Source organism: Miscanthus floridulus, chromosome 4, assembly GCF_019320115.1.
Source record: "Miscanthus floridulus cultivar M001 chromosome 4, ASM1932011v1, whole genome shotgun sequence".
NCBI classification, from domain to species: Eukaryota; Viridiplantae; Streptophyta; class Magnoliopsida; order Poales; family Poaceae; genus Miscanthus; species Miscanthus floridulus.
Genome location: NC_089583.1, coordinates 76353453 through 76424224, shown reverse-complemented (window position 1 = coordinate 76424224; position 70772 = coordinate 76353453). Strand labels below are relative to the sequence as shown.

General features: G+C 48.2%; 3 protein-coding genes and 6 non-coding genes across 10 annotated transcripts; all 9 read left to right on the top strand.

Annotated features, from left to right (window-relative positions):
- Nucleotides 1-459: 459 nt before the first annotated feature.
- On the top strand, nt 460-1055 carry LOC136551761 (uncharacterized). Its single transcript, XM_066543302.1, has 2 exons — nt 460-585; nt 706-1055. Exons 1-2 carry the CDS (start codon nt 516-518, stop codon nt 894-896), a joined length of 261 nt encoding a protein of 86 aa, XP_066399399.1. The 5' UTR covers nt 460-515; the 3' UTR covers nt 897-1055.
- Nucleotides 1056-12710: 11655 nt separating this feature from the next.
- Nucleotides 12711-13531, top strand: LOC136551760 (calmodulin-like protein 3). Its single transcript, XM_066543301.1, has one exon. The coding sequence runs from the start codon at nt 12815-12817 to the stop codon at nt 13337-13339; it is 525 nt and encodes a 174-aa protein (XP_066399398.1). The 5' UTR covers nt 12711-12814; the 3' UTR covers nt 13340-13531.
- A 9358-nt stretch (nt 13532-22889) lies between these two features.
- LOC136549834 (O-fucosyltransferase 39-like) lies at nt 22890-29755 on the top strand. Of its 2 annotated transcripts, none has more exons than XM_066541256.1 (10): nt 22890-23072; nt 23653-23715; nt 23789-23870; nt 23961-24031; nt 24132-24220; nt 24308-24511; nt 24842-25097; nt 25199-25426; nt 25508-25705; nt 29055-29755. In XM_066541256.1, exons 1-10 carry the CDS (start codon nt 22938-22940, stop codon nt 29262-29264), a joined length of 1536 nt encoding a protein of 511 aa, XP_066397353.1. In that variant the 5' UTR covers nt 22890-22937; the 3' UTR covers nt 29265-29755. The 2 variants fall into 2 exon arrangements, with proteins under 2 accessions (XP_066397353.1, XP_066397355.1); XM_066541258.1 differs by having other exon boundaries at nt 23017-23072; nt 23793-23870.
- A 1802-nt stretch (nt 29756-31557) lies between these two features.
- LOC136553126 (small nucleolar RNA R44/J54/Z268 family) lies at nt 31558-31647 on the top strand. The gene has a single exon (XR_010783033.1). It is a non-coding gene; the product is annotated as a small nucleolar RNA R44/J54/Z268 family (small nucleolar RNA).
- A 73-nt stretch (nt 31648-31720) lies between these two features.
- On the top strand, nt 31721-31798 carry LOC136553136 (small nucleolar RNA snoR122). Its single transcript, XR_010783042.1, has one exon. It is a non-coding gene; the product is annotated as a small nucleolar RNA snoR122 (small nucleolar RNA).
- Nucleotides 31799-31900: 102 nt separating this feature from the next.
- On the top strand, nt 31901-31975 carry LOC136553124 (small nucleolar RNA Z267). The gene has a single exon (XR_010783031.1). It is a non-coding gene; the product is annotated as a small nucleolar RNA Z267 (small nucleolar RNA).
- A 4838-nt stretch (nt 31976-36813) lies between these two features.
- LOC136553127 (small nucleolar RNA R44/J54/Z268 family) lies at nt 36814-36902 on the top strand. Its single transcript, XR_010783034.1, has one exon. It is a non-coding gene; the product is annotated as a small nucleolar RNA R44/J54/Z268 family (small nucleolar RNA).
- A 75-nt stretch (nt 36903-36977) lies between these two features.
- On the top strand, nt 36978-37055 carry LOC136553137 (small nucleolar RNA snoR122). Its single transcript, XR_010783043.1, has one exon. It is a non-coding gene; the product is annotated as a small nucleolar RNA snoR122 (small nucleolar RNA).
- Nucleotides 37056-37157: 102 nt separating this feature from the next.
- Nucleotides 37158-37231, top strand: LOC136553125 (small nucleolar RNA Z267). Its single transcript, XR_010783032.1, has one exon. It is a non-coding gene; the product is annotated as a small nucleolar RNA Z267 (small nucleolar RNA).
- Nucleotides 37232-70772: the final 33541 nt, after the last annotated feature.

Sequence of the window (70772 nt, the reverse complement as noted above, 5' to 3'; positions counted from 1 at the left end):
TAAAAAGAGTTCCAAAAAAGTGTTATAGTACTCATCACATCGAATCTTGCGATACATGCATGGAGCATTAAATGTAGACAAAAAAAGCTAATTGCACAGTTTGGTTGGAAATCGCGAGACGAACATTTTGAGCCTAATTAGCCCATGATTAAATACTATTTACCAAATAAAAACAAAAATACTATCGTACCCAAATTTCAACTTTCCCTCCAACTAAACACAGACTAAATAGACCCGGAATGTCCATATCCTTTTGGTGAGGCGGCCCCTCCGTTCGGGCAACGGGCCGGCAAGGCAGAGGGCAGAGGTGGGCAGGCGGGGCCCCCAGGTGCCAGCCTCAGAGGTGGCGGTGAGGCACGTTGGAAGGCGGGCGAAGGTGCCCCGGCAGTTTCGAATCCGCCGAAAGCCTCATTTAAAGCCCACGGCACCACTCTCCGTCCTCCTCGATGCTCCCACCCCATCACCCCCGCCCTCTGTTTTCCGGCTTCCCCCGTCTCTCTCTGGCCCCAACTGCAATGGCCAAGCAGAGGTTCCTTCTCGCTCTCCTCCTGGTCCCGGCCCTCCTCGCGCTCTCCTTCTCGCAGGGTAAGCACGGCGCGGCCGCCCGGCCTGGCTACCGCTGCACGCTCTTCCAATTCATCTCATATCGCCGTACTCATGTCGGTGCCTTTGGTCGATGGATGTGTGGGTTGTGATGGAGCGCAGGGCTGGTGGAAGCGCGGAAGGTGCAGGCGCTGCGGCACAACGACGAGCGGCGCGCGGCGCCCCTCGTCGGCCGCCTGCTGCCGGAGGAGATGGCGTACACGACCATGGACTACGGGCCGCCCACGGCAAACACCAACACCCACGGCGGCATGATCCCGTCGCCGGACCCCTCCTCGCCGCCGACGCACTGATCGGATCGGCCAGTCAATCCACCGGCGGCGACTGTCTTGTTCTGCGTATATACTATACTACCGCCCGTACGTACGTGTACGGTCGTTATTTGGGATTGGAACTTTGGAAGAGAAAAGACGGAGAGGATCGGAAGAAGCTGCTGTTCTTCTCCCTTGGCGCGAGTGTTGTATCCTTGTGGTGTGTGCTGTAGCTGTTGCTGTTGCTGTGCTTGGTTGATTGAAGTTGGAACTGTTAGTGGGTCCAGAGTGTTATATGTTTGGTGAGATGTCAGCGCACCAATGCACCATCGTTTCATTAGTTCTGATCATTGAACTGAACTCCTTGTTGAATCTCTTGTTTGTTTTGTACGGTGAATTGTACGTACGTCCGTTGAATTTTGTCGGAATCCAACGCAAGTCCCATCTGTACAAGCCATAGATGAATGTACTAATGCAACAAAATTCGTCGCCACTGATTTCAATCTTGTGTTTGTTTGTCTGTGTGCATAGCATATGCGTGCATGTGATCAACTAAAAGCAGTTTGGTGCCTGAACTGAATGATCAGTTGGCATCAAGATCGATCAGGTGGTAGCTAGTGTCGATGCTGACATGGGAAAGAATATATATCATGTCGGTGAACGTATCATAGTGGTTTTCTATGGGTGTGCGTGTGTGAAGACCGACGACGAAACACACCAGCTAATCAACAACAGGGATCACTGGCAATTAGGCGAGTGTGTAACATCCTTTTAGCTTCGATAAGCAAGGAGGACTAATCATTCGTGCATCTTCATTGGAGCAAGCGAATAAGTGATTGATGATTGATTAGAGTGAGAGCCACAGCCACCCTTGCAACATGCACAGCGCCTAACTCTGATCTCCGGGCTGATATAAAATGAGTGTCAACCAAAATACTACATGTGGTGTGATCAAGGCCGAATGGTCAATGCTAAGACAAATCTGGGGCATCGATCCAACCTTATCTTCCTTGCGAAGCTCGCTTCCTTCACTTCTCGGACACGCTCCTCACTCCATTTCTTTCAGTAAAGACGTACTCGCAAATTGCACAGTGGCTGAGTGGCATATACATGCCGAGCATGGTCAGCTTGCCTCAGTACAAGAGTTGACGCAACAGGTTGGGTGGATGGGCGAGATGGACCCCTGCATGAGGTGAGGTCCATCAGGGGGCGCGTCGATGTGTGAAGTCACATGCATCCGAACAAAAGGTTGGCAAGCCTTGGACTTTGCGACGGCTGAGCTGGACGTGATCAGTTTGGATTTGGATGCGTCGCCAAACCAAGAAATTTACGGGAGGGTACCGAAGCACTCTCTCTTTCCCCACGTTCGTCGCTTCCGTTTGCATGCATACATATGTTCGGTACATGTGCACAAACCCATGCATGGTAGCTTGGCGCAGATAGATAGATGCTCCACAGTCCAGAGGCCAGAGCTCGTGGGGGTCATCTGGTCAAAACATGCATATGTGCACGGGCGACAGATTTTGACTCTTTCACTGCTAGTAGTCAATTTTTTTTGTGCCGCTGTCTGAAAGAGACTCCATGGGAGACATCCAGATGACCAACTAATTAGTAGTGCGCGTCTTGTCGTCACCACGTCGTTAATTAATTAAATTAAACTACTGCAAGCGCAAAGGTTGAGGTCGTGGAGTCTCGGTAACTCGGTGTATTTTGGTATAATCCTGACTAGGTTGTGCACAGTCAGCTGGAACGGCACACGGATGCACCCGCGACCAACTTCTTTTGTGTAGCGTAGCAATCTCGGGAGCGAGAGGACAACCGCCCGGCATGCTCATATATATATCAGCTCATGCGTCGTCTCGTCGACGTGTGCAGCGCTGATCAGAAACCGGAGCACAAAAGCTAACCGCACGTCGCCTTCCGCTCCCGCGTGCATCATCAGCGTTTGACATCTCGCGGGAGTCCACGGGTTCGGCGCATGTTTGTGTCGCCGTCGCAAACGACGCAGAGGTCTCGCAACGGGACGGCCGGAGGAGCCTAGGGATCGAGAAACGATCGACAAGCCGACAAACATGGGGATGGGGTCCGGCTGACCGACGATGTCACGATGGATAGGATAGGCGTCGGCCGCAGTGCGGGTGGACCGAACCAGTTGGCTTTGAAACTGCGTGTGCGGCTCTGCCGCGTCGCCCGAGGAGGGGATCGGCTCAGCTCGCTGCTCTTACGCCTGCGCGTTCGGTACCAAACAGAATCGATCTCTTCTTCGATCATTTTGAAAGTTTGGTCATCTACAAAAGAAAACCGATCGGTTACTTTTAAAACTCAGGACCAACCAAGTTCGATCTAGGTTGGTTCGATTAGATCTCGATCATGAAAGAACTAACTCGATTAGACAAAACAACAACTAAATAGTATAATTTATAGTAAATTTTAGCAGTATTCTTTCTATTTGAAGGAAAAAATAACAATACATCATAGGTTGATATAAATCCACTAGAATAAATATTATATCATTAATAATAGTCTAAAGTACACATTATGTCAATAAAAACCAAATGCTCAGTGAATTCGGTTACCCAAGGCATATAACTGAAATAACCGTAAAAAATTTGGGTAGCATGGACTCGGGACCGAACTAGTGGTCGAAAACCTCAAATCTTAGTCACTTCAATCTTAGTCACAGTTAGTTCGGTTCGGTATTCGATCTCGTGTGCTGTCTTTCTCGTAGCGAGTCCTTGCTTGGAATCCCTTCATTCTCGAAGCATTTCGATTGCCTAGAGAGCGGCTCTGACTCGTTGATTTTACTCAGGCCTATATGTAACTCGATCGCGTCTCAACTCCGAGGACTGGAGTTGCTCTCACGTGCTCTGTTTTCCTTACACAAGTCGGCGGTTATCTGGTAAGGCTAGAGTCCGGACATCTAGTCTCAGTCCTACGTCTGAACGCAGCTCCCACAACCCGTACCTACACCGCATCCCACGTACTCCGTCCCGTTTCCAACTAGCCCCAGCGTCCAAAACCGCGGCCTACGCCCCGCATGGCAGAACCGCACCCCCGCGCCCACCTGCCCTGCTTATGGATGCGCATTGTGGAGGCAACTGTAGGTCGTCACATGAACCACGGCAGCGCACCAGCAGCAGCATGCGGATAGCGGCCTACAACACAAGATCTACTTTTGAAACATCCAGATGAAACATTTGTCAAACAGATGAAACACTGAGCGTTAAACAAATGAAACACTTAAAACATGTATTTGAAACATGCGAGTATAGCCATTGCAACATGTGTAACACCAGATCAACTTTTGAAACATCCATATGAAACATTTGAAACAAACGTCTGAAACACTTGAAACATACGCTTGCAACATGTGTATATTACCATTGCAACATATGCAACATTCCAGATCGACTTTTGCAACATTCAAATGAAACACTTGAAACATAAGTTGGAAACACCTAAAACACATCAAACACAGCATTGCCGGCAGCCATGGCCTACCTGGTGGGGAACTGCAGTAACCAGCAAGCTAGGTCCAGAGATAACGTCGGGAACAAATAGCTCAGCGTGCGCAGGCCTCCCCTTCTTGCCGTGCGAAAGACGAAGACCGGATTGACAGTGACCTCCTCCTGGTGGCGGCGGGGTGGTGGTGGCGTGGTGCCTGCCATGGCCATGGCGAGCGAGGTGGACAGGGGCGCGTGCCGGTGGATAGGGGCGAGGCGCGGGATGGTGGCGCGGTATGGCCGGCGATGGCTTCGGTGCGGCATGGGAAAGGACGTTGTGTGCGCGGGGGACAAGCACGCGGTGGGGGAAGGGGGCGGTGAAGCGGTGGATGCGCGGTGGGGGAAGGGGGCAGTGCAGCGGTGGATGCGCGGTGATGCTCCGACAGCCAGATGCAAATGTGATGGGAAAGATCACTTGTGTTGGGCTGTTCGTTGCGCAGGCCCATAATGACAGCGTATGGATAGGGGCGGACGTCCGTGTCCAAGTATTAGCGATCAGAAAATATATATCTCACGAAGCAGCAGCAGAACTTAGTAGGCTGGCACATCGTGGTAGGCCCATTGTTTTAAGGCCCGTGACTACAGGGCGTCTCACGCTGGGCTATATTAGGGATGAGCATTGCGTGTGCTCCAGCTACGGAGATCTACCAATCGTCACATAGGACTCACAAATCCGGGTCTTTGTCATGTATCGTATACAAAATTTTTTTTTGAGTTGAATGTATCGTATACAAATACAGGCGTTGAATATGGATGCCAGGAGATTTAGGCCAACGTACTGTTTCGGCCCAGGCGGATAAGTGAATTAGAGTTCTTATCTTTTATTAAATTCAGAATAAACCCCGAGATAAAAAAAAATAGCGACTAAAAGGTTCTGACTAATCGGCTAATTCCTACCTTTGATGCTTTTAGTTAGTAGTGTATTTGGAAAAAAAATATTTGAACAATGTTATCCCTGACTTGTTAATATTCAATGCATAATAATATAAATACTTTTTGTAAAGTACAGCGTATACACACTCTCCTAAGAACGCAAGAACACACCCTACCTCTACACCTTAAAAAAAATTCATCTTTGATCTTACTTCTGGTATGTGTCTGAAAAGTTTCATTACTGTAAAGCCACTTTCTGTGGTCAAAGTAGATACCAGAATGACTAATCTTAGAAACTAGTCAACCATTGGATAAATAGATTAGACCTTTGCTAGATCAAAAGTGATGTTATATATTTAGCTATTTTTTATATAATCTCTAGTGATTTAGGGTCCATATATAACTAGAAACGCGGGTGCGGCTTTGCCGCGCCTTCCCTTTCGATTAGGCTAGTGGCAATAAGAATATAGGTGTAGTGATAAGAAACTCAGCATTTTTTGTTCATTTTATGATTTTTATGTATTTTCGAGACTTTATCATCATGAAGGTATAATTTTATTTGTCCCTTAAAAGCATAGGTAAAAGTTTATATGAAAAATCCTTACTAAAACATGTGATATTATGGATGCACTGCATAGTTCTACTCGTTAGGATTTTAGTTCAACTTGATTTTCTAATTTACAAATTTTCTGTGATTTACTATGCAATTTTAAAGTTTTAGCTAATTTATTTTTTGAAAAAAAGAGATATAATCAAAGGTGGTCTATATTTTGATTTGAGAAAAATCTAAGGAGGTTTTCGCAAAAATTGCTGAGAGTGTCTCTGGAGCGTGGGTTGATTTTCGATAAAGTGAAGGTCTTTTTTTGCAAAAAAACCCGGAGCCCATCCGTTCTGGACTGCGGGTTGATTTGGAAATAGTCTGAGGTGTTTTTTGCAAAATATTCTGAGAGGGCCTCTGGAGCGCGGGTTGATTTCCGAAAAATAGAAGGGGTTTTTCATAAAATGATCACGGATCGCCCGATCTGGGCCGTCCGCGCGCCCGATCGAACGGCCGCGAAAAGCCCGTGACGTGGCACGCTGGCTGGCCGCGGTTTGGACGCAGGTTTCATATGTAAAAGATTAATAAACATCATATATTGTCTGAATTCTGGAGAAATCTGGATGGTTTGGAGGAATGCTGGATGAATTTGTGAAAGAAAAACACTGTTTCAGATGAAAAAATAAGCGGATCAAGCCAGGTTTAAGGGCACGCGAACAGGATAGGCCCTGCGCGCCCCGCGGCTGCCCCTGGCAAGGGTAAACATGGCTTCGTTGTCCATGGGCACATTGCCACCATACAATTGATGCTATTTATAGGCATGTTGACTACAATTAAAAAATAGTATTGTCAAATCCTAAAATAAATACCGTTAAACCTAAATCTAAAAAGTGTGTATCTTATCAAGGACTTAAACCTAAATAGATAAATTCTACCGCAGGGAACTTAACCAACTAAACAATACTCAATTCATGCATATTGATCCGCATATGTGTCCAGAGTATCCACTTCGTTTATGTATTTAATTTGACATATCCGTATCCAACTTATATATACTCCTACAAGAGAAAAATAGTATAGGGTATTTGATTGCATTATATTATTGTTATAAACTCGTGATTCCATCGTTCAATTCTCTGACTCACTGCATCTTATTAGTTGATTGTGCCGATTTTACGGTTCCATTAATCAGAATTTATCTCTTTACAATTTTAGTGCCATGGTTCTACGATTCTACTGTTACAGTTCTGATATCCATCTATATCCCACCAGTTTTCACTAACCAGACTCCAAAAAAAAAATGTGATGATTGGGCTCCACCGCTTCATGCAAATACGTGGGCGGTGGGCCCTTCTGCTCAAACTGCTCCACTATTTCAGTTTAGATGTTTGGTTTCCCTTTTAAAATTTAGTCCATATCATATCAGATGTTTGACACTAATTTAGAGTATTAAATATAGACTAATTATAAAACTAATTGCATAGATTGAAACTAATTTACGAGACGAATCTATTAAACCTAATTAGTTCATTATATGATAATGTGGTGCTACAGTAAACATGTGATAATGATGAATTAATTAGGCTTAATAGATTCGTCTCTTGAATTAGTCACGGTTTCTGTAATTAGTTTTATAATTAATATCCGAACATCCGATATGACATTCAATGTGACATCTGATGTGACACCTCCTAAACTTTAATCGTTGGATCCAAACATTGGTCAGTCAACATCTTAACTACACAAATACACTACTATGAAATATTTCTGCTTGGTTTGGGTAAGTTTCTTTGTATTAAACATGCATTAAAATACAGTTTCAAAAAACATGCATTAAAATAAAATATATATTAAATACATTACACTGACCAAGCAGGGCAACGACCATGACCAGCCGCGCGAATGCGGCTGCTGTGTTTTGATCAAATCTTCGGCAGTTTATACAACCCTCTCCTGGGGCCAACATGTCATGAAGGTCTATTTAATCTTTGCGACGACGACTAGTCCGTACTCAGTAGATATGACTATTTTATCAGAGTAATAACAGTCAGAGCGGCTAACATGTCATGAAGGTCTACCTTTGAATGCTGATCCGGTCTTGCATTGCATTCTTGCCCAATGAAAAAGTGAGGATGAGGCTGTGTGCAATTAAACTATGGTGTGCAGTTATAAACCCGGTCACGTTATTTCAGAGCAATGTGTTTCCTTTTCATCATATATAGGCCCTGTTTATTTAGGTTTCTTAGAAGCTTTTGGGCCTCAACTTTTAGATCATTGTGGGGGTATGGCCCCTGGTATCCTCAAGACAAGACATGGGTCGCACCATTAGAGATGGCCCAGCCCACAAGATCAAGCCGTGCATGGCGCTGCTCGACGTGCACCTCAAGATATTGTATACTACCAAATATACTACTTTACTTGTAACTCTGCCCCTCTAGACTATATAAGGAGAGGCAGGGGTCCCCTAGCGGACACGATCCATCAAAATATATCTACTACATCTCAATATAATACACCAAAGACACATAACGTAGGGTATTACGTCGATCAGACGGCCCGAACCTGTCTAAATCGTTGTCTCTGCGCCTTGTGTCACCATCCGGTTCCTGATTACGCGCACCCCCACCGACAAATCTACCATCGCGGGATACCCCTCGGTGGACTGCCGACGATATTCTATCGACAGTTGGCGCGCCAGGTAGGGGTGTGCGCTTGATCCATGGCGAGCCAGATGGACCTCAAATCAACAGCGCGTTCTCGTCATCAATCTCGTGGAGATCCATGCCGGTCCACGACGACGATTCATCGCTGGCTACACCAGCCCTCGCGACAGCAGATCCGATCTCGGAATCACCTCCGAGGTCGTCTTCACCGACAACTCACCGTCCGCCAGGCGCTCGCCGTCAACGCCAACCAGATAACACCATACGTCGCCGACCAAACACTCCGTCTAAAGCTAAGTCATGTTTTAATATTCTTCTAAATATTCTCCAATCTCCGTATATTGCCATGACGTTTCTTCGAGCTGTTTTTTCTATGTTTGCTCTCCAAACGATTTTTCGAACCCCCGAACAGTCATATTGATGCTCGGACGCCTCCAGAGACGGCCCTGTCTCCGGTTCATCCCTACATGTACACGAGCGTCTGCCCTCTGCGTTATGGATGGTCGGCAGCGGCTCCTTAGCGACGCTTGTTCCTCCTACACGTGCACGGGCTCCGCACTCGACGTTATAGACTATGGGCTAGCTAGGGCTATAGACTCAGCTACACACTAACTGGTCGGGCGGTTTATATTAAATATAAATACATCTTCGCTCCAACTGATCATCGAGCTACATACGCTATTTTTTCTCCAAAGTTCATTTATTTTTACATCATATACTACCCGTTCTACATATTTGTTTTGTAGGATCAGAGTCCAGGTGATCGGACCGTCTGGTGCTCGGACTTCTCCACCGATCAACTGGTCAGACCGCTTGGTTCATCGACTTCGTCGCCAACCAGTTGATCGGACTGTTCGTCGGTCGTTTCTACTCAACACTCACTTCGTCGCCGACCAGTTGACCAGACTGTTCGCCGCTCGTGCTTCATCGCCAGCTACGTCAGTTACTCCTCAGTGCTCGGATTCTTCGTGCTTGAGGACTAAGTGGGCACACTTCACCGCATGGGACGTCGCCAGCTACGCCGAGGACTCCTCGGTGCTCAGACCTCGCCAGCTTCGCCTGGGACTCCTCGGTGCTCGAACATCGCCGCCTACGCCAGGGACTTCTCGGTGCTCGGTCATCGCCAGTGACGTCGGGGACTCCTTGCTCCTCGGTGCTCGGTCATCGCCAGCGACGCCGAGGACTCCTCGGTGCTTGGTCATCGCCAGCGACGCCGGGAACTCCTCGCTCCTTGGTGCTCGGTCATCGCCAACGACGTCGGGAACTCCCTGGGTGGTCGAACATCGCCGGCTACGCTGAGGACTCCTCGGTGCTCGGATCTTGCTACGTCTCATCGGTGTGCTATCAAGCTGCTCCATGCTGTTCGGATCAGGGTGCTGATCTTGGGCAGCACGTCTGGGTCTTGATACGCACAAGTCAGACGACGTCGGCAAAGCTTTCATACTTCTTCTTTCAGCAAGCTCGGGGACTAAGTAGGCACACTTTACCTTGCGATGAATGTGCTTGTTCTCATCTCGAGGCTACGCCCGGGGACTGGCTGCCTGCTCGGCTGGTCTTCTACTTTTTGACCCTGGCACCACGCGACTATGTCACCTACTGTGAGGCTCGAACACTAGCTGTGGGGGTATGGCCCCCGATATCCTCAAGACAAGACATGGGCCGCACCATCAGAGGTGGCCCAGCCCACAAGATTAAGGCGTGCACGGCGCTGCTCGGCGTGCACCGTAAGATATTGTATAGTACCAAATAGGCTACTTTACTTGTAACCCTGCTCCTCCAGACTATATAAGGAGAGGCAGGGGTCCCCTAGCGGACACGATCCATTAAGATCTATCTACTACATCTCAATACAATACACCAAAGACACATGACGTAGGGTATTACGTCGATCAGACGGCCCGAACCTGTCTAAATCGCTGTCTCTGCGCCTTGTGTCACCATCCGGTTCCTGATTATGCGCACCCCCACCGACAAATCTACCATTGCGGGATACCCCTCGGTAAACTGTCGACGATATTCTGTCGACAACCATGCAGGCTTCGTTCGCTTCGCTGAAAAAATAAGTCGAAACACTGTTCCGACTGATTTGTTGTGAGAGAAAAACACTGTTCCGGCTAAAAAAACAAACTGAAAAAGAAGGATTATAAGAGAAGCGAACAGGGCTGCAAAAGCCAAAAAGCTCCCAAGCTAAAAGCTAGAAACTCACTGTGATGATGTTTTAGATTTTTGGTTTTAAGGAGCTGTTTGACTTTTAGAAAGTCCAAAATCTATTCGTCCAAAAGTGACCCAAAGCTCGAATAAACATGGCCATAGAAAGAGTGACAAGTCACAACCCTTCCGGGTATACTCTTCCGTCCTTTCCAGTAGTTGGAATGTATATTGGTCTTCAGACAAACTGCAAAGTACGTATTTGTGCTATGACGATGGAATTTTCGTCCCAAGGCAAAGTGAGACTCTATCTATTTGTGCAACAAGAAGCTGCAACCTGCAAGTTATTATGCACTAGAAACTTCTTGCGTCAGAATTCCCAAACGCAAAATTGCAAGCGAAGACATTTTCTCTTGCCTTCTTGGTTCCTGCTTTTTTTACATTTGGTTGCAAGCAATGAAGCAATGGCCAAGGAGGCAAGAACCGTTCCTTTTTCTCCTCGTCTTCGAAAGGAAGAACGATTCCTTTTCTTCGTCCCTTTTGAGAAACTATCAGCCTGTTCGGCTGTCTTGGCTGGATCATGGATTATTTACTACTGGCTGATTTAGTGTGAGAGAAAAATACTGTTTCAATTTATAATCCACGATCGTATACGATCGTTTACGGCCTGCCAAACAGGTCGTATAAATGCTTCCCTCAAGCAAAAGATAAAGTATGCAGCTATAGATAACATGAATGTGCGGAGTCATACAAGGTACAACACTTTGATTGGCTCCGTTCGCTTGTCTTAAAAATGGCTTGTTCGTCTTCTTTTTTCAGTCGAAACAGTGTTTTTCTCTCACAACAATTCAGCCGGAATAATGTTTTCAGCCAGTTTCAACCAAGTTTCAGACCAGCGAACGGGGCCAATTGCATATTATTACCTTATATAGAAAGAATTGCATATTATTGATTATGAAAGTATTTTTCACAATGATCTAGTAATACCAATTGCATATTGTTAATCCATATAAAGACTTTAAATATTCATATAAAATTTGTAAAAAGCTTTAACTTAGAACAAATTTAAATGGACTTACATCTCGGATCGGAGGAAGCAGTTGCAAACTATGAAAAATACCTCATCTTCGTTTGAAGTACAGGACAAGAAAATTATTTTGATTATTTTCTTTTGTTCGGGTCTAGGTCTAGTTACAGAGTACAAACCTTTTATGATCGAGTGTGGAGAGTGTGAGGGACCATAACGTTTAAGGAGGAATGAATTAGGTCACTTAAAAACTAAGATCTAATACAATTTATAAAAATATATACAAGATATATATGGATATGCACTATTTTTTCTTTTAAAAAAAGTTTTGTTATCTCTGACGCAAACATAGTTCAGTACCCTATGTTCTCTGTGGATATACACAAGTTGCAAAGTCCTTTGTTCCACCGCTACTGGGCCTCCAGGAGAGGTTTGGGCGTTTTAGTGACAAGATTTTGCCACGTAATTTACCTGTCCATTCCGTGTACCCGACCGCAAAACGGCAAAAGGACGGTCAATCCATTCGACCATCAACCGTCCTTCACTCCACCACGTCCGTCCAGCCGCCGTACCAAATGTCCAAATCCAATAAACTACAACGAAGTGCCAAAACGCAATGCAGAGGGACGGCGAAACCACGGGAAAACGAGCGGGGGAGCACCAGAAGAAAAGTCGAAAGCGAAGGGGCGGAGAATCGCTGCACATCTGCGTGGAATTTCTCCGTTCCGTTCCAACTCCAAGACTGGTGGAAGAGAGTAGTGGAGACGGACGCGCCTGGGTCAAGTCGCCGCCCGCGACGTCGACGTCCCATCCCATTTTCCACGCCGCGAACCCGCGCGGAAGACGCCGGCTGGGGGTGTCTGCCACGACCGACGCTCCGGCCCCGCGCACTTCTACTCCACCACTCCGCGAAGCTGCCCGCGCGTCGCGATCGCGAACCGTCTCGCTCTCTCCCGGCCGCTTTCGCGTTTTCGTGCCGGCTCCTCCGTCCGTCCGCGCACCACAAGGCCGCCTGTCTCGGTTCCTCTCGCCTTCCGCGCGGTCGCGCCCCTCGCCTCCTCCAAGTACTCCTGCAGCGCTATATATCCGCCGCGCCCACGGATCACTAAACCATCGAACGCCAAACCCAGCAGAGGCAAAGCAAAGGAAAGGCACCGTGCTGCACGACTCGACTACAAAACATTCTCAAAGACACCGCTGCAGCTGCAATGGAGATGGCCTCTTCCTCCGCGCCGACCACGTCCTACTACAACGTGTCCGTGGCGCAGGCGGTGCTGACGCTCTCCATCAACGCCATCCTCCTCTGGCTCACCACCGTCATCAAGTCCTCCTCCTCCGGCGGCCGCCGCCGCGAGGCCGCCCCCGCTGCGGCCCCTAGCGCCACCGCACCACCATCGCCGTCGTCCCCGGCTAAGCCCGCTGCCGCCGCCGTGGACATGGACGTGGTGCTCGGGCTGCTGGGCGCGGTGTCCGTCGGGTTCGAGGAGGCGGCGGCGCTGTTCGAGGAGGAAGAGGCGACCGTGGAGGAGGCCCGGGAGGCGTTCGCGGTCTTCGACCGCAACGGCGACGGCTTCATCGACGCCGCGGAGCTCCGGAGCGTGCTCACGTCGCTCGGGCTCCAGTCCGGCGTCGCCGAAGCGGAGTGCCAGCGCATGATCGATGCGTATGACGGGGACAGGGATGGCAGGATCGACTTCCTCGAGTTCGTCAAGCTCATGGAGACGAGCCACTGAGATGGATACGATCGTAGGACCGCCGACCGCCGGATCAGATGATTCCGTCGGATGTGTTCAGAAATTCTTTGTTCGTTCCTTCTTTCTCTGTTATGTTTTTTCTTGGCCGGAATTAATGAAGCCGGATGATGCATACAAACGTGTACAAACTAAAAAACTAGCTATATATGGATACATATAGTTATTGACACATGGATCAGCGCCATATATATCACCAAACGGGCCCATATGTCTTTGTTTGCTTATGCAAAGTCCAAAACTAAACTAGCTCATCAAGACATCAACTATTTCAAATTGAGATGGGAATATCACCATATCCAACACACGGAGAAGCACCATATTACAGCAGCCATTTGCGACAGCGGAGCACACAGGGTGCTCAAAGGAACCTTAATTTAATGGGGGCAGCTAGCGCCCTGCCGCAGGACGCGTCCTGACGCTGCTCCCGTTGAAGCGCACCACCACGCGCCCGTCCCGTGCCTGCACAAGAGAAGCTCGCTCGCGTAACAGGACGCACCCGCATAATAGGAGCGCCCTTACCCCCGCCACGCCGTAACAGAAACAGGAGAGCGCCTGCCACGCCCGCATCACCTGCGACATCCTCATCCTAGCTGTGCCCTTTTTCCGCCACACCGCCATCCCCCCACCGCGCCCGGTCCTCTATTGCGCTTGGTCTCCGCCGTCTGCTGCGCTCCGCTCCCGTCTTGTCATTGCAACATATGTAATATTTAGATCTACTTTTGCAACATCCAAATATAACATTTGCACCATACGTCTGAAAACATCTGAAACACTTACAACATACGTATAAAAGACTTGCAAAATGTCTGCACTTGAAAGCTATTGCAAACATATGCAACATGCAGATAAAAATACTTGCAACATATGCGTGAAACATATACAACATCCAAATAAAACACTCGCAACACACGTCTGAGAAAATAGATGAAATATTTGGAACAGACGCTTGCAACATGCGTGTATATCCATTGCAACATATGCAACATTGAAAGCTCTAGTTTGGTTTTGGTGAATTGATGAAACCCTAAGTGCTAATCTAGTTTATCAAGTGATCATGAGATAGGTAGCACACACCAAGTGGTGAAGCAAATGAAGATCATAGCATGACAATGATGATACCATGATGATGATCAAGTGCTTGGACTTGGAAAGAAGAAAGAGGAAAACAAAAAGCTCAAGGCAAAGGTATAAATCATAGGAGCTATTTTGTTCTGGTGATCAAGACACTTAGAGAGTGATCACATTTAGGTTTCATAGTCGTACTATTAAGAGGGGTGAAACTCGTATCGAAATGCGGTTATCAAAGTGCCACTAGATGCTCTAACTCATTGCATATGCATTTAGGATCTAGTGAAATGCTAACACCTTTGAAAATATTTGTGAAAATACACTAACACATGTGCACAAGGTGATACACTTGGTGGTTGGCATATTTGAGCAAGGGTGAAGAAGTTAGAGGTGAAGAGGAGTTAGTCTCGCCGGTCACAAGGTGACCGACCACTGGTTCCAGTGGAACCGGTGCGTCCGGTCAGTTGTACCAGTAGAGATGCTGGCGTCGGTCAAACGATCGGACGCTGGGTCTTGAACGACCGGACGTTGGCGAGGTGTGTCCGGTCCTATTGTCGGGCAGCGCACAGAGGCTAGGGTCTCTGACCGAACGATGGCAGGGTCCGGTCGTGCTTGATGGGACGCGTCCGGTGGGCAAAAGGTGTTTCTGGAACCTTACTAGAAATGACCGGACGCTGGTGGCTCAGCGTTCGGTCAGTTATAGCGCAGCGTCCGGTCAACTCAAGTGACCATTGTGATCGGGACACATGGCTATCGTCGGGCGACCGGACGCTGAGGTCCAGCGTCCGGTCAACATGACCGAAGCATCCGGTCAACCCGCGTTGTGTCCAGTGAAGGAGTACAACGACTCTATTTCATGGGAGCTTCTATTTAAGCCCTATGGCCGGTTGAAGCTCACATCTTTGACCATTGACATTAACATAGCAACCTTGTGAGCTTAGCCAAAGCCCTCCCACTCATCTCTATCATTGATTCATCATCTTTGTGAGATTAGGAGAGAATCCAAGTGCATTGCTTGAGTAATTGCATCTAGAGGCACTTGGTGTTCGTGTTTCGCTATGGATTTCGCTTGTTACTCTTGGTGGTTGCCACCACCTAGACGGCTTGGAGCAGCGAGGATCGTTGAGCGGAGAGTGGTGATTGTCTCCGGCTCCGATTGTGGTGATTGTGAGGGGTTCTTGACCTTTCCCTGGCAGAGAGCCAAAAGGTACTCTAGTGGATTGCTTATGGCTTGTATGACTCTCATCTTGTGGTGGTTGTGTGGCACCCTATTGAGGGTTTGGCGTGTGATGCCAATTAGCTCATGAACCTCCAAGTGAGTGAATCGCCACAACGAGGAGTAGCTTGCCGGCAAGCAAGTGAACCTCGGTAAAAATTATTGTGTTCATCATTTGATTCCGAGGTGATTGGTCTTCATTGTTATTTATCCTTGTGATTGATTAGTTCATTCATCTACATGGCGGTATAACCTTCTTGATCACTCTCTTTATATTACCGTAAACTAGTTGTCAAGCTCTTTAGTGTAGCTAGTTGTGAGAGCTTGCTTGCTTGGTTGGTGTGGCTCTTTAGTTAGCCTTTGAGAGCACACTAACATAGGGTAGTGTCATAGCTATTGTGTGAATAGATACTATCTAAACTAGAATTGTGGTAGGTGGCTTGCATTTTGAGTAGGCTAGCGCAACACTTGCTTCGCCTCATAATTATCTAACCATTTGGTTAAGTGTTGTTGTAGAAATTTTTATTAGGCTATTCACCCCCTCTAGCCATTAGGACCTTTCAAACATCCCGATATACTTTTGCAACATAAATGTGATACACTTACAACATACCTCTTAAACATCCGAAATACTTAAAACATATGCTTGCAATATGTGCTTTCAACAAAAACCTGGCACGGGCAGGCGGAGCACGGGACAAGATCCGACGTTAGCTCACGATGGAGAAGGAGGATGGCAGCGGGCGGCTGCCTACGTGGCCCTCGGTGAGCGACTGTGCTGCCCCCGGCGATAGGGCAGCGCTATGATGCCCCCGACGAGCGACACCCATGGTGGAGGCAGCAGCGGCAGCGGCGGTCGCCCCCGGTGATAGGGCGGCTATGATACCCCCGATGAGCAGCACCCGTGGTGGAGGCGGCAACGGCAGCAGCGGTCGAGCGGGTGTGGCCTCCCATGCGTGAGGCACCCCCACGCTGGAACTGTGGTGAGCGGCCCTCGCGGTGCAGAAGGTGAGCGGCGCGGTGGAGGTGCCCACGACAGTCGGATGGCACAGTGGAGGCACTCGCGGCGGTTGGAATGGCGTGGTGAATTCCACGGGCAACTGGGCAAGAAGAAAGAGAAATGCACCCATTTTTTATTTTTTAGATTGATCGTGAGGGAGCAGGCTAGGTTCATCCGCAGGCCCAGGAAGGCGCATCCGTTCGTTCGGACACCCTCACCGGTGCATTCCTATTAATTTAATTGTTGTTACCTGTTTCAAACAAATGATCCAGTCATCCACACAAGAATTTCAATATGAATTTCACATGGAGAAAACTTGGAAACAAAAACTAACTCGTTTGAAAACATCCTAAACAGATATATGCCCCTTTCAATTTGGAACAAAACAACACGATCGAAGTACTTCTGGTGAACTGCGGAATTCAGAAAGTCATTAAATTGCAATGGGAAATTCCGTACGCCAAGTTTCTTTGGAAAACTTTCCACCGATTTGGTTAAGAATTCAACTTCAAAAGTCTAAACTGCTTTTGAAAAAGATTTGTTATTCAAAACTTTCAAATTATTCAATTTTTGATTCTGAGAATTCCACATAAATTAGCAAAAGTTTTCATCTATGGACTAATGAATTTCAACCATTCATATAGATACACCATCTCCTTCTTATTAATATACAAGCTGGAAAACCTAGTTCTTTCGAGAGAAAAAAGACAACTCAATAGGTTTCACATCCACCTCAAACAGGTTGCCATAGCCCATTGGTCATTTATGTTGGTACTCCGTATATTCTAAGGCGGCTCTAATGTATAGGAGTATTTTCTTAGTATAAGGGGCGAGGTTTAACACATGACAAGGTGCTCTACTATTAAAGAAAGCTCCAATGTATAATTTTGACAGCACATGTCTTTACACCTGGTACTCAAACAAACAATTGGTTCCTAGCAATGGTAGAGGTGTTTGGATCCACGGACTAAAGTTTAGTCTCTGTCACATCGAATGTTTGGATATCAATTAGGAGGACTAAACATGAATAATTATAAAACAAATTGCATAAGTCATGACTAATTCATGAGATGATTTTATTAAGCCTAATTATTCTATGATTAGCGAATAGCATCACATTCGCTAATCATGAACTAGTTGGGTTTCATAGATTTGTCTCGTGAATTAGTCATGGCTTATGCAATTAATTTTATAACTAGTCTATGTTTAATACTTCTAATTAGCGTTCAAACATCCGATGTGATATGGACTAAAGTTTAGTCACCTGTATCCAAACACCCACTTATTTTTCTGTCATCTTTACACCTCCTTAGCATGCACACATTGGAGTTGCCCCTTGGCCAATGTCAATGCATAACAACTAGGTGTGGCAGAACCACCCAAAATAGCACACCTTTGGAGGCGCTCGTCTTCCACCAGACACTAAGCACCCCGAAAGCAAGCTACATCGGATGGATTCTGTCGAGCACATCCCAAGGGAGAGCTCGAATAATCCACGTTTTTTCTCTAGGATCCAATAATGAGAACGAGTTTACAATACTTAGTCCATTTCATACAACTAGAGTTCTTAGAAATACACTATTACAATACCAAGTTCAGGGTGCGAAATTTAAACAACGGAATTACAAAAAACATCTAACGGTAGAATACAAGGATTCGTCTATGCCCACTAGAAGAATCCTCCACACAATAGCTACTCTTCAAGCTGCACCTGTAATAGGGGTAAATAAACCCTGAGTACACGATGTACTTGCAAGACTTACACGACTAGTGAAAATAATTTTCTGACTCCAAAGGATATGATAAGCTTTATGTGTTGCTGGGTTTTCTTTTTGCGGAAAACAATACTAGTAGTGGATCCTTATGTATGTTTCTTATTAGCAGTCATGATTAGTTCATTATCTAACCATTCTAAGTAAGCAGCTATTCTACTTTTAAGCAAGAGTTGAGCAAATAGATCTATTTCACTATCTTTCATCTTCCAGTTCTTATTACAGTGCTAGATTGTAGACAAGTCGTATCAGATTGCCCGACGATTCATGAATCAATGTGTCCAGCTAGGTACCCCAAAATACACGCCCTTCTTGTACACCAAACACAAGCAGGACCAACCCACCACTCTCCTATCAAGGGGTCTAGGTCTCCGTCCAAACTTGGACTCCAAGCCTCCACACCTAGTCCCAAACTCAGTGTGGTGCTTAGACCTCCACCATCCCCGTCTCTAATCAGTTGGTCCAGAAAGAGCCAGAACCCATGGCAAGAGAGCAACGAGCCTTTCCTACTCCCATAAATAAGTGTGTGCTCAGGATAATAAGTCTGTGAACTGACTAGAATCCAATACAACGGTCGGTCCTTAACCGACACGGATAGGGAAAACAGTGTAACCAAGCTATGCCTTATTGGTCGCGGTACACAACCTCTTACACCCACCAATACCCATACCATATCCTTACCCAGTCTCTATTTCCTTTCACCATTTTATCATAAGTGATAATAATAATAATCACCTATTGTGAGTAACGGCAGGTTACTCACGCTACCGATAGCCTAAGCATAGCAGCTACTCGACCTATGCTAGTAGAACTTCATAGGACAGATATATTTATACAGGTGGTTTTCATAGAATGCCTGTAACGTAAATGCACAACACAGATATGTATATATTTAGTGCTTAATCAAAATAAGGGTTATGCACCGGGGCTTGCCTTAGGCAGACGGGGTGTCAGCTCAGTTAGTCCGTGGCGGCTCCAAGACCTCTTACATGAGGACCTCCTTCTCATACTCTTCAATCACCTCTTCGTACTCCTGCTCGCCCTCGATCACGAATTCCACTAACTCGTTTTCTACATGCATGCAATGATGATGCAACGCTCACTATTAAAGCAACAACAGTTCTAAAAATAAGAATACATCTACTAAGCCACTAAGCTAGCTCTAATGACTAAGATACCGAGCTAATCATCATTCCCATCAAACCCACAGGGTTTCACCTCTCAGTGCTACTTAGCAACTAAAATATATTCTTACTCTTATTAACGATTTCTTATATACTACAACAAGGAGTACTTAGCTACCATATTTCTTAACCTATTATAAGGCTATAAAAATTATAGTGAGCACACGATAATACAATGAATCTACTGTAAAAATTTCATGGTCAAAGCTATTATCAATTTGCCACAAAAATTCCTACAAATACTAATCTAAATAATACTAAACACCCACAAATAATTTAATAGCCACTGATATCAACACATATATATATGAACTAAATATACTAACAGATAGAGCACAATTTTAGGAACCTAATAAAATTAGTTTCATAATTTTTGGACATCTACACGATTTTATATGATTTACCAAATTTTAGCTCAGAATTACAATTGAAAAGTTATTTCTATTTTTCACGAAAAATCTAAACCGATTTCGACCCATGCGCCGCAACGTGCGCGACGGCCCACAGGCAAGGCGTGGCCCACGTGCGGAAGCGGCCCGCGGCAAGGAGGCCTGCACATGCTGGCACATAAGCAAAAACGCCTCTGGACTATGAGCAAAACAACATGTAGTCCATGTTACTATTCCTAGAGACAACACTTATGTAAAAGAACCCTCGGACCTTTCTCCTCTTTACAACGGTGAGGCCCTCGACTATCCCCGTGCGCTCCGGCGTGACGAGCAGTGGCACAGGCGCCTACGTCGGCCACACGGGACCCCCGCTGACCTAGCTACGAGGCCGATGCTCACCTAGGGTTCGACATGAGACAATGAGCGGCGGTTACGCGAGCTAGGACGCCGTAGAAGGACCTCTCCACGATAGCGGACACCCTGCGGCAATGGTGATGACGTTCAGGTGAGCCGTAGCAACAATCAAGGCAGTAGAGCAGTGGGTGAGCAACAACAACTCACCGGTGACCTTACCAAGAAGCCGGCTCGGCCGAAGACGACCCGAGCGAGGCTGGCCACGTGCGCGTGGTGAGGTGAACGACGAACCGCTAAGGCACGACCACGTCAGCGGTGAGGAGGCAGCATAAAAGTTGTGACTAGCGTGCGCACGACGAAGAGGAAGCCAAGGCAAGCTAACGGTGCAAAGGAATTGGCGCGGGGTAAAGTGGTGGAGACTGGCCATGACTTAGGCGGTGATGAGATTCCAAAATTGGAGCTTGGCATGGCGCAAGTCAAGGCGGAGTGGGGTCGGATGGAGAGGGGGCGTGAAGGCAGAGACGCGAGCACGAGGAATTGATGAGAGGTGCTCGCTCTCTGGCTTCGCCGCGACGTGACATGACGATGGCGGAAACAGAGGGAGGGAGAGACGGGCGCGGCAGTGGGTTCGACTCATCCATGCCTTGGCGGGACGCGAGTGGCGGGACCGGAAGGCCCATGCGCCCGACCAACGTGGCCCGCGCGGCTACAGTGCCAAAAATGGCAAAGTGACGGCGGCGCGCACGGCCACGTGCGGACGGCACCCAACCGGGCCAGGGAGGGGCAACGCGATGCAACACGCGTACATGAGCGACACGACGACATCAGCAGCGTCGCGACGCAAGGCAGCAGAGGCGGACATGACGGCAGCGCAGCGCGGGACGGGGAAGGACAACGATGACGTAATGGCACATGGCTGGAAGCTAGCGACGGGGTAGTAGCATGGCAGTGAGGTGGGGCAGCCACGCGCTAGGGCTGTCGGCCACAGCGGCCAGCAGAGCGCGGCCAGGCGCGCGCGTGGGCGGTCGGCGCGCTGACGTCGTGGCTCAGGGGCGCGATGACCGCGCCTACACGAGGAAACCGACCGAGGACGTGCCATGCACGCTTTTTAAAAGTGTCCAAAACAATTAAACACCAAAACCACCTTCACCATATTTAAGAGGGTACATTAGGCTACCAAAACAGACCATGTCACTACTCTTCTTCTTAACTAAATTTTTCTAAAAAAAATTGATGAACAAAGCAATGTCTATCATTTCCAAAGTTCAAGAAATTTTCTAAGTTCTGAGTTAAACTCTCTTTCAAATTGCATTTCTAAGCTATTGGAAATCTTAGCTATTAATATCATTTTTCGACCGCAGATATTTCATTGTCATCTACAAAGTTTGTACTTCAAACTTTATTCAAGTGACACGTACATGTTCTATAGCATTTTTGCTTAATAAAAATTGGTTTTAAACCCTAACTAATATAACATGACTATGGAATTAACTTTTATTTCGCATTTTTGTTGATTGTTTTGAGTTATGAAAATTGATATACACTCTTTATTACATGCATTAACACATAAATATAATGCTCATGACATGTTTTAGTAAATGATTTATAGTGTAACACCAAGGGTGTTACACTAGGGAAGTTCAATGTTGTGACATGAAGCAAGAACACATCCACAAATGCAAGATTTTCCCTTATACATGTTCATGCCGGAAGACACGGAAGGTTACATGAATATGAAGATTGCCCACAAGTCTCGAAGCTGTAGGCTAGTAGCATTGGAGATAAAGGCTAACAAAGACAATGCCTTATACAAGATATAGGGCATGTTTGGATGCTTGACTAAAAATTAGTCCATTGTGTGATAGTAGGTTAAACATGGACTAATCATGATTTTTTTTCTAATAAACTCTAACCACCAATTAGCACTTTTTTTTGGACAAGCCACCAATTAGCTCTTAGAAGTACATGTTTAGCTCTCCTATTTGACACCCAGAACTTCGGACTATTTTTTATAATGTGATCCAAACACGCTAGGTATATTCTTCTTCTCTCTTATGACGTGGTTGTTGTTAGTCGCATATGCCACATATCCTAGCAAAAGCGATTTCCTACCACCCTCGTATGATGAGGGCGAATGGTGGCTGCAGCCGGGGCATGAGCATCAACAAAAGGCATCTAAAAAAAATAGTCAGCTTGTTCGCTTGTCTTATAATCTATACTTTTCAGCTTGTTTTTTCATTTAGAACAATGTTTTCTTTCTCACAACAAATCAGCTGAAACGGTGTTTCGGCTTGTTTTTTCAGCGAAGCAAACGGAGCCAGTATTTTGCAATAATAATTGTCACACGAACACATACGTAAATGTTATGGTTTTATTAAAGTTTTACTTCACCGCTTAAAATGACGGCATGAGTATATTTTTGAAAAACAAAAAATAAAAATAAAAAAATATTCCATAAAGGGAAACTGGGCTCACACTCAAAATGGGCCGAATTAGCCCCGTGAAGCCGAAATCCTTCTCGTAGAAAACTCAGCTCAGTCCACGCTTTTGGGCTTTCCCTTTCTTCTACTCGTCTTCCCCACCGAAGCAGGGAGATGCGGAGGGCGTCGCCTTCGCCGTCTCCGGCGAGGGGCCCGGCGGTCTTTGCCGCCGCGGTCGTGGTGTTTCTGCCTGCCCTATTCCCCGGGATGTTCTCCCCGCTTGGCCACGCCTTCCCTTCTCTCTTCTCGGTGAGCCCCCTTTCCCCTTCCCGCTGTTGCGTCATTCGATTTGAGCAGGCGTAGTGTCATATCGTCAGCTTGTTTAGTTGCTTCGTGCGGTTTCTCTTGCTAATTTGCGGTGCCTTAGTGAACCCTTGCCCTTTGTTCGTAGTGCGCAATTGCTGGATCATTTTAGGGGGATTGATGTGGTTGTACTTGTGGAGAAATGGCGTGGCAAAACTCACCAAAATTTTAGTTGTCTTTAATCGGTTATATGCCATTTCAGAGAAAGTGCAAAACTAAGACCTTCATGGAAATTAACTGAACTATAAAGCTACAGTGCTATCTAAAGAACTGATTCTTTTGAAGGATATACCATTCTGGTTGTATATGTCCTCAAGGATCTTTGTTTTCTTTTCGTGGTATACTGGATGAAGTGTGTACTGGAGTACTTGTTTTGATAACAAGTTGATACCATTGTGCGCACAATGTGTGAGCTCAACTTATGAGATTACAGTAGAAGTATGTTTCTGGTGAATTATTCTGTAAAATGTTATATATAATTTTGGAATTTTGCACGTGTCAATGTTTTGTTTCCGATATTTTGCAGGAGTGGAATGCCCCTAAGCTAGTGCATCCTTCTCTTTTAAATGAGGCTTTGCAATGGGCAATTGTGAGTACATCCTTGTCAGATGAAAACTACCATTGTTATGGTTGATGATATTTTAACATATGTTCTGTTGCAGACAGATGAACAAAAGAGAGAGCTATGGTCACCCTTGCCATATCAGGGGTGGAAACCATGCTTAAAGCCCTCAATTTCTCACGGTAATTTACTTCTATTCCATGATGATGAAACATAATTCCTCTTCCTGTTGAAGAAATTAGTTAATTGAGCACCCTTTATTTTAATGATAGCATTACCTCTGGAACCAAGTGGATACATCCAAGTATTTCTTGATGGTGGATTGAACCAGCAAAGAATGGGGGTATTCTCTTCTAATTACTGATAGTATGATTTTAGGACATGAGATAGCTTGCTTAATCCAGGCTTTAGATTAGCCAACTCTTTTTTTTCCTATTCTGTAGATATGTGATGCCGTTGCAGTTGCAAAGATTCTTAATGCTACTCTTGTGGTCCCACATTTTGAAGTAAACCCTGTTTGGAAGGATTCAAGGTGCCTCTGGAGTTTGAAACTATATATTTCATGTTCTCCTGTTGAGCTGGAACTATTTTTATACTGGTACATTATTTTCTGCTGCAGCTCATTTGAAGAAATATTTGATGTGGACCACTTTATCAACTCCCTAAAAGATGAAGTTTCCATTATCAAAGCGCTTCCAAAAGAATTTTCTTGGAGCACAAGAGAGTACTATGGCACAGGCATCCGTGCTACAAGAATAAAAACTGCACCTCTTCACACGTCAGCAAATTGGTATTTGGAGAGTGTCAGTCCTATCCTGCAAAGGTTAGTGAAAGATTGAATTTGCAATGTCTCAATTTGTTATGCATGTAGTTTTGCTTTCTGAAGGCGCTTGTATCACAAGACATCTTTCTAGCCCTCTCTTTAATGATTGCTTAGTTGAGATTTTGCACTGATTTTCATATTGATAGACACTTGACATATTGAATACAATTACTAAGAGAGTCGTCCATGTTTTGCCCAGGTGAGCTGCTACCGAGTTAGCTCTATTTTCTATTAACATTATGTCTAACTATTGTTTGATTTTCTGAGTTGGTTACTCTATGAAGATAAATTTTCACCAGCAATCTTATCTATCTGCTGTGTCACTGCCAGCTATGGGATTGCTGCAATCGCTCCCTTTTCTCACCGCCTTGCATTTGATGATTTGCCTGCGGATCTTCAACGCTTGCGTTGTAAAGTTAATTTCCAAGCTCTGGTCTTTCAGCCTCACATTATCTCACTCGGGGAGACACTTGTGAAGCGCTTGAGGTCTCCAGTCCAGGGTCATTCCAGTAAATCCATCCATCAAGTTGTAGGAGACACAAATCAAGCTGAAAAATATGCAGTTTTGCATCTCCGTTTTGATAAGGTAGATGACAACTTCTGCAGTATTGGATGGTGCTTGTGTATCTTTGTGCTCTTAAAAGAATTTCTGTTCCAGAACATTGCAAACTTACCTATACTTTTCAGGATATGGCTGCACATTCTGCCTGTGACTTTGGAGGTGGCAGAGCTGAACAGCTAGCTCTTGCTAAGTACAGGCAAGTTATATGGCAAGGGAGGGTATTAAATTCACAGCTAACTGATGAGGAGCTTCGGAACACAGGACGCTGCCCATTGACCCCAGAAGAGATTGGGCTCTTACTGGTAGCCCTTGGCTTTGACAGCAGAACTCGACTCTATCTTGCTTCTCACAAGGTTTGACTCTTCTGTGCTCTAACTTATTCTTGTAGGGGAAATCAGGAAGTTTTAACATCATAACGTGCCTCACATATTCAGGTATATGGTGGAGAAGCCAGGATCTCAAGCTTGCGCAAACTATTTCCATTGATGGAGGACAAGAGGAGCCTTGCGTCTGAAGATGAACTTGCTAGTGTTGAAGGGAAGGCTTCTGTTCTAGCAGCTCTTGACTATTATATCAGCATGCATAGCGATATTTTCATCTCCGCATCTCCTGGAAATATGCACAATGCTTTGGTAAGTTCTCATGGCCTCCGTACAACAACAACAACAACAAAGCCTTGAAGTCCCAAACATGTTGGGGTAGGCTAGAGTTGAAACCCAGCAGAAGCCATCAAGGTTCAGGCACGTGAATAGCTGTTTTCCAAGCACTCCTATCTAAGGCTAAGTCTTTGGGTATATTCCATCCTTTCAAGTCTCCTTTTATTGCCTCTACCCAAGTAAACTTCGGTCTTCCTCTGTCTCTCTTCACGTTACTATTCTAGCTTATGATTTCACTACGCACCGGTGTCTCTAGAGGTCTCCGTTGGACATGTCCAAACCATCTCAACCGGTGTTGGACAAGCTTTTCTTTAATTGGTGCTACCCCTAATCTATCACGTATATCATCAATCCGAACTCGATCTCTTCTTGTATGACCGTAAATCTAACGCAACATACGCATTTCCATGACACTTATCTGTTGAACATGTCGTGTTTTCGTATGTCAACATTCTGCACCATACAACACAGCAGGTCTAATCGCCGTCCTATAAAACTTGCCTTTTACCTTCTGTGGTACCCTTTTGTCACATAGGACACCAGATGCTTGGCGTCATTTCATCCACCCTGCTTTGAATCTATGGCTAACATCTTCATCAATATCCCCGTTTCTCTGTAGCATTGATTCTAAATATCAAAATGTATCCTTCCTAGGCGCTACTTGACCTTCCAAACTAATATCTTTCTCCTCCCGAGTAGTAGTGCCGAAGTCACATCTCATATACTCAGTTTTAGTTCTACTGAGTCTAAAACCTTTGGACTCCAAAGTCTTCCGCCATAACTCCAGTTTCTAATTCACTCATGTCTGGCTTTCATCAACTAGCACTACATCGTCCGCGAAAAGTATACACCAAGGGATGTCCCCTTGTATGTCCCTTGTGACCTCATCCATCATTAAGGCAACCAGATAAGGGCTCAAAATTGACCCTTGATGTAGTCCTATCCTAATCAGGAAGTCATCGGTGTCTCCATCACTTGTTCGAACACTAGTCACAACATTGTTGTATATGTCCTTAATGAGTCCGACGTACTTCATTGGGACTTTATGTTTGTCCAAGGCCCACCACATAACATTCCTTGGTATTTTATCATAAGCCTTCTCTGAGTCAATAAAAACCATGTGTAGGTCCTTCTTCTCCCTATACCGTCCATAACTTCTCTTATTAAGAAAATAGCTTCCATGGTTGACCTTTCGGGCACGAAACCAAATTGGTTTATAGAGACCCGCGTTATTGCTTTCAAGCGATGCTCGATAACTCTCCCATAACTTCATAGTATGGCTCATCAACTTAATTTCCTGGTAATTAGTACAACTTTAAATATCCCCTTTATTCTTGTAGATCGGTACCAATATACTTCCCCTGCACTCGTCAGGCATCTTGTTCGATCGAAAAATATGATTGAACAGCTTGGTTAGCCATACTATAGCTATGTCCCCGAGGCATCTCCACACCTCGATTGGGATACTATCCAGTCCTATCGTCTTACCTTCTTTCATCCTTTTCAACGTCTCTCTGACATTAGATTCTTAGATTCTCCGCACAAAGCGCATATTGATGTCATCAAAAGAGTCATCCAACTGGAAGGTTGTGTCTGTATTTTCACCATTGAACAATTTATCAATATACTCTTGCCATCGATGTCGGATCTCATCCTTCTTCACCAAGAGATGCTCTATTTCATCCTTAATGCACTTAACTTGGTTGAAGTCTCTTGTCTTTCTCTCATGAACTCTAGCCATCCTATAAATGTCCTTCTCTGCTTCCTTCGTACTCAAATGTTGGTAAAGATCCTCATACGCTCTACCCTTTGCCACACGTACAGTCGCTTTGCAGTCTTCTTTGCCACCTTGTACTTCTCTATGTTGTCCACACTCCTGTCATGGTACAAGCGTTTATAACATTCTTTCTTCTCCTTAATAGACCTTTGGACTTCCTCGTTCCACCACCAAGTATCTTTAGCATCGCCTCTATTTTCTTTGGTTACTCTACACATCTCTGAGGCCACCTTCCGAATGTTGGTTGCCATCTTCTCCCATATGTTGTTTATGTCATCTTCTTCCTTCCAAGAGTCCTATTTGATAACCATTTTTCTGAATACCTCTGATGTCTCCCCTTTCAGTTTCCACCACTTTGTTCTTTCAATCTTAGCTTGTATATCCCTACGGGCACGCACCTAAAAACGAAAGTCTGCCTCCAAAAGCTTATGTTGAGAAACAACACACTCTCCTGGTATCATATTGCAACCCAAGCATGCTCGTTTGCCCTTTCTTCTTACGAGGACAAAGTCAATCTTGCTAGAGTGTTGTCCGCTACTGAAGGTCACTAGATGAGATTCTCTTTCTAAAGAAAGTGTTGGCTATCTTCATGTCAAAAGAAACCGCGAAGTCCAGAACTTCCTCCCCTTCCTGATTCCTGCTACCATACCCAAAATCTTTATAAACTGTCTCGAAACCTGCGCTTGTAGTGTCTACATGCCCATTAAGATCTCCTATTATAAAACTTCTCACTATTAGGTACAGCTCTAATTAGGCCATCTAAGTCTTCCCAGAACTGTCTCTTAGCACTCTCGTCGAGGCCTACTTGGGGGGCATACACACTAATTATGTTCAAGACCATATCACCAATGACAAGCTTGACTAAGATAATCCTATCTCCCTACCTCCTCACTCCCAGCACACTATTTTTGAGGCTCTTATTAATCAAAACTCCTAATCCATTTTTATTCACGACTGTCTCTGTGTACCTGAAACCTGTATTGTTCACCTCCTTCGCCTTCTGACCCTTCCATTTAGTCCCTTGAACGCATAATATATTTACACGTCTCCTAGTCGCGGTATCAACTAATTCTCTTAACTTACCTGTAAGTGACCCTACATTCCAACTACCTAAACGGATCCTAATTGGTTCGACTAGCTTTCTTACCCTTCGCACCTGTCGACTCAGATGTGAAGACCCTTGCTCATTTTTCACTACACCTGGGCGCCGATGTAGCGCGCCACTAAGGAAGCGACGACCCGATCCTTGCTCATTTGACACCATGCCCAGATCGCGACACGACACGTCACCAAGGGGTTGTCGACCCGGCCCTTGCCCATTTAACACCATACCCGGGTTCCGATATGGCGCGTCGCTAAGAGGGTTACGCCCTAACGGTTTTCTTTCGGGTTTCATCTCTATTAGAATGACTAGATTTAACATTGGCTCGCCACGTCTATCACAACCCTCCTCCTTTACCAGGACTCGGGACCTCCTCTCATGGCCTCCGTATTTGTTAGATTATTCCTTTAATGTGTAGTCTTCACTAGAACAATTTTTCGTTTCAGTTGGCTCACCGAACCTATGAGAACTTGAAGACCATAAGGCCAAACATGGCATTGCTTGGCCGCATCTTTGTGAACAAGAGCATGGAGTGGCCAGAGTTTCAGCAGGTTGTACAGGCAGGACACAAAGGAAGATACGGGCAAATCCGGCAGAGAAAGGCAACGCAATCCATCTATACTTATCCTGCACCTGATTGTATGTGCCAAGGATAGACTGCTAGTTTCAAAGTCACAGACTCGGTTCTGCAGCAAATGAAGGTCGAGGATCGCCGTCTGATATGTTGCAGTGCGGTTAGTACATTCCAGCTGCCACTAGATACGGAAATTTGATTCCAAAAGTTTTGGGCCTGTTTGCTGCTGCTGTTTGCACAGTACTCTGAGAGACAGCCGCAGCCACACCTGCAGCAGCAGCCACAGAAATGAGCAGCACAGTACTCTGTGAGAGTCATTTAGCTCGTTCAATTGAATCTCAACATTAACGAATTGATCTGTAGCCTCAAGAAGCAAAAAGCAAATCCTTTTCTGGTTCTCTGTGAATTTTTTTGGACAGATTCTATGCACTGTCTGTTCATAATACAGTTGGGGGCTGATGTAGTTTATAGAAATTCGTGGTTGTGACGGGTCTTACGATATCACACTTGACATCAGCTTGTACGCCTATTTCACTGCATCTGCTGAAGTATGTACTTGGTTCATGAGCGAAACTGACCCTGCTCGAGTTTTAAGACGGGCGAGCCAAGCCAAACCTTGTTTTAGCTCGTTAGCCTTAACGAATCAACGAGCCTTTTTTTTTTTCGAAAGCGTGCATTGGCACGCGTTTGTTAAGGAGCTTAACGAATCTAGCTCGAAGTGAGCCAAGCCTTAGCGGGTGAAGGTGGCTCATTAACCATGACAATTATTTGCTCTCTTCAAATAGGCTATCGGGATCCACTCCTTGTACTAGAATCATTCTATTGCTATCTTTTGTTCATGATTGAGCCTTGTTCGACTGTTCTTGCAAGAGTAAGAGCAAGTGGCTAAATGATGAGGTGGAGGAGAGAAGGGACGAGAGAGAGAGGAGAAACGGGCTGTAAGTTTTGAGCAACTTCAATAGTTTGGCTAAAATTACTAGCCAAATTTCATAGTTTAGCCATTTTGTAAAATAAAAACTTCTCAATAAAGAAGAGGTCTGCAACAGTTTTGCTATTTCTCATCTTCAGATAGCTAGCATCCATGGTTGGCTTTATATGGCCACCTAAAATTAAGGGATAGCCAATTTTCTATTTTACAAAATCAGATAACATATATATTGGAGTCTATTTTTTTGCTATATAAATTCTAAAATAGCCTTCAAAATAAGAATAGTCGAGCTGTTGGAGTTGCTCTGATGCCGGTTTGGACATAAGAACCAATAAATTTTGTGAGAGAGAAAAAGTGAACCTTGTATTAATAGTGTAAGCTAACTACTATCGTCCTGTTTGTTTGGCTGATAAGTCATGACTAAAAGTATTATTGGCTGATTTATTATGAGAGAAAAATATTATTCGCTGGCTGAAAAAGTACGACTTATAAGCCAAGCGAAAATGACATATATGGGTGGACTGAGAGAAAGCTGAAAAAAAAAACCTTACACTTAGCTAGCCGGCTGTATTATTAGCCTGACTCTGATTTGAATTTTTTAGCCGAATTGATGACACGGACACTGCTAGCTTTGACCTTGCGTTCTTCAAAACTTAAACTTTATGTTTTTTTTAAACATGATTTTTATAGAAATTGCAGAAGAGTTTCACTAAAAATCGGTTTGTTTTTTTTTTAAAAAAAAATCAGAAAAAACCCTGTGTTCTTCAAACTTAAAAATGCAGGGAATTGTACAAGAGTTTCATAGAAATTGGTTTCTAAAAAAACGCAGAAAAAGAACCATATCTAAAGGGCCCTTGGTCGATAATTTTCTCTTACAGTTTTGATTTTGGCGTCCATCTCACTCTGAACCGGTAGTTGTCGAACTCGCGAGCACAACGATCCGAGCTGAGCTGTAGTAGTTTTTGGACATTGCTTATCCCCGAGCTCAGATATTTTTCTCATCATATATTAAAATAGAGAAGATATAAACATGACGACACGAATGCTATTTTTATCTCATATATAACAATAGAGAAGATAATAAATTCTTCAATGGGCTCAAATAAATGAGCGCCTAGGGCCCGTTCCAACTCGTGCACACTAGGCCCAGCCCACAAACTACAACTTACTCGGCGCATACCCGAAAACCCTAGGAAGTTCGGTGACAGCTATATATACGGCCGCCGGAGCGAGGCCCCAACAATCGCCGTCCCCGCCCACAGCAGCCGAGCCTATCTCCTTCGATTCGAAGCTCTCCTGTTTGCCTCGTTCGATTCGATTCGGCCTGCGGGTAGCGGCTCCGTTCCGTGCTGTGCCGAGTTGCTTGAGCGTGTTCTTCCGATTTTTCTCCGGATCTTTGGTTATTGTTTTGATCGTTTTTCTTGTCGATTTGGATTGGGATTAGATGGGAGCAGGTGATGAGAACAAGACAGGGACATCAGAACCCTTTTCTGGGCGTGATAGACTAAGTCTTCAATGGGAATCTCTCTGATGCTTTTGGCTTCCCCGAAACCAAATCTCGTTTCTCTGTATTTCTTCCGAGATCTTGTTTTTTCTTACTGGTAATTGGCTGCCGATGATGCATAACAAATGCACGTATTATCGGATTGTTCCATGACGATCTACAAATTGTCACTACCACTGAGGCAGACTTTTAGATCTGCAATCTGTTTTCTTTTGAATTTGATTAATTTGTTTGTTTTTTCTCTTTCTGGTTCTGTTTTCCGTTGGTTTGATAAGTTATCTCGAGCAAATTGCCTATGATGGTGTTAAATATACTTTGTAGCGTTTTCGCTGTGAAATAAACTTAAAATCTGAGGCTTTTGCAGTTCAATAATCGTTGTTGCATCCTATCAGTTCAATAATCTCGACGATCTTTTCTTCGTGTCATGCAAACGTTTTTTTGAAATAAGACAGTTTACTACCAAATAGCTCAAAACCTGCAGAATATGAATTGGATACGAAATGGGATTGCCTGTAGTATGTAATATCTGATACGAACTCGTAAGAAAAATATTTGAATTACCAAGGCTGTGTTTGTTTCCCTTTTAAACTCTAGTCCTTTTACGTCGGATGTTCGGTCACAGAAGTAATAAATATAGATTAATTACGAAACTATTGAGACTAATTTACAAGGCTATTTTTTTAAGTCTAATTAGTTTATGATTTGATAATATGGTGATACAGTAATAATATTAGGTTTAATAAATTTGTCTAGCAGATTATAGAAGTTATCATATCGGTTGATAATAAAAAGAGAAATAGATACAAACACAAGGTCTCATTCCTTGTTATAGAATTTTTGTTTCAAAGCAAAGAAATATTATATGTATTCAGCAAATGAAATAGAGTCCGGCGAATGAAGCGGATTTATTAATAACTCAATTTATAGATCGAAAATGAAAAAAAGAAATCAATGCCTCCTTTCTTTTATCTCGTATATTTATCAAACTTTTGCCCCGGGACTCTTTTAACAAATGTCTGGAATTTGGAACTTTAGATTAAGAATTGGTGGAATACTAGTCAATCCTTTGACAAAACTCTTTCTCTCTTGTTCTCCTCCGTGCGCAATCTCCTTCGGTCCATTGATAACACTCTTCTCTCTCGATCTCCTCCCTGCACAATCTCCTTCAGTCCTGATCTCCTCCCTTGCCCTGCACGCTTATTTGGGGGACAAAGATTCAGTAACTGAGAGTAACTTAGCTGAGTCACAGCATAACTCGTCGTCCAGCTAAATCCAAATGGTAATCCTAGCGCTCGGACGTTCGGTGCACGAAACGCGTTCGGACGTCGTGCCCCCCCCCCCCCCCCCCCCCCCCCCCCCGCGGGAATAGAACGAAACACCGCTCCCTTTCCAAACCTGCCCGCCCCCCGCGGGAATAGAACGGAACAACGCTCACTTCACAAACCTGCCCGCCTCGTCGCGAGAATAGAACGGAACTTGTCCGCCCCTCGCGTCACCCTGTTCCCCCACCGCGCCCCCTGTCCCAAGAGAACGAAAACACTTTAAGTGCAACATCACAAACATATGAAAAAACTACGTGGTGTAACATCGGAACATGAATACTGGAACATCGCAAAAATATATAGTGCAACATCGAGAAAATGTACTTGTCGGTGCGAAAAGTGACCGATGTGGCCTAGCACTCAATGACACTAGATTTATACTGGTTCAGGCAACGTGCCCTACGTCCAGTTTCGGTCGGTCGGTGACTTTATTCCTAAGCCCAGGTGCTCGAAGTTTGCTGTGGGGTTACAAACGAGTGGGAATAAGAAGGGGGTGTTAAAGGTCCGGTCGGAGCGAAGGGCCGAGAGTGACGGGAGCTCTAATGTACGCTAAGTATTGGAGCGTATTCTCTGTGTAGCTTTAGAGTTCTAGAGCTATAGAGCTGTTCGAATGCTCAGATTGTCTAGAGCCAGCTAGAGAGAGTCTAAACGACCGTCCCTGTTGGGAGAGTGCGCATCCTCTTTTATAGGTGAAGGGGATGGCCTTACAAGTTAGAGAGAAAGAGAGAGAGTTTATGTGTGCTACCTAGTCTTATTGCTCACGCCATCGCGTATGAGTCGTTTGTCAACGCCCACAATACTGTTCATGCCCAGACGCGTCTAGTAGGTTTTACCGTGTTCGCCTGGTATGGTAAATGTCGGCGTCTACAATACTGTAAGGTAAATGTCGGCGCCCACAATACTGTTTGGTTTCTGACATGCCTGGAAGGTTGCATAATACCCATCTGGCATAGCCTGGTGACACTGTCCTGTAGGTGTGCTGGGTATCAGGGTACGGTCCTCGATATTGCGGTTGACCTGAGCGTCTTACCTTATCCGCTCCTCCTGATCCTTGGGTCCTCACCGAGCGAGCATCCCCGGTCGATCGTTCACAGTCGGCTCCGACCGTGTCGGTCGGGGAAGAACCAGGAGTGGAGGTCCAGCGTATCCCCGGTCAGAAAAAGGGGTCGGAGTCAGACTATGTCCCCTCCTTGGCCAGGCCTTTCAGTGGGAGACCGGATCATTCTCCTAGCCAGTCATTAGGTAACTGGGCTATCCTGTGAGGCGTGCATTGTCGCTACGCCATCTGCTGGGCCGAGATTTTGCTGTGAAGCGGGCCCATCGAGGGGTCGGGCATGACGGAGCTTGGATCTAGGCATCAGGCACGACCGAGGGGTCGAGCGTGATGGAGCGCGGACCTTGGCGTTGGGCGTGGCCGAGGGGTCGGTAGCGACAGAGCGTGGACCCAGGCGTCGGGCGCGGCTGAGGGGTCGGTCTAGTTTCGTGCGTTACCCCATCCGTGGTTTTCGCATCTGGAGGGGTTGAGCTAACGTTGCTTGCTTCGACAACTCGAGTGACGCGCTCGGTGAGCTCACTAATAGGTACGTCCGAGTGGAATCTGGGTCCGTTGATCGTAACGGGGTCGGCATAGCCCTCATATGGCATTCCACTTCTTCTAAACCCGCCTCTCGACAGATGCCCGAGCCATTCCAGAGATCGACTTAGGTGGCGCACTGGCCTCTCCTCGATAGAGATTCTGTGGGCATGGCTCGAGGTTAGGATCGAATAAGAAGATCGAGATGACCCTGTCTGCTCCTGAGCAGATTGGGCGAGGGCCACTAGGGCTCATCTGCATTTTCTCCCCTGGCTCTGTTTGACGCGAGGCTGCCTCGAGCCCTTCGTGGGCCGGCCTTCGAACCCCGGTCGGTCGTCGCTCATGTCGAATGAGGCGACTACCGCTTCATGATGCAACACAAAGTGTTGTGATGTAATAACTACATATGCAATGCTTGGATGTTTGGGATGAATGTATAGATGCATGCATGAGAATGGATGAATGAATGATCATGTGCCTGAAAATAGGGAAGGTGTTTTGGAAAAGTTACCTTGATGGCTCAAGTGACGGGTTCAGGGAGCTCTTTATCGGATATGTCCGAATGGAATCCTAGCCTATCGTTTGTGACAGAGTCGGCATAGCCCGCATGGGGCATCCCACTACTCCTTACCTATCTCTTGGCAACCGCCCAAGCCATCCGATCAACTTGGGTGACCCGTTAGTGTCTCCTCGATGGAGATCCCGCTGGTGGGCCCTTTCAAACCCTGTCTGGGAAGGAGGAGGGCCGTTTACGTGTGGTTGCGCCTTGTTTCCTACGCCCAGGTTGTGGTAGTGGTGGGCCCTACCCAGGCCATGTCCCATTAACCAGGCGACATTTTGTTGGGCAGGGCGCGTCCCATCAGCTAGGACGCGTCCCACCGCATGCCTCCCCATATTAAATAGGGGGAAGGGAGAGGGTTTTCCTCCCATTCCTTCGCCTTTCTCCAACTGCTGCCTCATCTCCTTCTTCCTTTTTGCCAAAGGGGAACTTACGGATCCATTCGTGAATCCGAGGTGTGATGTCAAACTGGAGGCCATCCAACGTGGATGAGGAGGTGCTGACCGCCTTTGCCTAGAAGGGGTGCTCCTGTCGAAGTAGGTGGCACATTGGAGGGCTCCTGCGCTGGGACAAGTTGTTCCGCAACCCTGGGCCGACGAGGTCATCTCCTTCCTCGCTTTCCACAAGCGTGGGCTTGGGTATCTCGCGCACTGGTTCTTGTATGGGCTCCTCAACGAGTGGGGCTAGGAGCTGCAGCACCTCAACCTAACTGGGGTGATGCACATCGCTGGTTCATCACCGTCTATGAGGCTTTCCTCAGGATGGAGCCGCACGTGGACCTCTTCTAGTGGATCTTCAGCGAGCGAGCGCTATCCGAGGGGAAACAAAATCACGCCGGTTGGGGGTTTTGCCTTGTAGAAGAAGCCAAAGTCGTCGACCCCTACCCTGCGTACTTCCCCTGTGACTCCAATCGGGGGTGGTACAGCGAGTGGTTCTACATTAGGAACCCAGCGAAAGCGCCATTCCCGTCGTTCACCAGAAGAAGGCCCGAGAGGAGGGAAAGCTGGTCGTGGGGCCCCGCCGGTCAGCAGAACAAGCTGGAGGTTATCGAGGTGGAGCTTCAGAAGCTTGTGCAGCATGGCCTCGATGGGTTGTGGGTTTTCCACGCCTTCTTCCGCTATTGGGTCGTTCCATTGGCAGAAAGAACGTGGCCGATGTGGGAATACATCGGCCCGATGGATCCCAACCGCGCGTCGTCATCGGAGTTGCCGAAGGATGAAGTCTGGAGTCAACTCGATCGGGTGCTACAACTGAGGGATAAAGACTCCCTCAAAGGAACACCCAAACCTCTTCATGCCATGAAGCTATCCAATCCGGTATGCCCCCTTTTCCCATGACCTATACCCTCTTGCTCTTCTTCATTTTGATTTTGAGTTGCTCGTTTCATAGGGACTCGCGGGTTACAAATCCCGGCCACACCTTCTGAGGGGGCCAGAGGGCGTAGCTTAGCAAGCTGCCTAGAAGGAGGCGGCGCTTGCCAAGAAGAAGAGAGCTGAGAAGGCCTGGAGGAGGTTCGAGAAGGAGAAGGAAATCAGCCGATGGGTTCGGAGGGGTGAGAGCCGGAGCGACGTGGAGGCGAAGCTCGAGTCGGAGGAGTCCATGGAGATGGGCAGCAACGCAAGTGCCTCTGAGGACGAAGGAGACAGGGGCACTGTCATGACCTCGGTGGAGCATCATGAGCCTATGGCCACATTCGTCGGTGGCAGACGTGATACGAAGATGCGTGGCGACGTCCTTGAGTCAAGGAAGCATGCCACGAGCGAAGACAGGGACATCAGAACCCATTTCTGGGCGTGATAGACTAAGTCTTCAATGGGAATCTCTCTGATGCTTTTGGCTTCCCCGAAACCAAATCTCGTTTCTCTGCTTTTCTTCCGAGATCTTATTTTTTTTCTTCTTGGTAATTGGCTGCTGATGATGCATAACAAATGCACGTATTATCGGATTGTTCCATGACGATCTACAAATTGTCACTACCACTGAGGTAGACTTTTAGATCTGCAATCTGTTTTCTTTTGAATTTGATTAATTTGTTTGTTTTTTCTCTTTCTGGTTCTGTTTTTCGTTGGTCTGATAAGTTATCTCGAGCAAATTGCCTATGATGGTGTTAAATATACTTTGTAGCGTTTTCGCTGTGAAATAAACTTAAATCTGAGGCTTTTGCAGTTCAATAATCGTTGTTGCATCCTATCAGTTCAATAATCTCAACGATCTTGTCTTCGTGTCATGCCTTTATCGTCTACTACGTTTTCTTGAAATAAGACAGTCTACTACCAAATAGCTCAAAACCTGCAGAATATGAATTGGATACGAAATGGGATTGCCTGTAGTATGTAATATCTGATACGAAAGGAAATTAATCATATCTGATACAAAAGGAAATTGTGGTGGAAAGTTTCATGTTCGGATCATGTAAACAAGCAATATAATATATACTCTAGATTCTGTCAAATCGTAAGAAAAATATTTGAATTACCAAGGCTGTGTTTGTTTCCCTTTTAAACTCTAGTCCTTTTACGTCGGATGTTCGGACACAGAAGTAATAAACATAGATTAATTACGAAACTAAAGTTATAGATTGAGACTAATTTACGAGGTTAATTTTTTAAGTCTAATTAGTTTATGATTTGATAATATGGTGATACGGTAATAATATTAGGTTTAATAAATTTGTCTAGCAGATTATTAAGAACTTCAATAATTTGTTTTATTATCAACCGATATGATAACCGTAAATTTTAGCCCCGGATACAAACACGCCGTAAATTTTAGCTCCGGATACAAACACGCCGTAATTTTAGCTTTTTGAGACCTGCTGGTGCTGGATGGACTGATTGCTTCTGGTAGATTCCAAACTATCCTGACCCTTAAGGCCATTGTTTGAAGGTTTCGAATCATGTGAATGACCAGTAATTTCCTGGCCATTGCTTAATGATTCGAATCATGTGGATAACCTGTAATTTAGGATTATGGCCGGTTTCAAATCATGTGGACAATCAGTAATTTCCCGAACTCAAATTCAGGGTTATGGCCGAGTTCGTTACAGCTGGCTGCAAATTGTGTTCGATGCAGCCTGCTGCTGATATGAATAATATTTTCAACTTTTTTTTTATCTCACATGAACATCGTAAACTTCAAAATTTTTTATGAAAATCATAAAACAACCAGACCTATAAATGGCCTATTTTCTTGATTTAGTTAGTCAAGTGTGTATTTTTATTTTTTTAGCAAAAAACAATGCGCAAGAATTTTTTTGAACATGCATTAATCTATATCTATACAACTAAAAAACGTCAAATGCAATTGTCGAACAAAGTAGAACCATACTCCTTTGACAAAACTCTTTCTCTCACATATCCTCCATGCGCAATTTTTATATGAAAGGCCTTTTTTTATTTCTCTATTCCACTCCATTTAAATTTAAGAAAGAACCTAATACAATGAAATTTCACTAGTATATAAAAAGAGAAATAGATACAAACACAAGGTCTCATTCCTTGTTATAGAATTTTTGTTTCAAAGCAAAGAAATATTATATATATTCAACAAATGAAATAGAGTCGGTGAATGAAGCGAATTCATTAATAACTCAATTTATAGATCGAAAATGAAAAAAAGAAATCACTGCCTTCTTTCTTTTATCTTGTATATTTATCGAACTTTTGCCCTGTGACTCTTTTAACAAATGTCTGGAATTTGGAACTTTAGATTAAGAATTGGTGGAATGTCAATCCTTTGACAAAACTCTTTCTCTCTCGTTCTCCTCCATGCGCAATCTCCTTCGGTCCTTTGATAATGGTCTTTCTCTCTCGATCTCCTCCCTGCACAATCTCCTTCAGCCCTGATCTCCTCCCTTGCCCTGCACGCTTATTTTGGGGGACAAAGATTCAGCCCCCCCCCCGCGGGAATAGAACGAAACACCGCTCCCTTTCCAACCCCCCCCCCCCCCCCCCCGCGGGAATAGAACGGAACAACGCTCCCTTCACAAACCCGCCCGCCTCGTCGCGAGAATAGAACGGAACCCGTCCGCCCCTCGCGTCACCCTGTTCCCCCACCGCGCCCCCTGTCCCAAGAGAACGAAAACACTTCAAGTGCAACATCACAAACATATGAAAAAACTACGTAGTGTAACATCCGAACATGAATACTGGAACATCGCAAAAATATATAGTGCAACATCGAGAAAATGTACTTGTCGGTGTGAAAAGTGACCAACAAGTAAATATTTGTAGTTTTGCCGTGCGTTGTGATCAGATGTGGCATAGCACTCAATGACACAGGATTTATACTGGTTCAGGCAACGTGCCCTACGTCCAGTTTCGGTCGGTCGGTGACTTTATTCCTAAGCCCAGGTGCTCAAAGTTTGCTGTGGGGTTACAAACGAGTGGGAATAAGAAGGGGGTGTTAAAGGTCCGGTCGGACCGAAGGGCCGATAGTGATGGGAGCTCTAACGTACGCTAAGTATTGGAGCGTATTTTCTATGTAGCTTTAGAGTTATAGAGCTATAGAGCTGTTCGAATGCTCAGATTGTCTAGAGCCAGCTAGAGAGAGTCTGAACGACCGTCCCTGTTGGGAGAGTGCGCATCCTCTTTTATAGGTGAAGGGGATGGCCTTAAAAGTTAGAGAGAAAGAGAGAGTGTACGTGTGCTACCTAGTCTTGTTGCTCACGCCATCGGGTATGAGTCGTTTGTCGACGCCCACAATACTGTTCATGCCCAGACGCGTCTAGTAGGTTTTACCGTGTTCGCTTGGTATGGTAAATGTCGGCGCCTACAATACTGTAAGGCAAATGTCGGCGCCCACAATACTGTTTGGTTTCTAACACGCCTGGAAGGTTGCATAGTATCCATCTGGCATAGCCTGGTGACACTGTCCTGTAGTTGTGCTGGGTATCAGGGTACGGTCCTCGATATTGCGGTTGACCTGAGCGCCTTACCTTATCCGCTCCTCCTGATCCTTGGGCCCTCACCGAGCGGGCATCCCCGGTCGGTCGTTCCCAGTCGGCTCCGACCGTGTCGGTCGGGGAAGAATCAGGAGTGGAGGTCCGGCGTATCCTCGGTCAAAAAAAGGGATCGGAGTCGGACTATGTCCCCTCCTTGGCCAGGCCTTTCGGTGGGAGACCGGATCATTCTCCTAGCCGGTCGTTAGGTAACTGGGCTATCCTATGAGGCGCGCGTTGTCGCTACGCCGTCTGCTAGGCCAAGATTTTGCTGTGAAGCGGGCCCATCGAGGGGTCGGGCATGACGGAGAGTGGACCCAGGCATCGGGCGCGGCCGAGGGGTCGAGCGTGATGGAGCGTGGACCTAGGCGTTGGGCGTGGCCAAGGGGTCGGTAGCGACAGAGCGTGGACCCAGGCGTCGGGCACGGCTGAGGGGTCGGTCTAGTTTCGTGCGTTACCCCATCCGTGGTTTTCACATCTGGAGGGGTTGAGCTAACGTCGCTTGCTTCGACGGCTCGAGTGACGCGCTCGGTGAGCTCACTAACAGGTACGTCCGAGTGGAATCTAGGTCCGTCGATCGTAACGGGGTCGTCATAGCCCTCATGTGGTATTCCACTTCTCCTAAACCCGCCTCCCGACAGATGCCCGAGCCATTCCAGAGATCGACTTAGGTGGCACACTGGCCTCCCCTTGATAGAGATTCTGTGGGCATGGCTCGAGGTTAGGATCGAACAAGAAGGTCGAGATGACCCTGTCTGCTCCTGAGCAGATTGGGCGAGGGCCGCTAGGGCTCATTTGCATTTTCTCCCCTAGCTCTGTTTGATGCGAGGCTGCCTCGAGCCCTTCGCGGGCCGGCCTTCGAACCCCGGTCGGTCGTCGCTCATGTCGAATGAGGTGACTACCGCTTCGTGACGCAACACAAAGTGTTGTGATGTAATAACTACATATGCAATGCTTGGATGTATGGGATGAATGTATAGATGCATGCATGAGAATGGATGAATGAATGATCATGTGCTTGAAAATAGGAAAGGTGTTTTGGAAGAGTTACCTTGATGGCTCGAGTGACGGGTTCAGGGAGATCTTTATCGGATATGTCCGAATGGAATCCTAGCCTGTCGTTCATGATAGAGTCGGCATAGCCTGCATGGGGCATCCCACTGCTCCTTACCTATGTCTCAGCAACCGCTCGAGCCATCCGATCAACTTGGGTGACCCGTTAGTGTCGCCTCCGGAGATCCCACTGGTGGGCCCTTTCAAACCCTATCTGGGAAGGAGGAGGGCCATTTACGTGTGGTTGTGCCTTGTTTCCTACGCCCAGGTTGTGGTAGTGGTGGGCCCTGCCTAGGCCATGTCCCATTAACCAGGTGACATTTCGTTGGGCAGGGCGCGTCCCATCAGCTAGGATGCGTCCCACCGCACGCCTCCCCATATTAAATAGGGGGAAGGGAGAGGGTTTTCCTCCCATTCCTTATAGATCTGTTCATGAATCTAAGGTGTGATGTCAAACTGGAGGCCATCCAACATGGATGAGGAGGTGCTGACCGCCTTTGCCGAGAAGGGGTGCTCCTGTCGAAGTAGGTGGCACATTAGAGGGCTCCTGCGCTGGGACAAGTTGTTCCACAACCCTGGGCCGATGAGGTCATCTCCTTCCTCGCTTTCCACAAGCGTGGGCTTGGGTATCCCGTGCACTAGTTCTTGCGTGGGCTCCTCAATGAGTGGGGCCAGGAGCTGCAACACCTCAACCTAACTAGGGTGATGCACATAGCTGGTTCATCACCGTCTATGAGGCCTTCCTTGGGATGGAGGCGCACGTGGACCTCTTCTAGTGATTTTCAGTGAGCGAGCGCTATCCGAGGGGAAACCACCTAGAATCACGTTGGTTGGGGGTTTTGCCTTGTAGAAGAAGCCAAAGTCGTCGACCCCCTACCCTGCGTACTTCCCCTATGACTCCAATCGGGGGTGGCATGGCAAGTGGTTCTACATTAGGAACCCAGCGAAAGCGCCATTCCCGTCGTTCACCGGAAGAAGGCCCAAGAGGAGGGAAAGCTGGTCGTGGGGCCCCGCCAGTCAGCAGAACAAGCTGGAGGTTATCGAGGTGGAGCTTCAGAAGCTTGTTCAGCATGGCCTCGATGGGTTGTGGGTTTTCCACACCTTCTTCCACCGTTGGGTCATTCCATTGGCAGAAAGAACGCGGCCGATGTGGGAATACATCGGCCCGATGGATCCCGACCGCGCGTCGTCGTCGGAGTTGCCGAAGGACAAAGTCTGGAGTCAACTCGATCGGGTACTGCAACTGAGGGATAAAGACTCCCTCAAAGGAACACCCAAACCTCTTCATGCCATGAAGCTGTCCAATCTAGTATGCCCCCTTTTCCCGTGACCTTTTCCCTCTTGATCTTCTTCATTTTGATTTTGAGTTGCTTGTTTCATAGGGACTCGCGGGTTACAAATCCAGGACACACCTTCTGAGGGGGCCAGAGGGCGTAGCTCAGCAAGCTGCCTAGAAGGAGGCAACGCTTGCTAAGAAGAAGAAGAGACCTGAGAAGGTCCGGAGGGGTGAGAGCCGGAGTGACTTGGAGGTGGAGCTCGAGTCGGAGGAGTCCATGGAGATGGGCAGCGACGCAAGTGCCTCTGAGGACAAAGGAGACAGGGGCACTGTCATGACCTCGGTGGAGCATCATGAGCCTACGGCCGCATTCGTCAGTGGCAGACATGATATGAAGATGCGCGGCGATGTCTCTGAGTCAAGGAAGCACGCCACGAGCAAAGACATCACCATCGAATGAGAGGCAAAGCGAGCGCGGTCGCCACATCCTTCGGAGGCATCATTGGCTCTGCACCCCCTTCTCTGAGTGTGGCAGAGCATGCTGACTGGTTAGAGGAACATGTTCATTGCCCTACATCCTCGGGGTCGGCGTGTGTGCACGACCCCCAATGGGGGGATGTTCCTCTAGTGCCTTCGGTGGTTCCACCACAAGCTGGCGGTCGTGGCCATTCGCGGGTCGACCAGGGACCAGCCGGGTTGGCTCCTGCCTTGGTCAATGCAAGAGGACATGGCTTGCGACCCACGGGCGGTCCTCGTTCAGTCAGCCCACCGTTAGCTAGTCGAGGCTTCAGGGCTCTGCCACTTTCATCTTGATAAGCATTCATGCTCCCTCCTGTTCTCATAGTAGAGCTTTTTTGAGTGTGACTAACCCATGTTTGTTTGACAGCAGCCAGGGGCTGGCAGGACTGGGAGTCTCCCCACCTCCCATGCGAGAAGAGTGGAGACCCATCCTATAATGGATCACAATGAGCATCGAAAGAAGCAGCCTAGCGACGGTGCGACCTTCACTTCTAGGGGTTGCGTCCTTATGGTTGATCGCGAGTACGGCGGTAGCGGTGAGAGCAATGATGGCGGCGATCCCCATGGTGATGGTAGAGGTTGGGTTAGAGGTGACCCTCATGATCCCTCCCCCAGCAGCTATGGAGGAGGAGAGGAGGGAAATTGGGCTCCCCGCCTCGCCCGGAGGAGCGCATGGTTCGCCCTCCTAGTCAGAGCTAGAGGGGTCAGGAGGAGACATGGCTAGGCTAGAGGTAGAACATCTACTGGTGAGCCGTGGAGTCTAGGTGGTGGAGATCCCCTACTCTGACGAGGCAGACACTGGGGTGGAGCTGCTAGCTATCCCGCCGTTGTGGGAGTTGGTGATGATCTGGTCGTCGCATGACACTACGATGGCGGGATCTTCTAGCGGGTCAAGAGCGACCCGCGAGCTAGTGTGGCCTTGCCCAGGCGAGTTAGGAAAGGCCTGGTTAGGCCTTCACAATGAGGAGGAAGTGAGGCTCTAGCATCTGCTCAGGGAGAGAGGACTATCGATGGAGTCCGATCTTGCCCTTACCAAGGCGAGGCTCAAGGAGGCCTTGGAGAGGGTTGAGCTCATCCATTAGGCAGTGACAATCGACCTACCACATGTTGCAGAGGTAAGTTCTCTGTGTTTTTGGTGTTGTCCTTGACTTCTTAGCCTTTCAATGGTTGTCTCAGTATGCCTGTTTCTTGTCTCACAGGATCTAGAGGTGATGTCGATCCATAAGTCCCAATTCCTTTGGGAGAAGCACGGTCGGATGGGGTAGGAAGCAACAACATCATGGTGGGTTGATGAGCTCAGGCACCAGCTAGTGTCCACCTACCGTGAGTCCCAAGACTGGGCGGCCGAGGCGATGGGAGCATGGGCGGTGGAACAACATGCCGTTGAGCGAGCGACTGCTGCCGAGCAGGAACTCGACATGGTGAAGGTCCACTTAGCGGAGTCTGAGGCGGTGCTTCAAAAGTCCTTGGAGGTTCTAGAGGCAGAGCAGAAGGCCTGGTCAGATGCTGAACAAGAAGTGGTTGCATTCCGAGGGCACGTGCTCAGGGTAGAGGAGTATAACGCTCGACTGCTCAAGAAAGTGACCCAACAAGAGGAAGGATTCTCCATCCTTGAAAGCGCTCACCTTGGTATGTATTTGTTCCACCTTCGGTTGATGCCTTGGTTTTTCCTTTGCTTTGCTTCTAAACTTATCGTCTTCTTCTAGAATTAGGTGGAAAAATTGGCTCTCTGGAGCAATAGCTAGAGATGGCCAAGGCGGCGGTCGGTTGGGGCATGGTGGTGCTAGCCAAGTCCCTTGAGGAGTGATGTGCTCTCGAGGGAAAGATTAACTAGATTCGCTATTCGTAATGTCGCTCAGGTGGTCGTCTCTGAGGTGTTTGGGCCAGGACAAAGCACTAGTATGCCCACTTTCTAGCTGGCGGAGGTCCTGAACGAAGTTCGGGCGCTCATCTCCAACGATATGTTCTATAGGACGTTGGGGGTGTTGACCTCAGTGGCAACCTATCGATAGAACATCATCGGCAGTCCTCTGAGGGGTATCCCATGAAGGTAGATTGATTGGCAGAGGTGCGCATAATCAAGAACAAGAAGGCAACTGAGACATAAGAGTTAGACAGGTTTGAGCTATCAGCATGATGTAATACCCTTCTCCTATGGTCTGTTGGTTTGTATTGGCTATCGTATGATATTGCATGTGTTTTGAGGGGGTCTCCTACCTGCCTTATATAGCTAGGGGGTAGGGTTACATGTCGGTTAGATCTAGGAGATAACTAGAAAGTAATAACAGATTACAGGAATCATGGGATCGAACATATCCTAACAGATCTCGTAGCATCTTCAGGATATCACCCTTGATGTCTAGCGGTACACGCCGAGCAGTACCGTGCACCATAAGTCTTCATCTTGTGGGCTGGATCACCCCTAGAGGCGTAGCCAATGTAGTCTGCCATGGGTATCTGGGGTCGTACCCCCCACAGCTAGTCCCCGAGCGCCTTGTATCCGCTGTACAATGCCGTCTTGAGCTTGTCCGAGCAGGTATGAACAAAGCTGAGCAGTCAGACTCATATTCTGACTACCCTAATGAGTCGTCGAGTAGTTGTGAACCATCACTGAGTAGAGTATCCTAAGTAAGGCATGCCAGAAGGATGTAAGTTGCTTAAGTTCAAAATAAAAAATTTCCTTGTAGTGGACCAAGTGTGCCCACTTAGAGTCCAACCACGAGAAAATGAGATAATCTTCTTCAACTTCAGGAGGCGCGGAGTCTTCCATATTAAAGAAAACACACTCACCACAAGGTGAAGTGTGCCCACTTAGTCCCCGAGCCTGATAGTAGGCGACGTTGTCACGTGGTGCCAGGGTCCAGAAAGTAGAAGAAAGGCAGAAGACCAGCCGAGCTGACAACCAGTCCATGGGTTGGGCCCTAAAATGAAAAGCGCACATTCATCGCAAGTTGAAGTGTGCCCACTTAGTCCCCGAGCCTGACAGTAGGTGATGTAGTCACATGGTGCTAGGGTCAGAAACAATAGTAACCAGAAAAGAGTCCCTAGTACGGTGAGAGAGCGAATCATAATGATGTCATAGTCCCCTAGCCATAAGTGGAAATCTCAGATAAATCAAGAAGTGCCGATTATGCAATCATGGAGAAAAAACCAGAGTCATGGCTGTACAGTAGAAATTAGTGAGCCTTGATGACATTGCGCAGAACTTAGTGAATATTCGGTGTGCAGTACCAAGTTGCGTTCAAAAAATGGGCGATATGGGTCATAGTTGCGCGGAAGCCCAGATAACAGCCCAACACGCCGCTTTGGGGAACTCAGAAGGGCACAAATCAATATGGTGTGGTTTCCCAAAAACCCTTGAATGCAAAATGTGGGTACGGTTTCTTTATAACTGCGTTGACGCACTCCGCGCTCCCACCTTTGCCACTCTGCCACTTCGTCTTCCTCCTTAACCTCGTGCTCCTCGATTCACATTCATGCATGCTCCGCCACTAGGGCTAAAGAGCTTACGAGAAAAGGCCAGTTCGAATCCAGATCTGAGGGATGGCGCCAAAGAAGGGAGGTGGTAATGTGAAGAAGGAAGCCGTCGGAGCGAGCCATGACAAGGAATGGGTATCGTCGCTCATGGGGGAGATGGAGCTCAATGAGATGGTGGATGCGGGCGTTCTTCCTAACTATGTCACCGCCGAATGGCGTCCGGCCGACGGTGAGCCCTATCCGATGCCACACACTGATGAACTTGTAGTATTCGAGGATTACTTCTGGCGTGGATTAGGACTTCTGGTACATCCTTTCTTGTGGGATCTGTTGGAGTTCTAGGGAGTGAGCTTGTGCAATCTTCATCCGAACACTATTTTGCACATTTCGGTGTTTATCCACTTCTACGAGGTTTATCTTGGCATTCTTCCCCACTTTAATCTCTTCTGACACTTGTTCTGGCTAAAGAAGAAAGGAGGGGGTGGTTCCAAAGTTGTCGGCAGTGTGTATCTACAGCTCCGTGATGGGATGGCGGGCGAATACATTACTGTGCCTATGAATATCTTGCTGAAGGGGTGGAATGCTAGGTGGTTTTACATGAAGCAAAGTCATTCTGCCATCCGATGCGATGTCGACTAGATTCCAGAGAATCAAAGGAGCTGGTTGGAGAAGCCGACCAGTGCTGATATGGAGCAGGTGAAGGAGCTCCTCGAGCTAATAAGGGGCATGAAGATGAACGGAGTTGTCGGGTACCATAAAAAGGGATCCCCTAAGCAAGAGCCAAAAAGATCGCTTAGACCTCGTAAAAATCGAAACTAAGAAACAACCACCGGCAAACCCTCACCTTATCCGAGGCCCGGCTGGATCACCCGACTCGCCTCGGATAGTATCCCGCCTCGCCTGAGGCCCCGCGCGTAAGGCCTCGGACGAGGTACCGATTCTCCGCCTCGCCCGAGGCCCCACGCATAAGGCCTTGGACGAGGTACCGATTCTCTGCCTCGCCCGAGGCCTCGCGCGTAAGGCCTCAGACGAGGTACCGATTCTCTGACTCGCCCAAGGCCCCGCTCGTAAGGCCTCGGACGAGGTACCGATTCTCCGACTCGCCCGAGGCCCCACCCATAAGGCCTCGGACGAGGTACTGATTCTTCGCCTCACTCGAGGCCCCGCCCGTAAGGCCTCGGACGAGGTACCGATTCTCCGACTCGCCCGAGGCCCCACCCATAAGGCCTTGGACGAGGTACCGATTCTTCGCCTCGCTCGAGGCTGGCTCGGCAACAACCCCATCGCCTCCGCCTTGACCGACTTCTCTGACAGGACATCATGTCCAACTAGCGCGTTCAACCACTCCAGCAACATCAGCCGAACAACGACTCAATATAGCGGAGTGGCCGACGAGATGGGAGTCACATCGACACCACACCGTCCGGGACAAGACGGGGCAGGGGTTACCGGTCACTGTGCTAGGCGCTGTGCCCACGACCGACACCCGTGCTGCACTGTGCGGCCTAACCCCACCTGCTCCAAGGATAGCACGGCGTGGAGAATCATGTCCGGGTCCCTGTAGCCTTGGAATCGATGTACAAAGACCAACTGCTCCCTCCGAGCCTCGGCTATCCGCTTCGGGGTCTCGGTAGCCTCAAGACTCACGCCCGCCGAGCCCCCACAATAGTTCAGCCTCTGCACCAACTGGGCCTCGGCTCTCTACATTGTCAACATAAGCGACTGGCATGTCGTTCATAGTATGTGCCATACCCTACGTCAATCCATCACAGGAGCTCCCATGTCACATAGGATCGAGCGTGACCGGCATGTCACTCCAGTGCATCAAGGACAAGACTGCCCCACCGACCATGCCGCCATAGTGACAAGCTATGGGGCTCAGACATGCTGCCTCTACTCACGAAATGCCACATAGCAAATCAATGTACCGCCCCCGTGCCTCCCTTTGACTATAAAAGGGAGTGACCGGGGATGCTTCTGGGCAGAGAGAGACATGGCTGGACATAGAGAGACTCAGACAGACACACATGGATGAACAACGCACAACTCTGTAACTCACACTCCTCCACATTGCAAGAGACCAACATCTCAAGCAACCCATGCTGCACCACGCAGAGACCTAGGACTAGCTCCCTCTCTTGCCCAGCTTGTAAACCCCTACTACAAGCACTTCGGTGCAAGGAATACAAGATCGCTCTCTTAGACTGGACGTAGGGCACCTATTGCCTGAACTAGTGTAAATCTTGTGTCTCTTGGCATCACCATCCGGGATTACAGCACGTAGTACACTTTCACTAGTCGGTTGAGGGCCTGCCAGTCCAAAACACCGACAGTTGGCACACCAGGTAGGGGAGCTACTACATGTCAGCTCAGTCATCCCAACAAGTTCCGGATGGCAAACCCCATGCGACCACTATGTCTCGGCACGGTGATCTAGTTCGGGAGCCTAGAGTTCATGTGTCTAGGATGTGAGTATGATATGGTACTCCTCACACCCAGAGCCCCACCGATGGACGATGACATCACGCACCAGCAGTCCAGGCATAGGTGGCGCCTGGGCCGCCGCTCTCATTGTGCTCGCCAGGCACGACGTGGGTGGGACCACCCCAACACCGCGCGAGCTTAGGGCGACACACCGTGCTCCGCCAGTATCCCACACCCGACTGTTGGTACAGAGTCCCTGGTTGGGGACCTATCTAGCTTAAGCCTGGGCAAGGGAAAGACGCCGGTGGCGCGCAGCGATGCCCCATCATCAAGCTCTGCCCCACCACCTCCTGAGGAGTCGACTCCGGTGGAGCACAACCCGATGATGGCACCATCTCCGTACCCTTCGGGTTGAGCAATGCCGCTGCCACCTATGCTTCCACATATGCCTCCTCTCACGCGGAGCCCCTAGGACGCCACTAACATTTCACCCTCGACCTCATTGCCACAACCTCGATCCACACCCACACTGACTCCTTGGAGGAGGACAAGGCATGGGCTAGAGCAGACTTCTTTGGGCTTCGCGACCCTAAAGCCGTGCGTCGCTTCATGACCGCGAGCGACTACTGCTTCGGCTACTCCAACTCCGATGATGATGGCACTTACGATCCCACTCGTGAGTGCTTCAACGTCGAGCTCGGGATGCCAAGCATGAGCAATGAGGATGAAGGGGCAGGCAGTCACTTCCCGCCCCACAAGGGGGCAGGCAATGTCGCACCTCTACACATCGAGCCCCCGGCAGCGCGGAACGAGAACCCCGCCCACGAGGAACTTCGACGCCTTGACTTGGAGCAGCTCCATGAGCTTTAGGCCAAGGTCGAACAAGACTGCCTCCTTCTACCTTGGAGGAGCGGGAGCAATGGGGTCGCGGTGATGGCGGAGCAGCCCGATAGAGGGCTTACGACATCAACCACCGCATCAACAATGACGAAGGGGGCGAGCAACCCCCTATCTTCAATTGCCCTAGCCAGAACGTCATGGCAGTGGTGATGCTACTCCAGACAATGCTCGAGCCCTCTACCTTGGAGGGGCGATGGGCCCACAGTGAGCTCTAAGACCTCCTCGAGACCACCATAGTACAGCAGGCCAAAAGTTTCGCCTCTCAAAGGCATGGGGGCGCCTCGGTAGGATAGAGAGGCCTCAGTTCATCTTGAGCCTGCTTGGGCACCAAAAGCCAACAAGGCCCCCTCAGTGCACGACCGCCTCGGCGATCGACATGAGGCACAAGGCGACCACGATGTGGTCAGCAGGCGACGGCGCCACAATGACGATGGGACCACCCAAGGCTACCACCCACACTGAGGCGGTCGCTACGACAGTAGGGAGGACCATAGTCCTTCTCTTGGGCCACCTGGCCCTTGAGTCTTCAGCAAGGCCATCCGCGGTGCCCACTTCTCGGCCTAGTTTTGGCAACCAGCCAACCTCTCGAAGTACAGCAGTGAGACCAACCTTGAGGTGTGGCTGGCCGATTACTACCTAGCTTGTTAGCTAGGCGGTGCGGATGATGACCTGCTCATCATCCACAACCTCCCCTTGTTCCTGTTAGACTCGGTGCGAGCCTGGCTCGAACACCTCCCTCCCTTATAGATCCACAACTAGCGTGACTTGGTAAAGGTCTTCGTCGGGAATTTCTAGGGCACATACGTGCACCCCGGGAACTCCTGGGACCTCAAGAGTTGTCGCTAGATGCCGGACGAGTCTCTTCGAGACTTCATCCGATGCTTCTCCAAGTAATGCACTGAGTTGCCCCACGTCGGTGACTCAGAAATTGTCTAGGCATTCCTCTCCAGCACCTCCTGCCGAGACCTGGTCTGAGAGTTAGGTTGGAACATACCGACCATGGTGTCCGCACTCCTCGACATCGCCACTAACTTCACCTCGGGTGAAGAGGCTGTCGGGGCCATCTTCCCCAACAACAACACCAAGGGGAAGTGGAGGGACGAGGCCCCTAGGGCCTTGGCCCCCAACCTCCCCAAGAAAAAGAAAAAGGGTCGCTAGGGGAAGCAGGAGGTCCTCAAGACTGGTCTGGTCATAGCCACAGAACGCAAGAATCCCCAAGGCCTCGCCAGAGGCCCTAGGCTCTTTGACGACAGGCTTAAGAAGCCCTACCCTTACCACCAGGGCCCGGTGAAGCACACCCTCGAAGAGTGCACCACGCTCCGGCATTACTATGCCAAGCTCAGGCTCCCCAACGACGAGGCCAAGAAGAGGGATGCTGGCAATAGGGACAATGACAAGGACGATAGGTTCCCCGAGGTGTACAATGCCTTCATGATCTTTGGTGGGCCTTCAGCGAGCCTCATGGCGCGTCAGTGAAAGAAGGAGCACCGATAGGTCTTCTTGGTCAAGGTGGCCACTCCTTGGTACCTCGACTGGTCTCGGGAGGTGATCACCTTTGATTGGGATGACCACCCTGATTATGTCCCAAACCCCGGGCAGTACCCACTCGTCGTTGACCCGATCATCGGCAACACCCGGCTCACCAAGGTGTTGATGGATGGAGGCAGCGGCCTCAACATCCTCTACGCCAACACCCTGGAACTCCTGGGGCTTGACCAGTCATAGATGTGAGGTGATGCTGCGCCCTTCCATGGCATCGTGCCGGGGAAACGCACGTGACCCCTCGAGCACATCGACTTGCCCGTCTGCTTCGGCACTCCCTCCAACTACCACAAGGAGGTCTTCACCTTCAAGGTGGTTGGGTTCAAGGGGACCTATCACGCCATCCTGGGGCGCCCGTGCTACGCCAAGTTCATGGTGATCCCCAACTACACCTACCTCAAGCTCAAGATGCCAGGCCCCAACGGCGTCATCACTATTGAGTCCATGTACGAGCATGCATACGACTGCGATGTCGAATGCATCGAGTACGCCAAGGCTCTCATGGAGGCCGAGACCCTCATCATCAACCTTGACCAACTTGGTATGAGGCGCCTGACTCCAAGCGTCGTGCCAGGACTTTCGAGCCCGCAGAGCCTATCAAGCTCGTCCTGGTCGACCCCATTGGCTCCAACGACTGGGCGCTAAGGATCAGCGCCACCCTCGACAGCAAATAGGAAGCCGTGCTCGTTGACTTTCTCTATGTGAATGCTGATGTATTCACGTGGAGTCCCTCGGACATGCCGGGCATACCAAGGGAGGTCGCCGAGCACACCTTGGACATTTGGGCCGGCTCTAGACTGGTGAAGCAGCGCCTGCGCCGATTCAACGAGGAAAAGCGCAGGGCCATCGACGAGGAGGTGCAGAAGCTTTTGGTGGCTAGATTCATTAAGGAAGTGTCCCATCCAGAGTGGTTAGCTAATCCCATATTAGTTAAAAAGAAAAATGGGAAGTGGAGGATGTGTATAGACTATACCGGTTTAAATAAAGCATGTCCAAAAGTCCCATTCCTGTTACCTCGAATCGACCAAATCATTGACTCCACTGCGGGATGCAAAACCTTATCTTTCCTTGATGCATATTCCAGTTACCATCAAATCAAGATAAAAGAATCTGACCAACTCATGACTTCTTTCATCACCCCATTTGGCATGTACTGCTATGTGACTATGCCGTTCAGCCTTAGAAACATAGGGGCACATACCAGCGATGCATGACCTAGGTCTTTGGTGAGCACATCGGGCGAACCATTGAGGCCTACGTGGATGACATCGTGGTCAAGTCCAGGAAGGCCAGTGATCTCGTCGATGTCCTAGAGATAGCCTTCAAATGCCTCAGAGAGAAGGGCATCAAGCTCAACCCCAAGAAATGTGTCTTCGGGGTCCCCCGAGGCATGCTCTTGGGATTCATAGCCTCGGAGCGCGGCATCGAGGCCAACCCAGAGAAGGTCTCGGCTGTGACCAACATGGGACCAATCCGAGACCTCAAGAGAGTGCAGAGGGTTATGGGATGCCTTGCGGCCCTAAGCCGCTTCATCTCGCGCCTTGGCGAAAAAGGCTTGCCTCTGTACCGCCTCTTGAGAAAATCTAAATGCTTTTCTTGGACCCTTGAGGCCGAAGAGGCCCTCACCAAGCTCAAGGCACTGCTCACCAATCCTCCTGTCCTAGTGCCACCAACCAAGGGCGAGGCCCTCTTACTCTACGTCGCCGCAATGACCCAAGTGGTCAGTGTGGCCGTGGTGGTCAAGAGATAGGAAGAGGGGCATGCTCTACCCATCCAATGACCTATTTACTTTGTCAGTGAGGTGCTCTCTGAGACTAAGACATGCTACCCCCCACATCCAGAAGTTGATCTACACCATAGTCTTGGCTCGACGCAAGCTGTGTCACTACTTCGAGTCCGACCCGGTGACTGTGGTGTCGTCTTTCCCTCTGGGAGAGATAATCCAGAACCGGGAGGCCTCGGGTAGAATAGCCAAGTGGGCTATGGAACTCATGGGGGAAGCCCTATCTTTTGTGCCTCAGAAAGCAATCAAATCCTAGGTCTTGGCCAATTTTGTGGATGAATGGACCGACACCCAACTGCCACCTGCTCAAATCCAGGTGGAATGCTGGACCATGTACTTTGATGGGTCCCTAATGAAAACTGAGGCATGCGCGGGTCTACTCTTCGTCTCACCCCTCGGAGTGCACATGCGCTACATGATCCGGCTCCACTTCGCCGCCCCCAACAACGTAGCCAGGTACGAAGCCCTCATCAATGGCTTGCAGATCGCCATCGAACTTGGAGTACCACGTCTCAACGTACGGGGTGATTCGCAGCTTGTCGTTGATCAAGTGATGAAGGAGTCAAACTGCCATGACCCCAAAATGGAGGCATACTGTAGGTTGGTACGTCGCCTAGAAGACAAGTTCGACGGTCTTGAACTCAACCACATTGCGTGAAAATTCAACGAGGCCACGGACGAACTAGCCAAGATGGCATCGGCATGGGCCCCGGTTCCCCCAAACATCTTCGCCAGAGAGCTCCACAAGCCTTCCATCGACTACGCCTCGGTGGTGGAAGAGGGCCCACTGGTCAAGCCCACCACAGGGCCTGAGGCCCCCTCTATCACCGAGGCCACCATGGCTGAGCTCGAGGCCATGGAAGTCAATGTGGAGCCTCCCGAGGCCAACTAGGGCTCGGACTGGCGAGTCCCGTTCCTTGATTGCCTCGTTCGAGGAGAGCTTCCTACAGACAGGACCAAAGCCCGACGGCTTGCACAACGAGCCAAAATTTACGTCCTCAGCAATAGCGAGTTGTATAGGCGGAGCCCATCTGGCGTCCTCCAACGATGCATCACCACCAAGGCAGGCCAATCCCTACTTTGGGACTTGCACGCGGGTGCCTACAGGCACCATGCAGCGCCTCGGATGCTCGTCGAAAACACCTTTCGCCAAGGGTTCTACTAGGCAATGACGGTTGCTGACGCCACCAAGCTGGTATGCTCCTACGAGGGATGCTAGTACTATGCACGACAGACGCACCTCTCGGCCCAAGCCCTCCAAACCATCCCCATTACATGGCCATTCGCCGTATGGGGGCTAGACATGGTTGGGCCTCTGTAGAAGGCCCCCGAGGGCTATACCCATTTGCTGGTAGCGTTCGATAAGTTCTCCAAGTAGATCGAGGCTCGTCCGATCACTCGAATCAAATCCGAGCAAGTGGTGCTGTTCTTCACTGATATCATCCATAGGTTTAGGGTTCCAAACACCATCATCACTGACAATGGGACACAATTCACCGGCCACAAGTTCCTGATGTTCTGCGACGACCACCGCATCCATGTGGTCTGGTCGGTCGTAGGACACCCTAGGACAAATGGCCAAGTAGAACGTGCCAATGGCATGATCCTACAGGGCCTAAAGCCAAGAATATACAACCGGTTGAAGAAATTTGGCAAGAAATGGCTTGCCGAACTCCCGTCAGTCATCTGGAGCATGAGGAACACTCCGAGCCGAGCCACGGGGTTCACACTATTCTTCCTGGTCTATGGAGCCGAGGCCATCCTCCCCACTGATTTGGAGTATGGTTCCCCGAGGCTACATGCCTACAATGAGCAAAGCAACCGCACTACCCGCGAGGACACCCTCGACCAACTAGAGGAAGCCCGAGATGTTGCGCTGCTACACTCGGCCAAGTACCAGCAAGCCCTACGATGCTATCAAGCCCGGCGCATTCGAAGCCGAGACCTGAAGGTGGGCGACCTAGTGCTGAGACTAAGGCAGAGCAATAAGGGCCGCCACAAGCTGACCCCGCCATGGGAAGGGCCGTACATCATCACCCAAGTGCTAAAGCCTAGGACCTACAGGCTAGCCAATGAGAAGGGTGAAATCCTCACCAACGCTTGGAACATAGAACAGCTATGTCGCCTCTACCCTTAAAAATTTCTGAGCATTATATACATTGTTTCTCGAAATACAATAAAGAAGCGTTCTTTAGTTATTCTAATTTTTCGAGAAACCCCCCGAGCCCATCGATGGGGGATCAGCGTTACGATAACGCTACAAGGGAGACTTGGTAATGGAGACGGGGATCCCGATCTTCCGTCAGGTGATGGTAACTATCGTTGTGGCGGAGAATGACACACCAATCCGGCTTCAGATCGAAAGACCGAACCCTGCAATCTTAGCACCACAGCTCCTCTGGTTATCAACCGAGTCACGGACCAGGTTGACCTCGCCAAGAAGGCTAATCCCTGCCTGCGCAACGAAGAACACAAGCAAGAACAAGAAAGATCGCAACCAAATTGCGGATGTATGATTAATCTCACGAGTTGGGGTCTCACAAACCGATGAACGGTGAAACTGTTCTCAACAGAATAATCTAAGCAAAACCCAAACCCTAAAGTAGGCGGTGGCTACTGATTATATAGCCTAAGGGACGTCCAAGGATCCCTCTTCACGTCCTAAAGGTGTCCCAACACGTTACAAGGCCCAACGGCCCAAAAGAAGGTGTCGCAGCACCCTGACAAATTCTGGACGCTAACTTGTTTCGACGATTCCTGTTGATTCCGAAGAGCTTTTGATGTGAAACCACTTGGATTGGTTTCCTTATCAAATTATCTTTCCATCCATATGTGGATCATCGAAAACGGAGTTCGGATGCATCCGGAGCGTCCATTTTATTGTAGACTGGTCCTCATGGCCGAGACAGACTCGAACTCGGATTGGACTGGGCCTCTAGCTTGGCTTGGACGTCCTTGCTGGCCTCCTAAGGTGGTGGCCAAGGAGGAGGACGTCTAAGGCCATCTCTTAGGTGTTCTCCATCTTCTTGGGGCGTGCTCCAACTTGGGCCGGGGTCCCAAGGATGTCTAACAAGCCCATGACGACAGTGTAGCTCCCGCCAGAAATAGCGACAGAATATATTAGTAATTTGGAGGCCTTGCCGACGTGATATTGAGATGGGACCAGATTTATTTGAAAGCTTATCAAACAAGATTTCCATCAAGTGCTCATTGACCTCGATCGCACTCCGGATGGATGAGTTATGGCCTTCCCAATGAGGCACTGTCGGGCTGCCGACGAACCAAAAGTTCAACTTTGATGAACTTCCATTATGAAACACATTTGAACCTACAATCAAATAGTGACATGTACATGTGGAACCAAGTGAATTATAACCAAAGCCACTATGCAAATGTAGGAACGAGCGCACCTTATAATCATTGTTCGTATCCGAAGGTGCCATGTCCTCATCATCCTCCCCTTCTTGACAACAAACCGTCCTCGGTTTGGGATTAGATGAAGAAAACATTGTTGGTAGTAGCCAACATTGCTCCCCTTCTTGAAATTTAACATGTTTCTTTATAACAAAACTAGGGGAACTCGACATGACAAGATTATAGCAATTGCAATCCTTTGGTTGATCATACTTTTGCTCAATATAAGGAGATTTCAGATTTGAACAAATATAGACACGATGCACCATATACTCTCCTTTGCAATTATATTTTCCAATAAAATGATATGTATGTCTAGAGAACCATGGCAAATCAGCATATGCATAAAGTTTCTCCTCTAAAGAACTAAGATTACACGGAACATCAAATTCAATGTAACCCAAAGTATTTAAAGAAGACAATAATTTTAGCTCATTAACTTCACTAGCATTATGAATAACAAGTCTATTTTCAGCACAAGTGCTCATTTTCAGCACACATATAGCGTGATCATTCTTCAATGATTGCATGGGTATAACATAAATATCATCATGCAAGTCATCTTCATCACAAGAAACATCAAGCAAATCATCTTGTGACAAAGGTAAATCAAGCGAATGCTCCACTAAAATTTGCTCTATCATAGCATGATTGGTGGAAAAATTCAGCACATCAAGAGAACTCTCACCTTCTATGAGTTTAGCATCATGGGCATTACCTTTGCTCTCATGTTCAGCAGGGGTAATCATTGATGGTTCTGAATTTTCACATGAGGCTGTGAGTTTCTCATTTTCTATCACGTCATCCTTGCTCTTTTCTACATTGTCATGCAAAAGGTTAGGCATAGCAGGAGGAATAACAACAGACTCTTCCTCTAAATGGTGCACCTCATCATATGAAGTTAAAACAGGAGGTCGATTAACAAAGGTTTCTCGCATAAGAAGTTTCATATCATTCCAAGTTTGAGGCTTATCAGAAGGATCTAAAGACTCCCACCAAGATAAAGCAGAATGTCGTAAAACACTAGCTGCATTTTTTTACCTTCCTCCTTGGACACATAAAGCGAGTAGCAAATATATTATCGATGGCAATTTCCCACTCTATGTACTCATCAGCACCTATACCATCATAAGTCGGTGGATACGAACAACCTGTCATTGTTAGAAGACAACAAAAGACAATACAAAAATATTATCCCTATCAAATGACTACGTGGTTGCAGTGGTGTCACTTTTGATAGCAAGTGGAAGCGTCTTACCAAGCTCTTACAAAGTTCTTACCAATGCAAGCAGTGGGCGGTACAACCGGTGGCTGGTTCGTGATACCTATGAGGTAGTGGTACCGAGATTGCAAGGACCTTTTTTCTGTACCGATCTGAAGTATATATGTGGAGCTTGGGAGGCACGAAAAAAAACAAATATATATATATGTGGCACACAAGTCAGTGACAGACAGCAATACTGAATAAATGTCCAAAGCACTTGTCCTAGTTGCTGGCCTATACGTGTTCCTATCACCAGTTGTGATAAACAAGAGAGAAAACAAGGATGAAAGGAAACAAGTATTAAAGGTAGCAACGGATATGAACAAGGCAAAAGGTACCACAAACAATAGAGCTATTGAGTGTTTCTTATGTGCTCCTTTTCGATATCTTCTATTCTCTTTTACTATTTTTTTCTTTTATTTTTTTGTCCAATCTTTTTTTTTCTTGCTTTTGCTCTTTTGATATTTTTTTCTCAGCAAGGAGCACACAAGAATAAACCACAAAAAATTTGAGCTCAATTGAATAAAAGATGTGGCCTATAGAAAATTAGGACTGTACTCTAAAAAGCATACCAAAACTTGTGGGCCCAGAAACTCAATTTTCCTAATCGAATTTCGCAAATCTAATTTTTGCGAACCCAGCGATGCTGGGATGAAATAGATCTAAAATTTTCTGGCGTTCTCCGTAGATATAAAATTTTTCCCGTTTCGAGTTCGGATGCAAAAGTTATGACTGTTTTAAAGAAGCTGCTCGAATTAGGGATTTAGTGGACACAAGATGCAAACCGATGGTGATACGGAATAGCGGCGGGTGAAAGGATCAACACAAACTAGAAAAGAACACAATCTAAACCAGCAACAAGACTTTGACCTAGGACATAAACTCAACAAAGCGAACTCTGAAACTGAATCATGCAAAGGCTATGGCACGGATGGTTATAGGATAGGAAATAAATATGGCATTGGACTATGGGATAGAAGCAAAAACACTCGAACTAAGGGTAAGATACGAACTTGACGGTATACCTGAAGCTCTGATACCACTTAATGGAGACGGGGATCCCGATCTTCCGTCAGGTGATGGTAACTATCGTTGTGGCGGAGAATGACACACCAATCCGGCTTCAGATCGAAAGACCGAACCCTGCAATCTTAGCACCACAGCTCCTCTGGTTATCAACCGAGTCACAGACCAGGTTGACCTCGCCAAGAAGGCTAATCCCTGCCTGCGCAACGAAGAACACAAGCAAGAACAAGAAAGATCGCAACCAAATTGCGGATGTATGATTAATCTCACGAGTTGGGGTCTCACAAACCGATGAACGGCGAAACTGTTCTCAACAGAATAATCTAAGCAAAACCCAAACCCTAAAGTAGGCGGTGGCTACTGATTATATAGCCTAAGGGACGTCCAAGGATCCCTCTTCACGTCCTAAAGGTGTCCCAACACGTTACAAGGCCCAACGGCCCAAAAGAAGGTGTCGCAGCACCCTGACAGATTCTGGACGCTGACTTGTTTCGACGATTCCTGTTGATTCCGAAGAGCTTTTGATGTGAAACCACTTGGATTGGTTTCCTTATCAAATTATCTTTCCATCCATATGTGGATCATCGAAAACGGAGTTCGGATGCATCCGGAGCGTCCATTTTATTGTAGACTGGTCCTCATGGCCGAGACAGACTCGAACTCGGATTGGACTGGGCCTCTAGCTTGGCTTGGACGTTCTTGCTGGCCTCCTAAGGTGGTGGCCAAGGAGGAGGACGTCTAAGGCCATCTCTTAGGTGTTCTCCATCTTCTTGGGGCGTGCTCCAACTTGGGCCGGGGTCCCAAGGATGTCTAACAAGCCCATGACGACAGTGTAGCTCCCGCCAGAAATAGCGACAGAATATATTAGTAATTTGGAGGCCTTGCCGACGTGATATTGAGATGGGACCAGATTTATTTGAAAGCTTATCAAACAAGATTTTCATCAAGTGCTCATTGACCTCGATCGCACTCCGGATGGATGAGTTATGGCCTTCCCAATGAGGCACTGTCGGGCTGCCGACGAACCAAAAGTTCAACTTTGATGAACTTCCATTATGAAACACATTTGAACCTACAATCAAATAGTGACATGTACATGTGGAACCAAGTGAATTATAATCAAAGCCACTATGCAAATGTAGGAACGAGCGCACCTTATAATCATATCCGGCCCAAGTGAGGTTGGCCGAGGCCCAATAAATTAAGGCTGCCCGGACCCCAACAGTTCTCAGGCACACCCACTCGGGGAAAGGCCCAATGTCCCTAAAAGACTAGTCCAATAGGGGAAGGGTGGCTCTCCCTTTTAAGGTGGCTTCCTCCTCCCAAGCTAAGCAAGGTGGGATTATTCAGAGGCTCACACGGTCGCCGCCCGACTACAACTAGGCCACTTGGCCCCTTTGTTGCGTCTTTGCCAGCGGTTAATAGTGGAGGATGTCCTCATCATTCCCACCCCCTTAAACAAGGGCCCAGCTTTGATACCAAATGATGCATCCGGTCCAAGTGGGGTTGGCCGAGGCCCAATAAATTAAGGCTGCCCGGACCCCAACAGTTCTCAGGCACACCCACTCGGAGAAAGGCCCAATATCCCTAAAAGACTAGTCCAATAGGGGAAGGGTGGCTCTCCCTTTTAAGGTGGCTTCCTCCTCCCAAGCTAAGCAAGGTGGGATTATTCAGAGGCTCACACGGTCGCCGCCCGACTACAACTAGGCCACTTGGCCCCTTTGTTGCGTCTTTGCCAGCGGTTAATAGTGGAGGATGTCCTCATCATTCCCACCCCCTTAAACAAGGGCCCAGCTCTGATACCAAATGATGCATCCGGCCCAAGTGAGGTTGGCCGAGGCCCAATAAATTAAGGCTGCCCGGACCCCAACAGTTCTCAGGCACACCCACTCGGGGAAAGGCCCAATGTCCCTAAAAGACTAGTCCAATAGGGGAAGGGTGGCTCTCCCTTTTAAGGTGGCTTCCTCCTCCCAAGCTAAGCAAGGTGGGATTATTCAGAGGCTCACACGGTCGCCGCCCGACTACAACTAGGCCACTTGGCCCCTTTGTTGCGTCTTTGCCAACGGTTAATAGTGGAGGATGTCGTCATCACTTGGCTCTGCCTCTACAGAGGTACCCACCGTGGGGCTCAAACAAGACTCGGCTCTACCTCTGCAGAACCAAGCCTCCCTCGGGGGCTAGAAGGGGGACCCCCTAAGTCCCAGGCACCATTTTTTTGTCGTTTTTCAAAAAAATTTCTACACCAAACTCTCTAGCGTACTCTGACAAATCGATTGTAAAAAACCTAAGGACCGAAAGTCTGTCTCAGGGCCAAAAGGCCGGCCAAGCCATGAGACGGACTACACCTCTGGGCTATGGCAACTCCCTCACCACCTTTTGCCTGAAGGGCAGCTTAGGCTCTGAGGAAGTTTTTTGCAAGAGATATGTTCAAAGACAAGATGGAGGGCAGAGGCTCGGAAATACAATAAATAACGATTAAAAAGCGTATATGCATAAGTACTTCAAAAAGGCCTCGACGGCCACAAGCGTTATGGTACAATAATGTAAGTCCTAACCTATTTACATGGCCCCTTTGGCCCAGGTCAAAACTCAGGGTCGCTAGCGTTGGCGGACGGCGTGGGAGGAACCACCTCCTCTTCGAACAAACTGGCCAGCGCCATGCTAGGGGCCTTAGCCACCTTCACCAGCTTCATGACCTCCTCCTCAGCCTTCTTGTCATCCTCAGCCATGATGTAACCGTCGCTAATGGCCTCGAGGTTGATGCCAGCGTAGTGCGAGGAGATGATGGCTAGGGCATGCTTGATGCCCATGTGTAGCGCCCCCCAGAGCCGCTCGTAGACTCAGTCACTCAACGCGATCAAGCGGCTCCTGAGGGAGCTGCCCGACTTGACCCCCCAACCTCTAGGGCCTTGGAGGCAGCACGGGTGGCGCTCTATAGCACATTGTGCTCCTGGATCTCGGCCTCGAGCACTGCCTGCACTACGATGGAGGCCTCAGCTGCCCGAGTGACCTCATTCTCCAACCTTGCGCCAAGACAGGTGGGATGGGGTTAGGCACGAAAGAAAAACAAGCCGAACAAGGGCGTGAGCCTATGAGACTCACCCTTGGCTTTCTCCTTCTAGTTCTGGACCTCAACTTGAGAGGCCTCGACCGCCCTGGAAGCCTCCTTCTCTAGCTCTGCATCGCATCAGGGAGTTAGGAGTCGAACGCAAGAAAAACAAATAAAGCAAGGGGCGTGGCTCAACAGGACCCACCCTCGGCCTTTTCCTTCCTGGCTAAGGCCTCGACCCGGGAGGCCTTAGCCACCTTGAGGGCCTCCTCCAAGGCACCTTTCGTTAGTAGGTGCGTGCCCTGCTCCGTCCCCAGCTACCTAGCAATGGCCTTGGCAGAGACCTCCACTTGTTCGGCCCAGGACCTAAAGCTGTCCCACTCACCGGCCACCCGGGTCAACTCCTCCTCCAGCTCCTTGATCCGTGCCGCCAAAGGGGTGGCCTGCTCCCGAGCCGTGGCTGCCTTGGCCTTCATGTCAGCACAACAAAGGCGGAGGTCCTCCACCTCCGTGCTCTGCACCGACAGAAGCTCGTTGGCACCAGCAAGTAGGTCCTTCTGCTACTGAAGCTGGTCCTAGACATCCCTCTCCCACCGGAGGAACAATGACTTCCCAAGGGATCGGGCCTCGAGCTCCTGGATAGGCAGAACAGACATCAAGCACTACGAGACAACTCAAGAAAAGATGACATAGCACGAAAAAAGAAAGCACATACCTGGGCAACGCCGGGTAGGTCGTTAGCCACGACGGACAGCGCTGTCCACAGCGACTGCTCTGCCAGATGGTAGAATTGCTCGAAGGAGTCCCAGCGCCCCCACTCGGCCGTGTCCTCGAGGGCAAATAGAGGCTCCCCCTCAGGGTCGTCCCGGCTCCGCCACAAGACACGCAGGCTATCCCACCCGTGGGGCTTGGGTTGTACCCGGACGAGGGCCAAGCTCCCCTCGCTAGAGGTCAGAGCTGGCTGCTCCATGATGCTGGTCACCTCAGCGTCCTCCACCCCTTCCCCTAGGAAGTATCGTTGGAGGAGATTGAATGAACCTCCACCTCTTGGGCGCTCTCCTGCGATGGCGGCGGGTCTTGGACCAGGGGCGGTATTGAAGCTTGCCCCGCCTCCGTCTCCGCATCCTAGGCCACCGGCTCTACCGTGCCCAAGCCGGCTTCCGCCGCCTCAGCCTCGGTGGTCCCAAGAGCTCCAGCCTCCACCACCGTGGCCTCGGAGGTCCTAGTGGCCTCAACCTCTCCTTTGGTATCCTCAGCGACTGAAGGCACCTTGGCTTCATCTGACTCGTGGGCCTCGGCCTCATGGGGCGTAAGCTCCTCCTCCCCCGCTTGCTTTGTGGCCACCTTGGTAGCCTCTTCTTGGGTGACCAGCTCCTTTGGGTCGACCCTCGCCGATGCCACACCACGCTGTACAGCGGCCTACGCCTCCACCACCCATTGAGCAGTGGAGCTGGTGCTCACCTTAAGCACCTTACGTGGCGCCAGGGCAGGTGCTTCCGCCTGATGCTTCTGGCTGAAGGCAAAGCACTCACAAGGTCAGCATATGACCAAGGAATGAGTGGGAGATGCTGCAAACTCCACTGACAAAACACTTACCTCGAACGAGGACACAATACCTTTCGCACCACATCCCTCGTCCTATGCAATGGCAGTGGCGGCGGTGGTGGCGCGGCCCCCATGTCCACCGGTGCCAGCCAGCCCTCGCCGGGCTCCAACTCCCCCTCGACCCTCTATGGAGGCGGTTGCGTCGCCCTCGCCGTCACCCGCTCCACCTCCACTGTCGAGCCTGTCAGGCTGACGGTGCGCTTCCCCAACGCCTGTGTCTCCAGCATGTTGGCCTCGGCCCCAGGGCTGGTGATCGCCAGCCCCAGGGCATCCTCTCCTCCTCCTCCTAGAAATGCCGGGCCACTCACTGATGCCCCAGGCGTAGTCCCCCTAATGTTAGGGAGATGGTCCAGAGGACCCCACCCTGCCTCGCTCTTGTCGTCATCGCTCGAAGAATCTGCTGACGATGGTGACGGAGACAGCTCCACTAGGAGACCGTTGCGCCTCTGCTGCCGGCGATGTTTCTCCAGCTTGTCGCGCTCGAGGCCCTTCGTCTTGCACCTTGCCTCCTCAGCATCCTTCGGCTCCTTGTATGCCTCGGCATGCGCCCTATTCACCGCCCGCCGCTCTGCATCCTTGGGAATGGGTGGCAGGGAGGTTCACACATCCCTCATCCCCTACAGGAACGGCAAAGCAAATAAGGGAACAGATCGAAAATGTAAGGAGCAAGGAGGCCTCGGGGGCCGTAGCGGTGCGTGACTCACCAGAGAGATGTACCCCTATGACGGGCGCATCAGGAACGGGGTCAGACCACTGCTCCTTAGCCACCCCTCCACCGTATCTCTCACTCGACAGAGAATCTCCTCATTGGAGAGGGCGACGGCGAACAACCGGACGCCATCGATCGGCTCATTTGGTGTCATCTTGAACAGGCGCTGCCACCGAGCCATCAGCGGCAGCACCCTCTAGTGGTGGAAGGCCGCCACAACCACAGCTGCTGTAAGGTAGCGGCTACGTAGCCTCTCTAGCGCCTCCAGGAGTGACCACAGCTTGGGCTGATCAGCCATCGGGATGCCGTACCTCCACCTCTCCGGCTAGCTCTCCACGACCCGCCTGGTATAAGGGGGAAGCCCGCCATCGTCATTGTGGAGGTAGAACCAGCTATTGTACCAGCGATGGTTGGACGATGCGAGCTAGGCCAGAATGTAGAGGGGCTACTGGTCTTGGCGCACTTGGAGAGTGCAGCCACCGACCCTCAATGCCTTCCGCGTGCCTGCCGTGCCCGCCGGCTTGGTGGTGAGCCCCGCCCGAAAGAGGTGGAGCCACAGCTCCCAGTGGGGGGCAATGCCCAAGTACCCCTCAAGACGGCGACAAAGATGGCCACTTGCGTGATGGAGTTGGGGTTGAAGTTGTGGAGCTCTACGCCATAGTAATGCAGGAGCGCCCGCATGAACCGGTCTGCCGGCAGGTCGAGACCGTGCTCGTGGAAGGCCACGAAGCTCACGATGTAGCCATTGCGCGGCCTTGGCTCTGACTTGGCCCTCGGAGCAATCCACTCCGGTCTGTTGGGGTGGGTGACCGGGCAGAGGAGACCATCATCGATGAGCGACTACAACATCACTGTGGACATGTCGGACGGACCCCAAGGATCCGCCTAGACGACAACAGCGCCGCCGGCCATGGGTACGGTGGAGAGTGCAGCTACGGCGGTAAGGCTTGCTCTCGCTATCCCTCTCTCTCTCGCCTTTTCTCCCCCTTCTCCCTTCTTCTCCCCGGTGCTCTCTTCCTCTATTCTTAGCAACCGCTCGAGGGTAGAATGGGCGAATGCAGGTGATAGATACTGAACTATTTTAGTACGAAAGTTGGCCTGATCTTCATGACAGTAGGTCATGATCAAGATAACTTGCAACAAGGCAGCGAGGATAAAAGGATAACTTGCTGAAGAACAGCGGAGTAACTAGCTTTATACATGACCAAGGTTGGATGTGACCAAGCAACGGGGAGAGAGATACCGAAACCATGAAGACTTCGACTCGATCTCCGAACGACCGCAGAACCACAACCGGAGCTAATCCACACAAGGCTGTAACACCCTAAAAATTGCCTCTTTTGAAATAGAGTTAAAATAATTTATTCATGAATTTTGTGCACATGAAATATAGGAAAAATACAATTTTTCATTAATTTAAAATACATCATAAGGTAGCAACATGTTTGAGCATACATGCCATTGCATTTGATTTTATTGGTTGAGTGGTTTTGATTTAAAAGTCAAAATGGTTAAAATGCTTTTGAAAAGAGTTTGAAAATGGCTTTGAAATAAAGAAAAGAAAGAAAAGAAAATTAGAGAATAGAAGTATTTCAAAAGTTGTAAAATTTATTTTTTGGAAACTTACCAAAATTGCTCATTTATATTTGAGATGAAGAGTATGTTCAAAACTCTATTTGAATTTGCATTTGGTTTACATTTGAATTTGGATTTGAAAACTAAAAATAGAAAAGGGATTTTTACTTGAAAAACTTCTTTTCTTCCCTTTTCAGCCTAGCATAGGAACCAGCCCGGCCCTTTCCCCTTTCTTCCCTTCCTGGCTGGCCTGCTCCACCCCGGCCCACCGCAGGCGGCCCAGCCGCACTCCTCATCCCGCACTGGCCCAACTCGGCAGCCCACAGCCGCACCTTCTCTTCCCCCCGCGGCGCAACCCACCAACGCAGCCCGTTTCGGCCTTCAGTGCCTATGCCCACAGTCACCCACGTGGCCCAGCACCTCGGCCCTTCACCGTGCGTTTACGTCGCCCGCACGAGCCGTCTGCTCCCTCACTGTGCCGTGGGACCCGCTCATCAGCGTGCACCGCACGTGTTTCGCCCTTCTCCCTCACTGCCCCGCTGGCCCACCCATCAGCTGGCCCCATTCCCTTCTTCTTCCCCTTCCTTTTCTCCCCTGTTTCTTTCCTTTCCTCCTCACCGCCGATGGCGCACCACGGATGGAAGCCACCGGTCCACCACACCCGCATGGAAGGCCACCAATCAGCCCCGCTCCCCTTCCTTGTACGCCGCGCTTGCCTACCTATAAAGCTCTAGCCGAGCCCTCATCTTCTCCCCTTTCCTCTGCCCACGTCCAACATCTCACCGCCGTCGGCGAACTCCTCCTCCTGATCACAAATTGATGTCGCCGACGTGTCCCAAGTCACCGCAGTACTCCCCCACGCCCGTTGGTAACTCCAAATTTGCGTTTTGGTTTCATTTTGCTTCGATTCCATCTCACCTGCGCCCTCCCTCTCTCCTCAGATCGCCGCTGCCGTCGACCACGCCTTCGGAGGCCTTCTAGACGCTGCGACCACCACCGTCGACCTTGCGGTGAGATTCTCCACCTCCCCGTGCCCCTGTTTTGGTAGTTAATGCCCTAGAATGCCATACTAATGTGTTCCAGGCATGCCGGCCATGGCGCCACCATGGGCCGTCATGCCGACGCGCTATTCCCGCCCTCGGTTTGCATCCGAACGAGTTCACGATTGCCCGTAGATCGTTCTGGAGTGCTCGGTTTGACCTAGGGAGGTCCAGAACGCTCCCTCCGACGCCCGCCGCCAAGCTCGGCTCACCGCCGGCCATGGTGCCCTTGCCGGCCGGACTGTGCAGCTGCCAGGATCACTCGCGCACACACCTGCGCCGTCGGTTTCACGATGAACGGCCACGATTAGAACACACCGGTCTGGTGTGTAACCAGTCCACCGTGGACCCGTGGACATGGTCCACAGCGACGCGTCAGCGTGTCCACCGCCCGCGTGGTGCACCGCACCAACCATGTGCTGCCGCATGTCACCCAGTCAGCAGCCATAGTCAACCGCAGTCAAAGCCATGCGCATTTTGCAGAAAAGCCCCTCGGTTTCTAGTGAATCAACCCGCAGTCCGGTGTAATTCAAAATAATTATTTTTCAGCCCTGATTTTATTCGTTTAGGACCCTATCATTTCCAGAAATAGTATGCGCAGTCCAAAATACATTTAAATTCAGATTTTTAATTGTTTTAATTCAAAAATGAGTTCAAATATTTACAGAAATGCCACTAAATCTTATTTCATGCGTAACTTTTGCGTTCGAAGTCTGATTTGACTCGTTCGAATTGTGTTAGGATCGTATTTACATTTTCTACATGTTTATACAACTATTAGGCATGTTTTCAACACTTGAAATTCATGAGTAGATTTAATCTATTATTTAATTAAAGTAAAACTTGTTTAAATCATAACTTATTCATTTCAACTCCGAAATAGTCCGTTCAAGTTACGTTTGTTTCATAACGACGAGATTTACGTGTTAGTAATAGTGTTTACTATATTGATATTTCTGAAATAACATGGTTTAAATCATATCTTGATTAATGATTATGCAACTAGGTTTTATACATAAAATAAAATTTGTTTTACTTTTGTTTTATAATTTAAATCTAAAATTGACTTAAATCAATCCATATTGTTTATAAAATATCTTTTGTATATGAATTCATATAGTTAACATAAATAAAGCCTATAGTTTATTTTTCCACGTATTAGGCAAATCTCTCGGTAGTTGTAACTTTTCAACTATAGCTTCGATTAGCGTGTCTCTCGCGACTGTGTGTTCATAGTGATACGTAGAATCGTATATCAATCTCTTTTACTTATTTTTCTATGATTGGTGTACTATTTTGATATAGATGCAACTGTATGCTATGCATGTATGTGTATGGATGTGTGTGGTGTTCTACGATTGTCCAGTCGGTGAGATACACGTGGTGATCAAGAAGAAGAAGAAAGACATCGAAGAATGAAGCTTATAGAAGGATCAACGTGTAAGGCAAGTATATCATGGGATTATCCTTGTTACCTATTCACATTTAAACACTTAATTCATATTGCATGTGTCTCCCTTGTTACCATTAAGGATATCCTAGATATTTGATATCTTGCACCTTGAAACCTTTGGGATATTGCATTGAGTGGAGGAGAAGTATATTGGTATCGATCTACAAGAATAAAGGGGATATTCAAAGTTGTACAAATTATCGGGGAATTAAGTTGATGAGCCATACTATGAAGCTATGGGAGAGAGTTATCGAGCATCGCTTGAGAGCAATAACGCGGGTCTCTATGAACCAATTTGGTTTCATGCCCGGAAGGTCAACCATGGAAGCCATTTTCTTAATAAGACAAGTTATGGAGCGGTGTAGGGAGAAGAAGAAGGACCTACATATGGTTTTTATTGACTTGGAGAAGGCTTATGATAAAATACCATGGAATGTTATGTGGTGGGCTTTGGACAAACATAAAGTCCCAACGAAGTACGTTGGGCTCATTAAGGACATGTACAGCAATGTTGTGACTAGAGTTCGAACAAGTGATGGAGACACGGATGACTTCCCGATTAGGATAGGACTACATCAAGGGTCAGCTTTGAGCCCTTATTTGTTTGCTTTAGTGATGGATGAGGTCACAAGGGACATACAAGGGGACATCCCTTGGTGTATGCTTTTCGCGGATGATGTAGTGCTAGTTGATGAAAGCCGGACAGGAGTGAATCAGAAACAGGAGTTATGGCGAGAGACTTTGGAGTCCAAAGGTTTTAGACTTAGTAGAACTAAAACTGAGTATATGAGATGTGACTTCGGCACTACTACTCGGGAGGAGGAATATGTTAGTTTGGAAGGTCAAGTAGTGCCTAGAAAGGATACCTTTCGATATTTAGGATCAATGCTATAGAGGGACGGGGATATTGATGAAGATGTTAGCCATAGAATCAAAGCAGGGTGGATGAAGTGGCGGCAAGCGTCTGGTGTCCTATGTGACAAAAGGGTACCACAGAAGCTAAAAGGCAAGTTTTATAGGACAATGATTAGACCTGTTGTATTGTATGGTGCAGAATGTTGGCCTACGAAAAGACGACATATTCAACAGCTAAGTGTCACAGAAATGCATATGTTGTGTTGGATTTGCGGTCATACAAGAAGGGATCGAGTTCAGAACGATGATATACGTGAGAGATTAGGGGTAGCGCCAATTGAAGAAAAGCTTATCCAACACCGGTTGAGATGGTTTGGACATGTGCAACGAAGACCTCCAGATGCACCGGTGTGTAGTGGAATCCTAAGTCAGGATAGTAACGTGAAGAGAGGCAGAGGAAGACCAAAGTTGACTTGGGTAGAGGCAATAAAAGGAGACTTGAAAGAATGGAATATACCCAAAGACTTATCCTTAGATAGGAGTGATTGGAAGATAGCTATTCACGTGCCTGAACCTTGATTGTTTCTGTTGGGTTTCAACTCTAGCCTACCCCAACTTGTTTGGGACTTAAAGGCTTTGTTGTTGTTGTTGTTGTAGTTTTTGCTAGTGCTTACTCAAAACCATGATCTTGTAACTTGACTAATGGTATATGCAATAAACATTAAAACATGACTTTTTAGTAACATGGAAACAGGGGGCTGGAGTGTTTATATGCTTTAGATTTCTCTCCCTAAGGACTTATCTGTAAGCGATCATCCGGGACTTACAGTACAGCTGTGAGAGCCAAATGGCTCTGACTTTAGCTTAGTATGAGGATCTTTTCTAGCTTGTTAGTGGTTACCTTTGAGGCGCAAGGTATGTTTCCTTTGCTGCTGGGAAGTGTGTACTATGCTGTGATGCCCACGCGTGCCACTCCTAGAGATGGGCCACATACGCCTAGCGGCCCTAACTTGTTAGACGAATTCTTTGAAAGGCTTCATAGTGAACCCTGCCGACCTTCCTTGGAAGTGGGTCAAGAGAATAGCTACCTTGGGCAAAAGGGTAAATCATGACTCACAGTGAACGTGTACAAACTCTGCAGAGTGTAAAACTATTATAACAGCCCTACTCATGGACACGAGCGGCCTTGGACCCTTATGGAATAGAGATGATCACTAATGGATAATGATGATGCTAATAATTGATTGTTTATGCTATACATTATCATGTTTACCTAATCATGTGTTTATGGGAATGATAAATCCTTTGCTACTCAACTGCTTAAAAAGATGATCTATTAAAGCTAATCGCAGTAAACCAGTGTTAGCCCTTTTGAGCCTCATGAACCCCATGATATAATTGTTAAGTACGACATGTACTTACGCTTGTTTTACTTTTCTATACATTGGATAAAAATCCCGGATGGGTACCAGATTGCTAGTTTGGAGGAGTTAGGCTTGTGGTCAACCAGTCAGTCATCCCTGTGGATTTGAAGTCTTCGCCAGAAGATCAGAGTCAACTTTCCGCTATCTATACTCTGAGGGTACTTTTCTTTTACTAATACGTTATGTAATAAGTATTGTCTCTTGATATTATCCTTATTTGTGGCAATATGTGAGATTTGACTTCCTGGGCTCACATATAGTGTGTATCTGGTTTTGTCTTTAAAACCGGGTGCTACAAAGTGGTATCAGAGCAATGCTGACTGTAGAACACAAGCCTAGATAGAACTAGACGTTTTAGCATGCTTTTATCTTGCTTA

Bases quoted from the DNA above. Each gene is read 5' to 3' on its own strand.
- LOC136551761 (XM_066543302.1), top strand. From the start codon at position 516: ATGGCCAAGCAGAGGTTCCTTCTCGCTCTCCTCCTGGTCCCGGCCCTC. The intron at 586-705 runs GTAAGCACGGCG...GATGGAGCGCAG, and splicing joins CGCGCTCTCCTTCTCGCAGG to GGCTGGTGGAAGCGCGGAAG.
- LOC136551760 (XM_066543301.1), top strand. From the start codon at position 12,815: ATGGAGATGGCCTCTTCCTCCGCGCCGACCACGTCCTACTACAACGTG.
- LOC136549834 (XM_066541256.1), top strand. From the start codon at position 22,938: ATGCGGAGGGCGTCGCCTTCGCCGTCTCCGGCGAGGGGCCCGGCGGTC. The intron at 24,032-24,131 runs GTATTCTCTTCT...CCTATTCTGTAG, and splicing joins TGAACCAGCAAAGAATGGGG to ATATGTGATGCCGTTGCAGT. The intron at 25,098-25,198 runs GTAGATGACAAC...TATACTTTTCAG, and splicing joins TGCATCTCCGTTTTGATAAG to GATATGGCTGCACATTCTGC.